Here is a 72,089-nt window from a genome sequence, read left to right on the forward strand (position 1 = left end):
TCGTTTGGAATAGTTACTCGCTGCCCGCCCATGACGGCTGCTGGCACTCTTAAGACCGGCAGTGTCACTTGCTGTGACGTACGCACCGTGGTTTGTTTTTCAGTTGAATGGTCTAACTATGCGATTCCCCCTCAGTTCAGTCTTTGTTGAAATCTTCATGAACTATTTCGAAAAACAATTTTTGAAAAATTATCCACTGTCTTACAAGACTGCGTACCGCTTTACGTATGTAGATGATGTGTTGTGCTTGTGGACAGGTACTACCAGACAACTTCAAAAATACCTCAAGCAACTAAATTCTAAACAAAACAGTTTAAAAATCACAGTGGAATTTCACCAACTGCATAAATTATTTAGATTTAATCAAAGACATCAGAGACCACATTCATGCTTTCAAGATTTGTAGGAAACATGCTACCACAGATATTGTAATACCTGCCAATTATCAACGACCAGTGGCCCATAAACATGCTGCCTGTCATTCAATGAGACTTCGCCTAATATACGTCCCCAAGGGTGAAGACAACTCCCAAATGGAATGCAATGAAATGCAATCAAACAAATAGCTTCAAACAATGGCCACCCTTCCTGCGTTGGTGGAGTCCATAATGCACAAGAAGCAAAAACAATAGGTGTACTCTCCTCTTTACTCTGTTCTCGACCCACCACCCTAAGAACACAGTAAATGGTGCACAATTCCAATGGTGCAAAGTCTCGCTGAATGTAGGCAGAAAGCTTAAATTGAGGAACGTAAAAACGTCATTTTATGTGCACTACGTTGTTGGACACTCCAGCTGGGGAAAAGAGTGGAATATGTAAAATTAATTGTAATTGCGGCAAATTCTATATGGGTCAGTCTGGGACGACAATATGCACCTGGTTGAAGGCACGCCACAGAAGTTGGAAAGTTAGAAAAGTAGGCCATGTTTTTGCAAAGCACCTGCTTCAAGAAGGCCATAGATACACGGTGATACATGAAGTATTGCATCACATCCATAAAGGAATGAAATATCTTGAAATAATGGAAATTTATAAGAATATGACCATGAGCCCAAGCTTAGTATTGAATGACCGGACACTATTCCCTTACTCGCCACTTTCAATTTCAGATACTACTCATAATCCCATCGAGGCGATATTGTAAATTACCCCTCTTACATGCCCAATTTTCCTTTATCTCAGTTACTGCAGTTTCTCTTGTGTTAAAAAAATTGACTTTGTATAATCAAAGTTGATTCACTTACGTGCTTAAGATCACTAGTATGTCTTATCTGTTTGTAATTCAGAACATATTAAAGACAAGATTATTTTGTTCAGTCACACACCTTTGGAGCGTGTCAGCAAAGTTTATGGTATATTTTCTTCTGCGAACAACTGTTGTAATTTGTATGTAGTTCATAAGTTAATGCGTTACATACATTAAAGAAACTTCCTGACAGATTAAAACTGTGTGCCGGACGAGACTCGAACTCGGGACCCTTGCCATTTGCGGGCAAGTGCTCTACCAACTGAGCTACCCATGCATGACTCACGACCCGTCCTCACTGCTTCAATTCTGCCAGTACCTCGTCTCCTACCTTCCAAACTTCACAGAAGCTCTTCTGCGATCCTTGCAGAACTAGCACTCCTGGAAGAAAGGATATTGCGGAGACATGGCTTAGCCACAGCCTAAGAATTGCAGCTGGCAGAATTGAAGCTGTGAGGACGGGTCGTGAGTCTTGCTTGGGTAGCTCAGTTGGTAGAACACTTGCCCGCGAAGGGCAAGGGTCCCGAGTTCGAGTCTCGGTCTGGCACACAGTTTCAGTCTGTCAGGAAGTTTCATATCAGCGCACAATCCGATGCAGAGTGGAAATCTCATTCTGGAAACATCCCCTAGGCTGTGTCTAAGCCATGTCTCCGCAATATCCTTTCTTCCAGAAGTTGTAGTTCTGCAAGGATCGCAGAAGAGCTTCTGTGAAGTTTGGAAGGTAGGAGACGAGGTATTGACAGAATTGAAGCTGTAAGGACGGGTCGTGAGTCGTGATTGGGTAGCTCATTTGGTAGAGCACTTGCCGGGGAAGGGCAAGGGTCCCGAGTTCGAGTCTCGGTCCGGCACACACTTTTAATCTGTCAGGAAGTTTCATATCAGCGCACACTCCGCTGCAGAGTCAGAATCTCATTCTGGATACATTATCTTAGTTAAATAATCTTACATCGCATTTACATTGGAATAATCCTTCTTGTTTTATTCTAAAACGGACGCTAACATTTTTCGCCTCTGGAAATGCAGATACTCTGTAGATGCCATAGTTTAAATGCATTGATCAACATAATTTCACTGCACTACATATTTATCTTTGTGCATGTTGATGACGTAACAGCCGAAAAATGGCGTGTGAAATAAATAATAAATATTGTAGAAATTACACCTGTGTCGGTTATGTTTTCATTTATAATATTTTTGTTCACTTGGAGGGTTAGCCGCGCGGGATTAGCCGAGCGGTCTAGGGCGTTGCAGTCAGACTGTGCGGCTGGTCCCGGCGGAGGTTCGAGTCTTCCCTCGGGCATGGGTGTGTGTGTTTGTCCTTAGGATAATTTAGGTTAAGTAGTGTGTAAGCTTACGGACATGACCTTAGCAGTTAAGTCCCATAAGATTTCACACACATTTGAACTTTTTTTTTTGTTTTTTTGACGGTTGCGCAGAATCCTCAATTCTGCAGCATGCCTCTTAGACAGCAGTGGTTCTCAATTGCAACTGAAACCTTCAGTGCGGTGCGTCGGGTTTCAATTTTGACTACAGCCCGCTTTCCCTCGTCTCAAACCAGCCTTTTCAGAGATACGTTCTGTATAGATTTTGGTTGTGATACTTGAGAGTATCATTCTTTCAAATATTTCATTTAGCTCGCAGGTTAGGGAAATACGACAGAAATATTTGAGCTCAGTTTGCTCTTTGTTCGTCTTTAGTAAAGTAACTACTTGTCCTTTCTTCCACAGATTGGGAATCTGAAATGTTTCCAAATATATGTTCATCATCCTCACAAGCCACTCATTAGTTTTGGGCCCAAACTGTTGTATTTGTTCGATTTGTAAGTCACCAGAGCCTCGTGCATTATTTTCTTTCAGTTCTTGCACTGCTCTTCCCATTTCTTTAGGTACGAATGGAAGTTCTAGAGATTCACTCCCTCTCCTATGTTTCGCTTGAGATTTAATCGAGTAGCATTCTATCTTCAGTAGAAATTGGTGAGTAGTCTCTTCCGCAGTAACGTTTGTGGACAACATCGGACTCGTAGAGCAATTGCTAAGGTTTTTTATCGGCTTCACGCTCTTCGACTGTTCTGTTTCACGTTCATGTCGGATAGTAGTGTAGCCCATCTCTCCCTTTTTTGTTCAGCTATGTTTCGGAGTAATTCTTTTCCCGCTTCACTGTATCTGCTGAGAAAGGATCTGCATTACGGTTGCTACGATATTCTTTCAAGACGTGTTGTCAACTTGAGTCACTGCCATATGTAAACTGGATCCTACATCCAAGTGCAATATGCCTTCTTGAAATTTTCGTTACGAGTTCGACAAATTCTTTTCAGGTTTTTTGGGACTGCCTCCGTGTTTTCAACTTCGAGATACAGTTCTTCTCCAAGAGCCTTCCATTTCGCTTTCTTGGAGTTAAAGAGCGGTGTTCGAAGGGTACAGTTTCTACTGGGACAACACCTGAATCTACCCGAGACGTAGGGCAATGATGTGTCTTGGAGATGGCTTCTTCTACTGTTTCTGTAACATGACGAGCATTTTCTCAGTAATGTTGTCAGCATTATACCCAGCCTATCATCTGCCGTTATAAAATAATGGGATTAGTTTAGGGTCGAAAATAAGCTTCAGTCCCTCTGTTTTTTCCAACTTTCTAGTGCTTCCCAATTTTTAACACTCGAACAATATCCTCAGTTCACATTCCGACAGTTAAAATCTCCCGAGAAAATCTTGATGATTCGGTTATGACAATTATTCGGCTCGTGAAGATGAAATCAGTATTAGATGGTTTTTGCAATGCATTAACAGTATACACCTGCAACTACATGCTTATGTCCTTGGTACTTGTTGCGTTAATCTCTGCATCTGGTCTTACAAAGATAGCACTACCATACTGTTCATACGAAAATACTTCAGAATTAAAGGAGACCGTTCACCAACAAGCAGAAGCGAACTAGGGCTCCTGAAAAGCGTCGGCGGCCGTTGCTCTAAGGCCCTCTCTGACCAACGAAAAGTTCTAGAAAGATTGGCGATGGATTCTGTAAGTAGGCTGTTTATGTTTTCTTTATGTAAGTTTGCTGTTTATGTTTTCTTATTGGCAACGTTACGTAGCGCTCTCTGTATGAAAATCACTGGCTGTGCTGTGTGCAGTATGTGGCTAGTTTGCATTGTTGCCTGCCATTGTTGTCATGAACTGCTATAGCTGGATGTGAACAGCAGATTGCGTTGGGCAGTTGGAGGTGAGCCGCCAGCAGTGGTGGACGTGGGGAGAGAGATGGCGGAGTTTTGATAATCTGTAAGACTGAATGTCAATTATGAATATTAAGGTAAATACATTGTTTGTTCTCTATTAATATCTTTCATTTGCTAACTATCCCTATCAGTAGTTAGTACCTTCAGTGGTTTGAATCTTTTATTTAGCTGGCAGTAGTGGCGCTCGCTGTTTTGCAGTAGCTTGAGTAGCGAAGATTTTTGTGAGGTAAGTGATTTGTAAAAGGTATAGGTTAAAGTTAGTCAGGGCCATTCTTTTGCAGGGATTTTTGATAGTCAGATTGCGTTGCGCTAAAATTATTGTGTGCCAGGTTAAGCACAGGCTTGTACAATTGTTCTAAGTGGACGTTTCATATGTATAATTGCTATAAGGGGACGTTTCATATGGCGACCCTGCCAGGATACCTCACTGGAATCTTCTGATTTTTTCTTGTAGTTTGTGTATTTAGTGTAGCTTTTGTTTATTGCTAGCGCGTAATTGTAGAGAGAATCTCCTTTGTAGTTGCAGTCTTTCATTGTTGCACAGTAAAACAGTTGTGGCATGCATGTAGATTTGCACCAAGTATTTCGCAGCTGCAATTAACTATATCTTATTTTCAGTGCTATGTTAATGTGTTCTCTTATTTTTGCTATTCAAATTGTGCTTTTCTGTGTTATCGTGTGAAATATTGTCACAATAATGGCGTGTGAAAAACGTAACACTCGACTCCAAAGTAAACTGAGAAATGACAGTGAAGACGAAAGCAGTGTGTTGGCCCCACCATGTAATGAATTAACTAATATTCAAAGTAGTAATTTAGTAACTGTGCATAGGGAAATGGAGCGGGCGTCAGACAATGGCGTAGGCAGTGAAACAGGTAGTGAACAGGGAAGCATTATCGATCGATCGGTCGACAACAGCTCGCCTCAGGAATCCGAAATGATAGGACACAATTTTGCAAATACTGTAGATTCAGGTTTTGCGTCCTCACCGTTTTCTCAAATGAGTCAAGACACATTTTCCGCTTGTCAAAATGTGAATGTTGCCGGTGCAAATTCACTGGCGAAAAGCACTGAGGAACATGTTTCAGACACCAATGCATTGTTATTACAATTAATGCAACAAATGGGAGAAAAGCTTCAGAAGTTAGACACAATGGAACAACACCAGAGACAAACACAGCAACAGTTAGACGCAGTGGAACAAAATCTTAAAAAGTTAGACACAGTGGAACAAAATCTTCAAAAGTTAGACACAATGGAACAAAAGCTTCAAAAGTTAGACTCAGTGGAACATATGCTTGAACAAACACGTGAAGATTTAACTACTGAGTTACATAAAATAGAATCGAAATGTCAGAAAGTCTGTAATGACGTAAAAACACAAATTTGTGAGCATTTCCAACCTATTTTTTCGCGTCATGAGAATGTATTACAGAATCACGAAGCAGCCATAAAAGAGCTGCAAACCATTGTTCATGAAAATCATGAGACCTTGTGGGCTAAAATAGACTCAGTTGCATCTACCGATTCGGTTACGCAACTGGCAAAAACTCAGGAAAACTTAAAGAACACAGTAGATTCGATTTCAACACAAATGGACACTCTGAAACTTGGTTCAGAAAAACACACTGAGGAAATGTGTTCACTATCGGAGAAAGTAGCCGTACTTTCGGATCAGGTCACTAACTTATCTACAAAGGTAGATGATGATCTGAATGACACAAGACCCGTAGCCTTCACTGACACAGAAGACTATGAACAAATAAGAAAATTCAAACAAAATCAAAATCAAATCAATACACAGTACAAAAGAGAAATCCGGGAAGTACAAGATCAGCTGACACAGGTAATACAAGAATTACGTATTTCAGAGGATACTCGCGCTCCAACACGGGAAGAGGAACTTAGAAATACGGAAAAGCCACAAAATAATAGCACAGGGCATTTCGGTAATTATGAAAGAAATTGGCAAGGTACACCGAATTTTGAGATGGAACCGCCGACACGACGTAACAATGAGCGATATGTGACTCGCCGACATGATGACTTTGACTATAAGCTGTTCATTACTACACGTCAATTCAAAACATTCAAGAATTCTGCCAACGACATTCATCCACAAGCGTGGCTCCATCAATTCTCTCATTGTTTCCCACCCAACTGGTCATTGGAGCACAGGTTAGAATTTATGTGTGGCTACTTAGAGAATGAACCAGCTGTAAGAATGCGATCGGTCATTCACGATTGCCACAGTGAAGGAGAATTTTACCATGCCTTCCTCTCAGCATATTGGTCACAAGCTACACAAGATCGCGTAAAACATAGCATCATGATGATGAAACACTTTGAACAATCTGAATTTTCCAGTCTTGTCAAATATTTTGAAGACATGTTGCACAAGAATCAGTACCTATCAAACCCATACAGCCCCTCAGAACTCATCCGCATTTGCTTAATCAAACTGCCTGAACATTTACGACATATTATTTTGGCAGGACGTTGCAAAGACGACATTGAAGCTTTTCAGGGATTGTTACAAGAACTGGAAATTGACACAGACAGTCGCGGGATGCGAAAACAGGAAAACAATCACTACAGGTCACATCCGTCTCAATTCCGTGACGACAGAAACAATAAATGGCCACGACAAACCTATTCTTACAACGTAAATCGTGACCAAAACAGACACCACCCATATGATAACCACTGGCAGAGTAATAGTTACAGGGAAAGATCACCTTTCCGCGGTAATGACTATCACAGAGACAATCAGAGAAACAGACAATATGGAAACCAAAACAATTATTATCACGGGAGACAGAATAACTTTAGACGCAACGGTCCAGCACGCAGTTACGACTCAGGCAGAAATTCTCCACCACATGACAGACAAGAAAGAAACTATGTAAACTACCGACATGACGACAGACGATATGATCGTAACGACAGACCTGAACTGCATCAGAACTGGCGAGTTTTAAACAGAGCTGGGCCCTCTGGGCAAGGCGAGTTTGTGGAAGTTAGGCCTCCTAATCCCAGTAACGGCGCGCGCCAACAAAGAAACAGACAATGACTCGCACCGCAGGCAGCCGCGTGCGCCCGCTGGCTCAGGGAAAAATAACATTGACGCTAACCTTGAGCAAAGTTCCAGTATTCTTTACGGACGAATACCGCATGATAATTGCATTCACGTTGAAATTCTGCGTACTGAGAAGAGTAAAGGTTTACACCACATTTCACATGTAAAACCGTTTATTGAAAGATAATCTGCTTTTTAACTTAGTCTTTGCAATTTTCACTTCATGCTACTTGTACAATTTGTCACACTGAGATACTGTTAACATGCAACTATGTTTAAAGCTAACTAACCATCCAGTCAAGAACATAGGTAACTTAGACAAGTAATTGCGAATGCATTGTTATTGCGAACAGACGACACAGTGTTGTTATTTATACATTCCTCCTTGTTAGTTGCACGATTAGAACATTTACCAGCCCTGCTAATGAAATTTTCATGCAACATTTTCGTTTGCTTGAGAGTGGATTCTGGATTTGAGGTGCTTTATGTGAAATGCCAGATGACACAGTGGTTGGTTTGTGTGACAGCTACACGATTATATCACGACGTTACTAATAAATGACAATTTACAATGTTGCTTTTGCGGTGTATCTGTTTGATATCTGCACAGTTTTTCTGAATTCTTCTGTAAAGTAAAACATGTTTTAGTGGTGACTTTTGTGCTATTGCTACAAGGAGACAGCCTTTTCCGTAGCACAACAATACGTTACAGCACAGTAATTTCTTCATCGCAACAATAAGCATAATAACTAAGATATCTATACGCAAAGCATTTCACTTTTGTTTATCATGAGGTAAGTACATTGACTTCTGCAGAACTTAGCTTTCGGAGGACAATAACTACGACACTTCCCAGAGATTATCTTACAGCAAGACGCATATTTAGCGCTACAGGACACTTATTTGAGTGATTAATTTTGTACTTAAAACCTTTATTTTTAAAGATTTTTGAATTACAAAGAAAGTTTTTCGCAATACATTTCATTCCATTGCTGTAATCTGTAACACCTGAGGGTATAATTACAATAAACCTCAGGGGGGTACACGCCTACTTTGTGTACCATGTGTTTGGCAAGCACAAGGAGCCCTAGCTAATATGGTATTTGCTTATACAATTTAACACATCGGTACCATATTTCTCTAACACATAAATTACACAGCTATCTGATCATTTAACAGAGAGACAAATCTTTTTTACTACGTCAGTGACAGATGTTTACGCAATTACACAGTTGGGTAACTTCACACTTACAAAATTGTATTTTGTCTGTACTGTGTGAACTGTTCATATTTTTTCGGAACCATTGTGATACTATGAGAGCTTTGAATGATATATTTGGTAAGGGAGTATGATTTTAAAGTACGTTTGAGGTAGATGACACTACTGAAATGAGCAGAGAATTTTCTTTAGGTTTTGAAATCATTGGAGGAAGCTACGACGTTTTTGAGATTTGACTGAGGTTTTATGATGTTATTTTTATGACGACGATGTGTATTATGCTGTTGCGGTAAGTTTATGATCCATAAGCTGATGCTATATGAGTTATTTGATTATGCTATGTATCTGTTATGATGAAAGATGGAAAAAGTGTCGACGAATAAGGTAAGGAATAATGAATAGAAGTTAGGGACTCTTGACTTGCGAAAAAGGATGTTGGAAACCAAGAATCGTACTTTAAGAGTTATGAAATGTGTGTGTAAATGCGTGAATGTATCACAATGCAAGCGAAAATTTTTTGGACACTGTCATATCAATAGCATTTTGTTTCTACACATTTGCAACGCAAATTCTTGACCTGTGAAATTTTGTATATGAGACTGTCACTGTAGCGGAAACTGCTGTCGTAAATATTTCCGTAAGAAAGTTAAGTGACCACCTGCACATAATGCGACTTGGGCACCCAGGTGTGTCAGACACCTGGAGAACAAGCCTTTTCAGACGCTCAGGTAGAAAAGAAAGCCATTTGGGTGTGCCAGAGGCACAGGTGGAAGAGAAGGACAAAGAGAGGCCTATATCTCTGTTAATGACATTCCTTTGTAGAGGGCATCGCTAATGCGACACGCTCGTTACTTGAAAACATATGATTTTTGTAATGCGTTGTGGGCACACAGCTGTGTCAAACACCTGGAGAATAAGCCATTAGGATGTGCCTTTCATCGCTAATGCGACACCCTCGTTACTTAAAAACATATGATTACTCGCACTTTGTGCTAATTACTGAAATGCTTATGAATTGATGGGAAATATTCGTACATCTGCACACCTGATTATGACAAGTGTCTTTTTACGGGAGTTGAGAGCAATTAACTTATGAAACGAAATGCCACATGACTATTGAATGATATTTTTATGCTTTGCTTTTCGTAGTTGCTTATTTCATTTGATATCTGGTTTCCAGCTGTGTTACAGCATGGCTTTGATAAAATAAAATGCATTTGCTAATGTGAACTCTTTCTGTCAACAGATCTATTAAATAATTATTTTATGATCCACATTCTTTAAAAAAGGAGCACATGGAAAGGAAAGAACAATAAGAAGGAACTAGTAACTGGACACATAGTTTTCTTTTCAAGTACATGGTAATATTTTTTTACAATAAGTTGTTATGGTGCACCACTTTAATTACATAGACATTAAGATGTGAATATGCTTTTCCCTTGTCTGCATTGTTGTTTTTACTGTAATATTTTTTCTGCTTGAGCTATGTCATGTTTAGGTATAAGTTGCTGCTGTTTGCCAGGCATAGTGTTACTGAATTGGACTTTGTGTTACTCTTCTAAGCTAGTTTTTCTTGTTTCCTGCACAGTGCCTTATATTAGTTGTAATATTGCACTTGCTTTGCTAATTTATGCTGCTAGCTTTGCCAATTTGCATTTTTTGTCATTTCTGTTTGTGTTGATTTGTTGTCATGCTGCATTGCCTCGTCCCTTGGTATATATATCTGAGCTCAGTAGATTTAAGTTAGCTTAAGAGGGGGTAGACTATATAAGAAACTGACTATGGAGAATAGGTAAAGAATGCATTGCGAAGAAAGATTTGGGCCCAAATGAGTATGGTACAATCAGAAATAATTATTTTGAAAGAAATATGAATAGAATACAGGAACGAGGTATAGGTAGGATTTTCTTGGAAATAAATGATGAGGTAAGCAATGTGTGAACATATAAATACAGAAAGCATGCTTAGATAGAATTTTTTGGTGGAAACAAAGGATGAAATACGACGAAAGATCTATCGAATGAAGTTGTGGGGTGGACTGCAGTACCAAATGCTACACTGAAAACAAACCCTGTCCTTTCCTTTTGTGTTATTCCGCTATATGTTTGTGTGCCCTTGTGTATTTGTGTTTTTTCTGTCTTTATGTGTTTAGCTGATGAGAGCTATGTTGTAGAATTTTTCTAATACTCTGTTATTTTCTTTGTAAAGATGCTTAGACTTTATTTATTCTGTTTTGTTTTAATGCTCATGTGTGAAGTTGACGTTTCAAAAGTGATTCTGATCTTTTATTTTTGTACTCATGAATTCCTGTAACACTGATGTATATGTTTATTTCTATTCTTTTGTAAAGCCCTATTACTACAAATGTTATCTGTATTGTTATGTTTTTAATGATGTAATTTGGATCTTTGTAATTGTATTCTTATGTTATATAATTGTAATTGACGCCAGTTAATCAAATTAAGTAACTTGAAAGCATTCATTTCACTGCACACATTTCTGTTGGTCATAGTATATGGACGATATGTGAGAAGTAGGGACTGTTAGTGTTTGCACGTGTGTTACTAAATCAGCAAGGGACTGGATAACAGCATTGCTGGTTCTAAGGACAATTCCCAAAAACTTTGTGTGTGCACAAGTGGTGGTTTATGGACTTGCTATCTTCTCTGCAAGACTCTTCGATGGTGATTGTGCACCTGCACAGTCGCAGCAGATGGCTGCTGGCCATCTCTACCAGGACTACAGTGGGTCTACACCTTTGCTGGCCCACCTATACCACAATCTCTACAAGGACTACAGTGGGTCTGCACCTCTGGTGGCCCGCCAGTACCAATACTCTCTACCAGGACTGCAGTGGGTCTGCTCTGTGATGACCTACCTACCAATACTCTTCAACACGTCGACTGACTCTGCTGTGGGTTTGCTCCATTGTGGCGCATTACCTGTCAGCATGTCAAGAGTCAGCACTGTCTTTCCGTTGGAAGGACAACACTACTTCTTCAAGACTGCATGGAAATCCACTACTTCTGTGTGCAATTTCTTTTACTAATGAGACTTTGTGAAAAAAACTGTAATTACTATTATGATGAATGATCAGGACTGTCTTTATGGACTGTGAGAAAATTTTAGCTTTTGACCAACATTGTATCAATAAGTGTGTGCATTGGATATCTTTGTTAGTGTAATTATGAAAAATTTTATCAAATCATTATTGGCCACTGCCCAAAAATATTTTGTAAAATTTTTTGTGGGGAGCATGGGGGCTATGTAAGTAGGCTGTTTATGTTTTCTTTATGTAAGTTTGCTGTTTATGTTTTCTTATTGGCAACGTTACGTAGCGCTCTCTGTATGAAAATCACTGGCTGTGCTGTGTGCAGTATGTGGCTAGTTTGCATTGTTGCCTGCCATTGTTGTCATGAACTGCTATAGCTGGATGTGAACAGCAGATTGCGTTGGGCAGTTGGAGGTGAGCCGCCAGCAGTGGTGGACGTGGGGAGAGAGATGGCGGAGTTTTGATAATCTGTAAGACTGAATGTCAATTATGAATATTAAGGTAAATACATTGTTTGTTCTCTATTAATATCTTTCATTTGCTAACTATCCCTATCAGTAGTTAGTACCTTCAGTGGTTTGAATCTTTTATTTAGCTGGCAGTAGTGGCGCTCGCTGTTTTGCAGTAGCTTGAGTAGCGAAGATTTTTGTGAGGTAAGTGATTTGTAAAAGGTATAGGTTAAAGTTAGTCAGGGCCATTCTTTTGCAGGGATTTTTGATAGTCAGATTGCGTTGCGCTAAAATTATTGTGTGCCAGGTTAAGCACAGGCTTGTACAATTGTTCTAAGTGGACGTTTCATATGTATAATTGCTATAAGGGGACGTTTCAATTCTACAGAGCTAATGACGGAATATGGTCTTAAAAATGGTAGGAAGTCTAGCTTCTGCCATTAATACTTCTCACCAGCCAGGCATAAAGAAAGGCCAACGAACATCCCCACCGCCATCAAAGAAAGAAAGTTCCTCTATGTTGTGGCTAAGTTCACCATATTCTCATGTCGTGCAGATGACTCGACTGGGACTTGGTATGTGAAAAGGACCGAGGCTTTTGATCACTATAATAGAACAGAAAACCAATATTTTTCAAGAGAATCTCCTCATCCAGACATCGTTACGTGATAGTCTAAAACTAGACCCGGCAGAAACCATTATCTGGAAACTGGAAATTTGTGGTAAAGTCTTATGGGATCAAACTGCTGAGGTCATCGATCCCTAGGTTTACGCACTACTTAGTCAAACTAACTTACGCTAAAGACAACACACACACCCATGCCCTAGGGAGGACTCGAACCTCCGGCGGGGGAGCCGCCCGAACCGTGACAAGACGCCTCAGACCGCAAACCATTATCTAGTAGTAATAATTCAAGGAAGGATAAAATTATGAAAGGGGATGCGAAAACTATAGACCCCTTTTAGTTTCTGTGTTTATTTCCATGTGAATGACAGCTCTGAAATAACTAATCAACCATTCGTGGGTAGCGTCTTCTTTTGATGTGGCCTCCAACCAGAACGGTTATACTTCATCGCGGAGGATGTGGTCATCGTCCAAACTCTCCAGCTAGGAATGAAGGAACTCAAGTGTACTGTCAGCTTTCAACACTCCAGAAATACGCAGAGAGAACAGTGTCCATCTTGTGAACGAAATGCAGAAGGTGACTGAGTCAAATAAGTATGAAATGATTTGTCATGTAAAGAGGTTATAAGACGAATATCAACAAACGTAAAACAAGGATAATGGAACGTAGTCTAATTAAATAAATCGATACGGAGGGTCTTTCATAAGGGACTGAAACATTAAAAGTAATAGACGAGTTTTGCTATTTGGGCAGCAGAGTAATTGATGAAAGAAGTTGAATGATATAAAATGCAGACTGGCAGTTACAAGAAAATGGTTTCTAAAACAGAGTAATTTATTAATAACCATACTCATAAATGCAACAGAAACCCTGCTACGTTTTGACGACTAACCTGCTGAACCAGTTTCGATGAAATTTGGTATAAAGGAGCCTAGGCCACTTTATAAAGTATGTAGTGCAAAATACTTAGTTTTGAAGAACAGTATACGAATTAGGGAAAAATATTTACTCTTTAAAAAAGCTATTATTCTTTGATCTTTATTATATTTGTGAAAATGCTTTTGTTGGTTGATAGGTGCTACGTGACACGATTCAAATTAATGAATACAACCAGCATTGTGTTTTTAGTCAATACTTTCACACTATTTGTTGCATAATGTATAGCCACTTCAGTAGCACTATGCATAAACGCGGTCCTGCTCATGCTCCTATGTATGCACTACCTACCACTAACATTGCATTTGCCGACAGATCATGTGTTGGGACAGCTTGGAAGAGGGAGGGCCGGACATCACGGGCTGTGCTTACCCCAACAGACAGACATGCGAGGGCAGCTGTTGTTACTGCATGCAGTAACATACTTGCTCACCATCGGTCATCACAACAAAATTACTGATATGCGAACACAGCCATGGGTAACAGCTACTTCACTATAAATCTGTCAAGAAGTCTTTCCTTCATGTATTCATCTTGAGTGTAGTCTCGCATGGAAGGGAAGTGTGGAAAACAAGCAATACAGAAGAGAACGCAAGCTTTTGAAATGTGCTGCTACAGACGAATTCTGAAAATTATATTCGTATATTCGTAGATCGAGTAACTAATGAGGAGATACTGAATCGAACTGGGAAGGAAAATACACTACTTTGATAAAAGAAGGGATTGGTTGATAGGAAACGTCTGAGACATTTAGCAATACACAATTAAGCAGAAGGAACTGGGGAAGGAAGTAAAAATTGTTGAAGGAGATATAGGAAAGAATTCAGTAGGCAGGTTCAGATGGATGTGGGCTGCAGCAGTTTTTCAGAGATGGAGAGGATTGCACGTGATAGAGTAGCACGGGCAGCTGCATTCAACTAGTCTTTGGGCTGAACACTGCAACAACACCTTACAAGTGACGTACCCAAGTGTGTCATTTCTGGCTTTGAAGCCTTACGATTCCACCTCAAGATTCAGTGCATAGATTGGTTGAGACTACAGTAGCTGAGGCATGACGTAACAAGTGAAGTGAAAGGCAGACGACAGATGGTGCAGTGAGAACCAATTCCGCAAGAAACTGTGCCATTTTGGTATCAGAATGATGCGTTTCGCTGTCGCCACAGGAACCAGCGCGCCAAAATCTCTTATTAATACCTGCTAAAGTGTAATTCACATCTATCATGCTGAATACACGCTCAAGAACAAGCTAACATCCACTTATTTCAGATCGCATTTTTGTAAAGATTTTCTTAAATGATAGACTTAAATTTTCCTTGAGACATTTGAGTCTCAACTACATCTACGATAATGATAGAAACTGTAGAAATGAATTGAAAATTGTTCTATGACTGTTGAAGCTGTGTCTCCTTGCCTATTAGACAGGTTTGCTGCTTATTACATCAGTGTAGCAATACAGGTAACACAGCTGTGCAGACTACCGTAGTCCAATGCCCTGAAGATGTGAACTGAAGTTTGTTTTAGGACTGGAATTGCACTACGGTATTCTGTGCAACTGGCCTGTACTGCAACGGAGGTGTACCGGCTAACACACCTGCCTAGTCTGCAGTGAGACCTGGGTTCAAGCCCTGGCTGTGGCACAGTTGGTTGGTTTGGAAGGAGACCAGTCAGCGTGGTCATCGGTCTCATCGGATTAGGGAAGGACGGGGAAGGAAGTCGGCCGTGCCCTTTCAGAGGAATCATCCCGGCATTTGCCTGGAGTGATTTAGGGAAATCACGGAAAACCTAAATCAGGATGGCCGGACGCGGGATTGAACCGTCGTCCTCCCGAATGCGAGTCCAGTGTCTAACCACTGCGCCACACCGCTCGGTGGCTGTAGCACAAATTTTAATTCGTTTCCTCGGCTTCTATCATTATTCCATTACTGTAAGTAAATTTTATTAACACAACAATAACATAGACAAAGTGCTTGGTCCATGTTTGGCTCCCAGCAAAAGTGGGCTATGAAGCGAAGTCACTCGGGCTGTCTAGTCAATCGGGCACGAAGGGTCGTACGGTACGGTTTGAGGCCGCGCAATTAAGATCTCGGATGCGCGGTGCATAAAACTGTATCAGATAATCGCAGTTCTGTTTGCAAAAACCAAACAAGAACAGACTAGAAGTGTATATTAACTATGTGAACATTACTTCGCCAAGACACTTAATGTGACGGACCTGTGATTGTTTCCAACATAAACTGCGAACCGTTTGACTTTATAGGTGTACGTTTGTGTCACGTATCGTGTGCAGTTCGATGCTTCATCTGCAAAGTCATTCGTATGATAAGTGAATAAAGAAAACCATTTGTCACATCAAATTAGGAAAGATCATTTAATAGTCTTCAGAGCGTGAGTTATCTAACCAGTAATTTATAGGCTCACGTCAAATACACTCCTGGAAATGGAAAAAAGAACACATTGATACCGGTGTGTCAGAACCCACCATACTTGCTCCGGACACTGCGAGAGGGCTGTACAAGCAATGATCACACGCACGGCACAGCGGACACACCAGGAACCGCGGTGTTGGCCGTCGAATGGCGCTAGCTGCGCAGCATTTGCGCACCGCCGCCGTCAGTGTCAGCCAGTTTGCCGTGGCATACGGAGCTCCATCGCAGTCTTTAACACTGGTAGCATGCCGCGACAGCGTGGACGTGAACCGTATGTGCAGTTGACGGACTTTGAGCGAGGGCGTATAGTGGGCATGCGGGAGGCCGGGTGGACGTACCGCCGAATTGCTCAACACGTGGGAAATGAGGTCTCCACAGTACATCGATGTTGTCGCCAGTGGTCGGCGGAAGGTGCACGTGCCAGTCGACCTGGGACCGGACCGCAGCGACGCACGGATGCACGCCAAGACCGTAGGATCCTACGCAGTGCCGTAGGGGACCGCACTGCCACTTCCCAGCAAATTAGGGACACTGTTGCTCCTGGGGTATCGGCGAGGACCATTCGCAACCGTCTCCATGAAGCTGGGCTACGGTCCCGCACACCGTTAGGCCGTCTTCCTTTCACGCCCCAACATCGTGCAGCCCGCCTCCAGTGGTGTCGCGACAGGCGTGAATGGAGGGACGAATGGAGACGTGTCGTCTTCAGCGATGAGAGTCGCTTCTGCCTTGGTGCCAATGATGGTCGTATGCGTGTTTGGCGCCGTGCAGGTGAGCGCCACAATCAGGACTGCATACGACCGAGGCACACAGGGCCAACACCCGGCATCATGGTGTGGGGAGCGATCTCCTACACTGGCCGTAAACCACTGGTGATCGTCGAGGGGACACTGAATAGTGCACGGTACATCCAAACCGTCATCGAACACATCGTTCTACCATTCCTAGACCGGCAAGGGAACTTGCTGTTCCAACAGGACAATGCACGTCCGCATGTATCCCGTGCCACCCAACGTGCTCTAGAAGGTGTAAGTCAACTACCCTGGCCAGCAAGATCTCCGGATCTGTCCCCCATTGAGCATGTTTGGGACTGGATGAAGCGTCATCTCACGCGCTCTGCACGTCCAGCACGAACGCTGGTCCAACTGAGGCGCCAGGTGGAAATGGCATGGCAAGCCGTTCCACAGGACTACATCCAGCATCTCTACGATCGTCTCCATGGGAGAATAGAAGCCTGCATTGCTGCGAAAGGTGGATATACACTGTACTAGTGCCGACATTGTGCATGCTCTGTTGCCTGTGTTTATGTGCCTGTGGTTCTGTCAGTGTGATCATGTGAGGTATCTGACCCCAGGAATGTGTCAATAAAGTTTCCCCTTCCTGGGAAAATGAATTCACGGTGTTCTTATTTCAATTTCCAGGAGTGTACAACGATCTCGCAAAATGAACACTACATCTACACTGGGACGAGGGCACCTATAGAAGATCTCAAGTTATTGGAGCATTATAGAATCTCAGTGTTCCAGCTTGATCGCTGCGGAATACATCTAGACTACTCGCCATGTCCTACATATTCAGTACAAATGCAAACGGTTACATACACTATTGGCCATTACAGTTGCTACACCACGAAGATGACGTGCTACAGAAGCGAAATTTAACCGATAGGGAGAAGATTCTGTGATATGCAAATGATTAGCTTTACAGAGCATTCACACAAGGCTGGCGCCGGTGGCGACACCTAAAACGTGCTGACATGAGGAAGTTTCCAACCGATTTCTCTTACACAAACAGCAGTTGACCGGCGTTGCCTGGTGAAACGTTGTTGTGATGCCTCGTGTAAGGAGGAGAAATGCGTACCATCACGTTTCCGACTTTGTTAAAGGTCGGATTGTAGCCTATCGTGATTGCGATTTATCGTATCGCGACATTGCTGCTCGCGTTGGTCGAGATCCAATGACTGTTAGCAGAATATGGAATCGGTGGGTTCAAGAGGGTAATACGGAACGCCATGTTGGATCCCAACGGCCTCGTATCGCTAGCAGTCGAGATGACAGGCATCTTATCCGCATGGCTGTAACGTATCGTGCAGCCACGTCTCGATCCCTGAGTCAACAGATGGGGACGTTTGCAAGACAACAACCATCTGCACGAACAGTTCGACGACGTTTGCAGCAGTTTGGACTATCAGCTCGGAGAACATGGCTGCGGTTACCCTTGACGCTACATGACAGACAGGAGCGCCTGCGATGGTGTACTCAACGACGAACCTGGGTGCACGAATAGCAAAACGTTCGCATTGACGGCACTTTGAACAGTGGACGGTTAAATTTCAGATGTGTTACGACCCGTGGCTGTATCCTTCATTCTATCCCTGCGAAACCCGGCATTTCAGCAGGATGCTGCACGACCGCATGTTGCAGGTCCTGTACGGGCCTTTCTGGATACAGAAAATGTTCGACTGCTGCCCTGGCCAGCACATTCTCCAGATCTCTCACCAATTGAAAACGTCTGGTCAATGGAGGCCGAGCAACTGGCTCGTCACAATACGCCAATCACTACTCTTGATGAACTGTGGTATCGTGTTGAAGCTGCATGGGCAGCTGTACCTGTACACGCCATCCAAGGTCTGTTTGACTCAATGCCCAGGCGTATTAAGGCCGTTATTACGGCCAGAGGTGGTTGTTCTGGGTACTGATTTCTCAGGATCTATCCAACAAAATTGCGTGAAAATATAATCACATGTCATTTCTAGTATAATATATTTGTCCAATGAATACCCGTTTATCATCTGCAATTCTTCTTGGTGTAGGAATTTTAGTGGCCAGTAGTGTATTATGCATGATAGCACGGAGGAGGAAAAGGAAAAAATGAATTAACATGGAGAGCGCTTGTTGCATTGGGTCGTGACTAAACTTGTCACATTCGATGGTCAGCTAACACTCGGTCTGACAGAAAATCCACACAACCGCTCTTCTGTGACAAACGTCATAATGTTCTTCCTTTGTATTGCTTGCTGTACAAGCTGTTCAAGCATTCAAACGGAGATGTGTGTATTGGACCTCTTGTTTGGATCATTTATCTGTAATACTCTGCATTTGTGTACAATCGATGTTTCATTGTTACCAATTCGCGGATAGTACTCTCTGTGAGGGCAGCCATCAGTCTGACTGCACCATCTGTTGTCTGCCTTTCACTCCATTTGTTACATCATGCCTGAGCTACTGTAGTCTCAACCAAACTATGCACTGAATCTTGAGGTGGAATCGTAAGGCTCCAAAGCCAGAAATGACACATTTGGGTACGTCACTTGTAAGGTGTTGTTGTTGCAGTGTTCAGCCCAAAGACTAGATGAATGCCCATGCTACTCCTTCACGTGCAATCCTCTCCATGTCTGAAACAACAGTGATGACCAGACGACCAGCACATTTGTAACATTTCGTTTCCAGATCGCATCCTTAAGGCAAAAAGTAACATTCCGAGCCCTATCGAACACTGTGTCCTTCTCTGCCAGTTACGTCATCCGATGCGGTAGGGAGAGTCACGTAGTCAGCACACCGCTCCCCGGGTCGTAGTCTGGTTTCTTGACCTGTGAACCGCTAATAATCCGAGTAACTACTCACTTGCCTCACAAGACCTAACGCACCCCATTCCAGTGTTACCACCAGAGAAAAATCCCTGGCAGCACCGGGAGTCGAACCCAGATCCTCTGCAAGGTACTCAACCGCTCCGAACACAGCTACGGAGGGTGGTCGCGTCCGTGTGCTAAAAAAAGTAGTCCAGGACTGACACTTCGGCAGAAACGCGTGCAGGAGCGGAGCAGGGTTGCCACCTCCCGTGGGAATCATTTCAAAAAACATTTTACCGAGTTTTAAACTTTTTAAAGTTTTTTTCAGAAAGCACGACCTTAATGACACCTCAGTTGCTTCCTTATGTTCTCGAAATGCCCTGAACTTAGTACCTGATTCGAAGGAAACCACTTTGACAGTAAAGTAACACTAATTTAGCTTTTTGTGCGCAAAATTGCCAGGCCTTGGAGTGATAAATTTTTTGACCCTTCATGGAGTAGCTACTCAGTTGCCTCACAGCAACTTTTCGTAAAATATTTCAGTTTTCCCTCAAATCGCTAATTAAGTTTCTCTTAATTACACTTATTACCTTGAAACAATCTTTTTTTTTCAAAATTATACCTGAGGCTGGTGAATTTTATTCCTGATTTGTCCACTTCGGACCGTTAGTTTGCCCATGAATACCGAGATTTAAATTCATCGCCACAATGTTGCTGTGTGCATTTCGTGTTCCAGACTTCAAGAAGAATACATTAATTCCAATCTCAAAGAAAGCAGGTGTTCACAGATGTGAAAATTACCGAACTATCAGTTTAATAAGCCACGGCTGCAAAATACTAACACGAATTCTTTACAGACGAATGGAAAACCTGGTAGAAGCCGACCTCGGGGAAGATCAGTTTGGATTCCGTAGAAATGTTGGAACACGTGAGGCAATACTGACCCTACGACTTGTCTTAGAAGCTAGATTAAGGAAAGGCAAACCTACGTTTCTAGCATTTATAGACTTAGAGAAAGCTTTTGATAATATTGACTGGAAAACTTTCTTTCAAATTCTGAAGGCGGCAGGGGTAAAATACAGAGCGAAAGGCTATTTACAATTTGCACAGAAGCAGATATCAGTCATGAGTCGAGGGGCATGAATGGGAAGCAGTGGTTGGGAAGGGAGTGAGACAGGGTTGTAGCCTCTCCCCGATGTTGTTCAATCTGTATATTGAGCAAGCAGTAAAGGAAACAAAAGAAGAATACCGAGTAGGCCATGGAGAAGAAATTTGAGGTTCGCCGATGACATTGTAATTCTGTCAGAGACAGCAAAGGACCTGGAAGAGCAGTTGAACGGAATGGACAGTGTCTTGAAAGGAGGATATAAGATGAACATCAACAAAAGCAAAACGAGGATAATGGAATGTAGTCGAATTAAATCGGGTGATGCTGCGGGAATTAGATTAGGAAATGAGACACTTAAAGTAGTAAATGAGTTTTGCTATTTCGGGAGCAAAATAAATGATGTTCGAAGTAGGGAGGATATAAAATGTAGACTGGCAATGGCAAGGAAAGCGTTCCTGAAGAAGAGAAATTTGTTAACATCGAGAGTATAGATTTAAGTGTCAGGAAGTCGTCTCTGAAAGTATTTGTATGGAGTGTAATCATGTATGGAAGTGAAACAAGGACGATAAATACTTTAGACAAGAAGAGAATAGAAGCTTTTGAAATGTGGTGCTACAGAAGAACGCGTAAGATTAGATGGGTAGGTCACATAATTAATGAGGAGGTATTGAATAGAATTGGAGAGAGGAGAAATTTGTGGCACAACTTGACTAGAAGAAGGGATCGGTTGGTAGGGCTTATTCCGAAGCATCAAGGGATCACCGATTTAGTATTGGAGGGCAGCATGGAGGGTAAAAATTGTAGAGGTAGACCGAGAGATGAATACACTAAACAGATTCAGAAGGATATAGGTTGCAGTAGATACTGGGAGATGAAGGAGCTTGCACAGGATAGAGTAGTATGGAGAACTGCACCAAACCAGTCTCTGGACTGAAGACCACAACAACAACCTCTTACGGTATGAGGATACCTCCTGAACTGCTGAACATGATCAAGTAGTTGTTTCTAGGTGTTGTGCTGGGGGGAACATGTTGCACGGGCGTATTGACTTTCCAAACCTTTCAACGCTACACACACCGCAACGTTAATGTTCCTTCCTCGTATGCATCTTTTCGTGGATGCATTCTGCTCTGACATTTGTAAGTATCGTAATGCTCGACCGCATCTTAGAGCGCATGTGAAGGAGCTCATGGAACGAGAGGATATTCAGCGAATGGACTGCCCTGCCCGCTCCTAATTAACACATTTCCCACCTGGGACACGTTGGGAAGACTTATACGCAGCACTTCCAAATACAACAACGACCACACAGCACCACGCTTGTGGAGGAATGGAACACCCTATCGCAAGAAGTCCTCACCAACCTGGTAGGCAGTGTGGGAGTACGGTGCAGAGCTCGCACTGCCCGTCCACGGTAATCGTACACCAGATTCAAACCCATGACTCGCCTTTTCTAACGTCCAGGGGACACTTTTGTACTTGAATAAAAGTGTCATTTCTGTTGGTCTTATTACATACTTCTTTCAGTTATCTCCTGTACTATGCTATAGCAGTTATTCTATATATGATACAAGTTTCATCGATCTATGTTATTTGACAGTAACATATCATGATAAAGTTACCCTCGTCCTTAAGTGTTGCACACCAGCGAGCTTAAGCTGTGTGGTGGGTAGTCCACCTTAATCAGCCAATTGCTGTTGAGCGGGAGGGCCGGGCCACGTAAGCAACATTCACAGTTTATAACAACACCTTTACTAACATTTCTTTGGCCAAACAAAATTTTATCTTTAAAATTCAAAATCCTTACAAGCACGGGCAACCGCCCTACTCAAACAACATCATTAATCTTTAACCAAGCATTAAGTGACTTGCATGTTAATTAAATTCTATGCACAGTAAAGCTCCCAAAAGGAGACTATAATAATGAGATAAAGTTTAACCAATAATGGATATCAAAGGTTCAAATGGCTCTGAGCACTATGGGACTCAACATCTGAGGTCATCAGTCCCCTAGAACTTAGAACTACTTAAACCTAACTAACCTAAGGACATCACACACATCCATGCCTGAGGCAGGATTCGAACCTGCGACCTTAGCGGACGCGCGGTTCCAGCCTGAAGCGCCTAGAACCGCTCGGCCACACCGGCTAATGAATATCACCAATTTTTTTAACACAAAAGAAAATACCGACAGATACGCCCCGTCGTGACATTTTCAAAACAGGTGACGTCACATAGGCACGGGCAAATTCAAATAGCAGAAGGGGGCCCACTGGACCCAGACCAGAGGCGGCTACACCCAGAACCCACAGCAAGCGGGCGAGCTGGACAGGGTACCGAACACAGCACACTATAACACACTGGAAAAAACGGTCTTAGAGCCCGTGCTACTATACAATTTCAGAGAAAAAGGGCGGGTGGGGAACGGCAAACAATTCCTCAAACGTAAAATAACTACGATGTGTAAAATAACAGCCTATTTCACGAACATTGAAATAAAATAGTCAAGGGTGAATCAATAACTAATGCCCTTGATGTAAACTTAAAGGACGAGGGCGAATAGCATAATACCAAGTCAGTTTAGAAATTTAAACTACACTAGTAGGTTAACATATGCTCACTGAAACTGGGGAGCTCATTTAAATGATCCCTTAGCAGTATACTGATAAACAGTCAAGTAAGGCTACCATTTCACAGTTTACGAGTGAAGAAGTAATGCAATTAGATAACACAGAACGTACAGATTCAAGCCTGTGCTTTGAACCAACTATAACAACGTCCACACGGCTCACTGTACCAGGAAAAATATTAGTTTCACCATACTGGCTTATGCCGTCCGTCACTCCGAACAGCAATAGTAACAATTAATACATCTCGCTTACTCTGACTGTATCACATCACAAAATCCAGATAAACCTTTAACCAAACACAATAACACGTGTTTACTTAAACAACATTAAATAGGACCTTTTGGTTGGCAAGACAACAGTTTCCAGTAATGGTGCCGATACTTGGAAAGCAAGGATCAGTATAATATGCGCACGAAAAACATGACAAGCAATTCTCACCAAATCTTTCATGAAATCCTTTACAGATCCAAATCAGGGTTGCACGACTCGATTCGGGTAATGTGGCCAAGTCCAGTTCCCACACTACAAGCCAGGTTCGGTCTTGCAAACGTGTCAAACACGCCACCACCTCTGCGTCGTGCCCCGACCTGCTCAACCACGCTCGCCTCCGATTCTCACGCGCCACGCGGCTCTCCGGCTGTCCCCTCTCTAGCCCACACGCCCGTCGCGGCCAAAAGCCACGTCAAACGGCCGAGCCCAAAGATGACACCATGCCGACCCGGTCGATCAATCGATACGAGCCGGCACGGCTCAAGCTGTACTCGCAAACTTTCAGCTGAACCTGTCTGCACATTATCAGGCGTGCCCCAGAGAAGTGTGATAGTACCTTGCTGCTTTCTACAGGGTGTTTCAAAAATGACCGGTATATTTGAGACGTCAATAAAAACTAAACGAGCAGCGATAGAAATACACCGTTTGTTGCAATATGCTTGGGACAACAGTACATTTTCAGGCGGACAAACTTTCGAAATTACAGTAGTTACAATTTTCAACAACAGATGGCGCTGCAAGTGATGTGAAAGATACAGAAGACAACGCAGTCTGTGGGTGCGCCATTCTGTACGTCGTCTTTCTGCTGTAAGCGTGTGCTGTTCACAACGTGCAAGTGTGCTGTAGACAACATGGTTTATTCCTTAGAACAGAGGATTTTTCTGGTGTTGGAATTCCACCGCCTAGAACACAGTGTTGTTGCAACAAGACGAAGTTTTCAACGGAGGTTTAATGTAACCAAAGGACCGAAAAGCGATACAATAAAGGATCTGTTTGCAAAATTTCAACGGACTGGGAACGTGACGAATGAACGTGCTGGAAAGGTAGGGCGACCGCGTACGGCAACCACAGAGGGCAACGCGAAGCTAGTGCAGCAGGTGATCCGACAGCGGCCTCGGGTTTCCGTTCGCCGTGTTGCAGCTGTGGTCCAAATGACGCCAACGTCCACGTATCGTCTCATGCGCCAGAGTTTACACCTCTATCCATACAAAATTCAAACGCGGCAACCCCTCAGCGCCGCTACCATTGCTGCACGAGAGACATTCGTTAACGATATAGTGCACAGGATTGATGAAGGCGATATGCATGTGGGCAGCATTTGGTTTACTGACGAAGCTTATTTTTACCTGGACGGCTTCGTCAATAAACAGAACTGGCGCATATGGGGAACCGAAAAGCCCCATGTTGCAGTCCCATCGTCCCTGCATCCTCAAAAAGTACTGGTCAGGGCCGCCATTTCTTCCAAAGGAATCATTGGCCCATTTTTCAGATCCGAAACGATTACTGCATCACGCTATCTGGACATTCTTCGTGAATTTGTGGCGGTACAAACTGCCTTAGACGACACTGCGAACACCTCGTGGTTTATGCAAGATGGTGCCCGGCCACATCGCACGGCCGACGTCTTTAATTTCCTGAATGAATATTTCGATGATCGTGTGATTGCTTTGGGCTATCCGAAACATACAGGAGGCAGCGTGGATTGGCCTCCCTATTCGCCAGACACGAACCCCTGTGACTTCTTTATGTGGGGACACTTGAAAGACCAGGTGTACCGCCAGAATCCAGAAACAATTGAACAGCTGAAGCAGTACATCTCATCTGCATGTGAAGCCATTCCGCCAGACACGTTGTCAAAGGTTTCGGGTAATTTCATTTAGAGACTACGCCATATTATTGCTACGCATGGTGGATATGCGGAAAATATCGTACTATAGAGTTTCCCAGACCGCAGCGCCATCTGTTGTTGAAAATTGTAACTACTGTAATTTCGAAAGTTTGTCTGCCTGAAAATGTACTGTTGTCCCAAGCATATTGCAACCAACGGTGTATTTCTATCGCTGCTCGTTTAGTTTTTATTGCCGTTTCAAATATACCGGTCATTTTTGAAACACCCTGTACATACATAAATGATCTGGCAAACAGGGTGGGCAGCAATCTGCGATTGTTCGCTGAAGATGCTGTGGTGTACAGAAAGGTGTCCAAGATGGGTGACTGTAGGAGAATACAGGAGTACATAGACGAAATTTCTAGCTGGTGTGGCTCTTAATGTTGGCCGGCTCTTAATGTAGGAAAATGAAAGTTAATGCGGATGAGTTGGAAAAATAAGCCTGTAGTGTTCGGATGCATCATTAATAGTGACCTGCTTGACATAGCCACTTCGTTTAAGTAGCTGGGCTAACGTTGAGAAGCGATATGAAATGGGACGAGCATGTCAGGACTGTGGTAGGGAAGGCGTATAGTCGACTTCAGTTTATTGGAAGAATTTTAGGAAACTGTAGTTCATCTGTCGCGTGTAGGACGCTATTGTGACCTATTCCTCATTACTCCTCAAATGTTTGGGTTCCGCACCAGCTCGGATAGGAAAAAGGCATCGAAGCAGTTCAGAGGGGAGTTACTGGACTTGTTACTGGTAGGTTTCATCAGCATGCAAGTGTTACGGATATGCTTCGATAGTCTAAGTGGGAATCACTGGTGGGAAGAAGACATTCATTTCGAAGAACACCACGGAGAGGATTTAGAGAAGCAGCATTTGAAGCCGACTGCAGAACTACCCCACTGCCGCCAAAATACATTTCGCGTATGGACTACGAATACAATATAAGGAAATTAGGGTTCATACGGAGGCATACAGACAGTTGTTTTTCTCTCGCTCTATCTGCGAGAGGAACAGGAAGGGGAACGATGACTAGTTGTTGTAGAGGGTGCCGCGCGGGATTAGCCGAGTGGCCTGAGGCGCTGCAGTCATGAACTGTGCGGCTGGTCACCGGCGGAGGTTCGAGTCCTCCCTCGGGCATGGGTGTGTGTCTGTTTGTCCTTAGGATAATTTAGGGTAAGTAGTGTGTAAGCTTAGGGACTGATGACCTTACCAGTTTAAGTCCCATAAGATTTCACACACATTTGACATTTTTTTGTACAGGGTATCTCCGCCACGCACCATTCGGTGGCTTGCGTAGTATGTATGTAGGTGTAGATCATGATGTAGAAGTAGGTGCGATGACAACTGGAAAACTCTACTGACATTACTCACATCGCTAGCCCACACTTGTTTTTTAAATATCCATTGCCTATGATTCACGACTTCCTTCCGGTCTTTGGAAGTGAATTTCTTTACAGCTTCGCTGGTGAGTCCCTCTACTGTCGACATCCCATTTTTCTTTTTGTTGCTGGCAAAGTAAAATTTAATTTGGGCCTACGCCACCCCTATTGTGTTTGAATCGCAGTGGCAAGATGACAACCTAATGTCTGTACGCCTGTATGTTTTCTTCCATATCGTCGAATCTGTGTGTGAGGAATAGCAGTTAAAGGAGAGATATTAGTTCTATTCAGCTCCACCTTTTTAAAATTATCACATAATTTAACGTTCTGAATCCAATCGTCTCATCCTTCTTGCTTTGTCATGGAAGGTGTCTTGTTAACAGAAGCAGAATAGTTGGGAAACAATTGTTCGTGTGTACGTACATAACGGGCGAACCATTTCTCTTGACTGAATTCGGATGGCAATGTCCAGGCGAAGAGAGTGGCGTCTTACGTTTTCACTGAATAGCATTTGACGATACTGCTTCTGATTTTGTCCAGTAGCACATGAAACACAACAAACAGTAGTAGTAGTAGTAGTTGTTGTTGTTGTTGTGGTCTTCAGTCCTGAGACTGGTTTGATGCAGCTCTCCATGCTACTCAAAAGCTTCTTCATCTCCCAGTACCTACTGCAACCTACATCCTTCTGAATCTGCTTAGTGTATTCATCTCTTGGTCTCCCCCTATGATTTTTACCCTCCACGCTGCCCTCCAATACTAAACTGGTGATCCCTTGATGCCTCAGAACATGTCCTACCAACCGATCCCTTCTTCTGGTCAAGTTGTGCCACAAACTTCTCTTCTCCCCAATCCTATTCAATACTTCCTCATTAGTTATGTGATCTACCCATCTAATCTTCAGCATTCTTCTGTAGCACCACATTTCAAAAGCTTCTATTCTCTTCTTGTCCAAACTATTTACCGTCCATGTTTCACTTCCATACATGGCTACACTCCATACAAATACTTTCAGAAATAACTTCCTGACACTTAAATCTATACTCGATGTTAACAAATTTCTCTTCTTCAGAAACGCTTTCCTTGCATTGCCAGTCTACATTTTATATCCTCTCTACTTCGTCCATCATCAGTTATTTTGCTCCCCAAATAGCAAAACTCCTTTACTACTTTAAGTGTCTCATTTCCTAATCTAATACCCTCAGCATCACCCGACTTAATTCGACTACATTCCATTATCCTCGTTTTGCTTTTGTTGATGTTCATCTTATATCCTCCCTTCAAGACACCATCCATTCCGTTCAACTGCTCTTCCAAGTCCTTTGCTGCCTCTGATAGAATTACAATGTCATCGGCGAACCTCAAAGTTTTTATTTCTTCTCCATGGATTTTAATACCTACTCCAAATTTTTCTTTTGTTTCCTTTACTGCTTGCTCAATATAGAGATTGAATAACATCGGGGAAAGGCTACAACCCTGTCTTACTCCCTTCCCAACCACTGCTTCCCTTTCATGTCCCTCAACTCTTATAACTGCCATCTGGTTTCTGTACCGGATAAAATTTCAACCCAATAACTTTGAGAAATGAAAACGTAAAATCGCAGTGCGCAACGAACGATCCCACGTGACAGCAAGCTGCTTGAATATAAAACCAACTTGTAGTGGCGGGGATGAAGGTTTGGGAACCGCAGTGTTCGCTGACGTCACAGGTTAATTGGGACTGACTTGAAAGGACGGCGTGCTTCACCCCACTACTTCCTTCCTTGTTGTCAATCCTTGAGTAATTTTAAACAGACTATAGTTCTGTGCGCCACTGTACTTGTAATTTGCGTCGGACTTGAATGAAAGATGTCTGTAATAGTTTCCACAACGAAACACTGGCTCGGAATATGGCAGAAAATCCAAAGAGATTCTGGTCGTATGTAAAGCACACCAGAAGCAATATACAATCAATACCTTCACTGTGCGATAGCAATGGTAATGTTACCGATGATAATGTCACTAAAGCGGAGTTACCAAACACGGTTTCCCAAAATACCTTCACCAGAGAAGACTAAATAAATATTCCAAAATTCGAATCAAGAACAACTACCAACTTAGAAGTCAATGGGCCGTAAGAATAAAGTGAAGCAAATGCTTTTCCTTCGAATTTCGAAGCTACAGCTTAGGAATTTATAAATAAAATGTGAGGCAAGGGCTTTTGCTTGTGGGAACAAAAAGCACAATGAAAGCTTTTGCTTTCCCCTTGAGCTCTTGATTCGCTATTAGATGAACTGCAAGAATAAAGAGAAGCTCCGACTTCATTCTGAAAGCAATTGCTTGTAAAACTTGAAGGCTGGTCAGTAGCAGGCTCACGTTTGCAGAGTGCAGATATGGCTCAAATAGCAGCACTTTTACGCCGCGAAAAATGATACAGACCACGTCGATATCCACCTGGAGAGCATTACAAAACTCTGTGCCGTTTCAACGAAGAAAATGTTAAGTGGATTGCAAAGCATTTTCTGAGAGTGACGGGGAAAAGAAGAGGTGGAGCACTATCGTCGGAACAGAAGATGGAGATTTTCCTTCGGTATGTAGCTGATCCAGGATTCCAGTCTGGAATAGCAGAAGAAATGGGAATTCATCAAACTACAGTGAGTAAAACAGTAAGTACTGCTTCTAAAAAGATAATGGAAAAAGCTGGTGTGTGGATCAAATCTCCGTCTTCAACACATGATATTACTGTGGCTAAAAATGAGTGGCTACAAAAATGTAAATTTCCAAGTGCTATTGGTGTAATTGACTGTACACATGTGCGAATTCCAAAACCTGTGCAATTTGGCGACGAATATATCAACAGAAAGTGCTTTGCTAGTATAAATGTGCAGGCTACATGCAGTGTGAAGGAACAGCGCACTAGTGTTGAGGCTAGCTGGCCCAGGTCAGTACATGACAATCGAATATGGAGAAATTCAAGTGTCTGCAAAGTGCTGAGTGAATGTAATAATACTGTTCTTTTGGGCGATGAAGGGTATGGCCTAGAGCTCTGGCTGATGACCCCCTTTCGTAATCCAACTGAGGACAGTCACAAGTCATTCAATAACCTTTTAAAAAAGAAAGAGTTGTGATAGATTGTTGCTCTGGTCAGCTGAAGGGGTGGTTTCCTGTTTTGCAGATATGTGTAGAGTTGCCTTACCAAATGTTCCAACAATAATAGCTTGCTGCTTTATACTGCATAATCTTGCGAAACATCTACAAGATGAAGATTTTGAAGACACGGCACAGGATTTACATGAAGATGGTGATAATGAGGAGGAGCAGCCTTTAACTGAAGCGGATATTCTTCGGAGAGGACGTCAAAGACGAGAAATTGCAGCTCTAATACAAAATGCAGGATTCTGAATTTTTTATTTATGAAAAGATACAAAACTACTGATCGTCAACAACAAAGGGAGTAACATAGTCTACAGAACGGTATATACATTAAAACTACTTTCATTTTCCTTCTGTTGCAAATTGTTTACATTATTCATCTTTATATGAAGAAAGTTCATTAACATAGCTTCTTGTTCCATTTGCAGTAGAGTGAGCTTTAGTTGCTCCAGCAGCACCAGCCTATGTAATTCTGTGGTACTGAACATCTTCGTCTCGTTTGTTTCTGGCAATGCTCCTTTCTTCAATGGTGGTGGCCTAGCATATGGACTTGCTCTAGACGAAGAGGATGGTGGGCCAGCACGAGGTGTAACATCTGTTTCTAGAAACACATATGTATGCCAGAGATGTAAACAACTGTAGAACTTAACGCGTGATTGCATTTTTACGAAGATTTACTTTACAAAGATAGCAGCGGAAACTTTCCTTCGCAAAGGGTTACGAAATGTTGGCGGCCCAAGTTAACTCTAGCCAGCCGGCCGCGGTGGCCAAGCGGTTCTAGGCGCTTCAGTCCGGAATCGCGCGACTGCTACAGTCGCAGGTTCGAATCTTGCCTCGGGCATGGATGTGTTAGTTAGGTTTAACTAGTTCTAAGTTCTAGGGGACTGGTGACCTCAGATGTTAAGTCCCGTATTGCTCAGAGCCATTGAACCATAACACTAGTCATGGCACTTAATGAAACTGAATAGCAAAGATGGCTCTTACATATCATATTACTGCTAGCACCACTAATAATAGTAATAGTAGTAGTAGCACTTACGATACAGTAATAAAAACATTTCGCCGGCCCGGGTGGCCGTGCGGTTCTAGGCACTGCAGTCTGGAACCGCGTGACCGCTACGGTCGCAGGTTCGAATCCTGCCTCGGGCATGGATTTGTGTGATGTCCTTAGGTTAGTTAGGTTTAAGTAGTTCTAAGTTCTAGGGGACTGATGACCTTAGAAGTTAAGTCCCATAGTGCTCAGAGCCATTTGAACCATTTTAAAAACATTTCGCTGCTCTCGCCTGTATTTCAGTAACGTTTCTTTCAGCCTATGCCGACACAGTAGATCCATACTAAGCAATCATACTTACGGGACAATCAAAAAATTCTCGTTTGAGGAGGTTGCTGCAACATAAATGCAAGGTAGAGCGACAATGATCCGGGTCTATAAGCACCGACATGCACGCAAGAGAGCAATGTGGCATTCGTGTCTTTCCGACGTACGGGGAAAGCGGACGTTATAACCACATTGCGTCCAAACAGGACCATCTTAATGTTACTATTTTCTTGGCTGCCGAAGGACAAAAACCGTTAGACATCCATCGGAGAATGTGTATGGTGTAGCTTATCTGTCGAAAACTACAGGTAGGGAATGGCGCGCCAAAGTGTGATGCTGCTTCATGATAATGCACGTCCCCGTATCGCAGAATGTCGTAACATAGAAGTTACTGCAACTCAAATGGAAACACTTGAGTTTCCGCCACATATTCGTGATCTCACCCCATTCGTTTACCACGCATTCGGTTTCTTAAAAAGGCCTTGATGGTGTGCAGCAGGCAGTTTACACACTTCTTCACGCAGCAGGATGCGGTGTTTTATCAAACGTTTATCTTCAACATTAAGAGTGCAATGGGCTTCTACTGATAAACGCAGAGGAGAGAGCGGATAGGTGGAAAGCGTACATTAAGGCGTCTGTGTGATCACGTGGAACAAGAATGTACAGGGAAGAGATAGGCGATCAACTACTGACGTCAGAATTTAAAAGAGATTTGGAACGAGTGGAAATCAAATAAGGCAGAAGGGATAGATAACATTGCATCAGAATTTCTAAAATCATTGGAAGAATTGGCAACCAAACGATTATTCAAATTGGTGTGTAAAATCTTTGAGACTGGCGATATATCACCACACTCTCGGAAAAACAACATCCACACAATTACGAGGATAGTAAAAGCCGACAAGTGCGAGAATTATCGTACAATAAGCTTAACAGCTCATGCACCCAAGTTACTGATAAGAATAATACACAGAAGAATGGAAAAATGTTGAGAAACTTTTAGATGACGATCAGTTGGGCTTGAGGGAAAAAAAGGTACCAGAAAGGCAGTTCTGATGTTGCGGTTCATGATAGAAGTAAGGCAAAAGAAAAATCAAGACACCTTCATAGGATATGTAGACCTGGAAGAAGTCTTCGGCAACATAAGACGGTGCAAGATATTCGAAATTGGGGTAGACTATAGGGAAAGGCACGTAATATACAATATGCAGAAGAACCAAGATAAAACAAAACCAATTGCTCGGATTAGAAGGGGTGTAAGACAAGGGTGTACTCTTCTCCCGTACTGTTCAGGCTATAGGCCTACATCGAAGAAGCAATGTCGGAAATAAAAGAACAGCGAGAAACTTAATATCGGGTTTGTGTATCACGAAATAGACGAAGTTAATTCTGATAACTAGGCACCAAGATAACCCATGATGGACGGAGCAAGAAGGTCACAAAAAGGAGACTAGCAGTAGAAAAATGGCATTCCTGGCCAAGGGAAATCTATTAGTATCAAACATAAGCGTTTTTAGGATCTCAGAGAAAAGGCATCCATATCGGTGTGTAATTGAATGTCACTTACCGGCGTTTAAAGCTTTCAGGTGACACAGGACAGTCACTTTTTGTAAGTCATCCCTGTGGTGTATTTTGCCTCAACGAGGAGTTAGCAAATTGAATGATGTGGTTCGCATTCTGCCAACTGCAAAAGCTTTGTTAACCACCTTCGCAATTTTGAAAGACGCTGGGACATTTCTTATTATTTTGATAGAAGTATGTTCTGTAATATTCGCTGTTAGGTACATATAAGACCGCTCTCTCAGGAGTGAGTTGTCATCGTCAATAATTTACAAATTAAACATTAAACATGGAATTGCGAGTAAACATGCAAAACACGTTGATTATTTGGTAAAACGAACTACCACTCATAATAAAAAAAACTGAAAAGACTGACACATTTGAAAAAGCATTAAAAGTTGACGCAGTGTCAGCTACCTATGAAGAATAAAAGAAAATTTACGAGCTATATTCTGTAGGAGACTTCTTTCCCAAACAAGAACATTTTCAGTTAAACTACATATGCAGAAGAAATTTATTTTGGTACTAATACAGAAACGAACATTTCTGATGGTCTTTCTTCTCTTTGATCAGTTACTCTGAAGCGCAAAGGAAGATGTTTACTATTCTGACAGAAAATTGTAATTTTTCGCACAAATTAAAACAATTTCACGAACTAGCATGTTTATACCACTGGGGAGCGGAGCTTCTAGTTAAATACTTTCTAAAATACATATCAGTATGTAAACAACGAGAGATGTCTCTGTCGTTAAGGTATCGTCGTGACTGCGGTAGCTATTGTATCAGTTGAATTCAAGAAAAGCAGCTCGTTATACGTCTGATGCATTCATGGCAAGTTTGGAAACTATTGCTCTGTTTTCTTTCTTTGAAGTGAGAACCTACCAACATCATACTCGTTATTTACATGCCAGTATGTGTTATGAAATGCACTTGTTGAGAATCTCCCCCAATGGTAAATAAACGCGCTGGTTATTTGAAGCATTTCTAATTTCTACGAAAAAAATAATATAAAGCACGAGCTTGACGAAATCCAGGTTGGCATCTCCCAAGTTCTTCAGCCGAAGTATATCACTGAAAGGAGCGGAACCACAGTGCATCTCGTAATGTATATGTAAATAAAGGCAAGTGGGGAATGGGGAGCACTTCTCCGCAGCGAGAACTTCTGTCTCGGCGAATTTTGTCATGGACTGGCGGAGCACCTGGCGTTGTCCGAGTATGTATTTATTTCAATCTTGTATTAGTAATTCTCTTCCTTTCCCATTCCTCTATCCATCTCCACCACCCCTTCTCTGTCTCCACCTCCTCCATCCCCCCACTCTCTATCTCCTCCTGCTCCTCTCTCTGGCCATCTCCTCATTTCCTCTCTCTCTGTCAGTGTATTCCTTTTTCCTTTGTTCATCTGCTCCTTCACCATCTATCCATCGCCTCCTCCCTCCTCCCATCTCTTCCTCCCTTTCGTTGTTAATCTCCTCTGTCTCTCTGCCTGTTTCCTCCTCCTCCTCTTTCTGTCCATTTCCTCCTCACCATTCCTCTGTTCATCTCCTCCACTCACTCTCCATGTCCATCTTCTCCTCTTCTCTTTCCCTGTCCATTTCCTCCTCCCCCTCTGTCTGTTCATCTCCTCCTACCCCATCACTTTGCCTGTCTCTTCCTCCCCGTGTCTCTGTCCAACTCCTCCCACCTACCTGTCCATTTCCCCTATTCCTGTCCATCTCCTCCTCATCCCCCTGTATTTTCCTATTTCCACTTTCCCCCTCGCTGTCTGTCCACCTCCTCGTCCTCCCTTCTCTCTCTGCTTTATCACACTAACCCCAACAGGGGCTGGTGGTTCTTACCCCTCCCTACAGTAATTCTTTCCATGTTATAACTAACGTACACCATCGGCCATTGAAATTGCTAAACCAAGAAGAAATGCAGATGCTAAACGGGTATTTATTGGACAAATACATTATACTAGAACTGACATGTGATAATATTTTCACGCAATTTGGGTGCATAGATCCTGACAAATCCGTACCCAGAACAACCACCTCTGGCTGTAATAACGGCCTTGATACGCCAAACAGAGCTTGGATGCCGTGTACAGGTACAGCTGCCCATGAAGCTTCAACACGATACCACAGTTCATCAACACTAGTGACTGGCGTATTGTGACGAGCCAGTTGCTCGGCCACCATCGACCAGACGTTTTCAATTGGTGAGAGGTCTGGAGAATGTGCTAGCCAGGGCAGCAGTCGAACATTTTCTGTATCCAGAAAAGCCCGTACAGGACCTGCAACATGCGGTCGTGCATTATCCAGCTGAAATGTAGGGTTTGGCAGGGATCGAATGAAGGCTAGAGCCACGGGTCATAACACATCTGAAATGTAACGTCCACTGTTCAAAATGCCGTCAATGCGAACAAGAGGTGACCGAGACGTGTAACCAATGGCACCCCATACCATCACGCGGGGTGATACACCAGTATGGCGATGACGAATACACGCTTCCAATGTGCGTTCACCGCGATGTCGCCAAACACGGATGCGACCATCATGATGCTGTAAACAGAACCTGGATTCATCCGAAAAAATGACGTTTTGCCATTCGTGCACCCAGGTTCGTCGTTGAGTACACCATCGCAGGCGCTCCTTGTCTGTGATGCAGCGTAAAGGGTAACCGCAGCCATGGTCTCCGAGATGATGGTCCATGCTGCTGCAAACATCGTCGAACTGTTCGTGCAGATGGTTGTTGTCTTGTAAACGTCCCCATCTGTCGACTCAGGGGATTGAGACGTAGCTGCACAATCCGTTACAGCCATGCGGATAAGATGCCTGTCATCTCGACTGCTGGTGATACGAGGCCGTTGGGATCCGGCACGGCGTTCCGTATTACCCTCCTGAAGCCACCGATTCCAATTTCTGCTAACAATCATTGGATCTCGACCAACCCGAGCAACAATGTCGCGCTACGATAAACCGCAATCACGATAGGCTACAATCCTATCTTTATCAACGTCGGAAACGTGTTGGGACGCATTTCTCCTCCTTACACGAGGCTTCACAACAACGTTTCACCAGGCAACGCCGGTCAACTGCTGTTTGTGTATGAGAAATCGGTTGGAAACTTCCCTCATGTCAGCAGGTTGTAGGTGCCGCCATCGGCGCCAACCTTATGTGAATACTCTGAAAAGCTACTCATTTGCATATCACAGCATCTTCTTCCTGTCGGTTAAATTTCGCGTCTGTAGCACGTCATCGTCATGGTGTAGCAATTTTAATGGCCAGTAGTGTATGTACCAAATTTCATTGAAATAGTTCAAGGGGTTTAGGATGAGCTCTTTACCCATGGCTTTGCTCCCATATGCACATTTCAAATACATTTCACACGTATTTAACTTACTTCACGTGTATTTTTACACATATATCATCTGTATATCTAGCTAATTCGCCACTGCAGCTTCATTTTCACGCAGCTTAATGCTTATGGAGTTGTGTCTCTGACACTACTTGCTGTACAGTGATATAATTTTGGAGGTACACTTCGGCAAATGTGTCTACAGTAGGCGAAATGTGTTGAAACACGTATGTAACATAGCAGCGATGGTGAGGCACGTTAAAATCTTTGACCAGAGAGCCTATTTTCGTGGTTAGTCTGCGCTTCACCGCGCGAGTGTTGCGAGCAGTTCTGTAGTAGTCGTCATGCAGAGCAGTCGGTCAGTAGTAGCAGCCCAGTGCGGTTGTGTGATGTAGTCTGTCGGCAACACTGGTCAAGATGGTGAATGAGGTATATTGTTGATTAAGGTAATCATCAGATAATGTAAAGTTTATTGATTGTAATTAATTTCCAACAAGTGCCCCAATAATAATTTTGATTTCAAAAGCAATTTTACAAAAAAAATTTATTTAATTGAATTAACGATTTCGTTCCACTTCCCTTAAAGAAAAGTTTCAGTTAAATTACTAAAAAAAGGAATGTTATTATTTGCAATGCAGTTCCTCCAAGCTGTGCGCAAGAATAAGAGCAGAAATTTGACTAGCAGTTACAATGAGGTAAGAATTTAATTCTGATTTGCACAGGGCCAAAGACCGATATTTCGGTTTAATTGAATTATCATTATCACTGAGATTTCATTAGTACTGAATTGTTTTTCATTATTTTTTCGGGAGCTTACAGCAGAGTCAGATTGCGAATTTCACATTTTTGTTGCCTTTGTCAGTAAATTTCATTGCGGGAGGTTACACTTGGCTCCCATTTTTATTAAATATTGTGTTTTTAAATTTTTGTGGGGAGGTTACAGTGTTATAAATCGAATTAGTAGAAAAGAAGTAATAAATTGAAATGTCATGGAACACGCGGCAATTTCTCACGTATCACAGTGTTTATGACGTCATATCTCCTATCTCCTGAACTAACTGTCGTACAGAATTATACAGGGTGAGTCAGTAACTATTGCCACGAAGAATAACTCCGAAAGTACGATGATAGCTGAAAAGTTTGTGGGACAAATGCTGCATTGGACAACGGGGGCTATATATGACGTTGGTGTTTTGTTGCTATGTAAGGTCGCGTCAGATGGTTCAAATGGCTCTGAGCACTATGGGACTTAACTTCTGAGGTCATCAGTCCCCTAGAACTACTTAAACCTAACTAACCTAAGGACATACTACACATCCATACCCGAGGCAGGATTCGAACCTGCGACCGTAGCAGTCGAGCGGTTCCAGACTGTAGCGCCTAGAACCGCTCGGCCACGCCGGCCGGCGTGGCGTCAGAGATATGAAGGTCGACTTTGTTTTATTAAGTGGAATACTATAGTCTGGTACTTATTTTCTGATAGCGGATGTCCAGACGAATCACATCATTATGTGAAACAGTAAGGTCTTCGAAGGTCAACGAAGGTCAAAAAGGTGGCATGAACGTCCATTTACAGAAGGTGTTCGAAGTGATGACCATTGGTATCACTGCAGTGCTGCAATCGTCTTATCGTGGATTGTGTGGTATTCCTTATCACTTCGACGCTTATCGCTGCAATGCTCTGACAATTCTCTCTCGTATATCGTGCAAATAGTAAATATTCGCCGAATACGGCGTATCCGTCTAATGTGCCATTGACGTGTAAAGTGTAAACACCATTTGACGGTTTTGCAATACAACACCAATAGGAGCGGTAAGACTAGTATCGTCGAATCAAGCGAATGCGAATGATGCATTCCTTCGAAGAACAAGTCGATATGCTTCTCATTTACGGAGAATGTCAACGAAATTCAGTGAGAGCTAGAGACTTATACGCTGAAAGATATCCTCAACGTACTCATCCTACACGTCGTACATTTAAATATGTGTATGATATATTGAGAACAAACGGATCTTTAACGCATCGGAAATATATTCGGCAAAGGAAAGTTACAAACGAGGAAACGGAAATTGGTACTCTTGCCACTGTGGTTCGAGATCCTTGTATCAGTTCGCACCAAATCGCAAGGGAATCTGGCATGAACCAGAGTAGTGTTGTTCGTGTTCTACATCGCCATAAGTATCATCCTTACCACATCAATCTACACGAAGAATTAACTGGTACGGATTGTATGCGTCGCATTGAATTCTGCCTGATGGGCTCAACTTCAGATTGAGGGATGACACATTTATTAATTTGATTTTATTTACTAACGAGGCTACATTCACGAACCATGGAAATGTTAATTTGCGTAACATGCATTATTGGGCAACTGAAAGTCCATGTCGGCTGCGGCAAGTTGCGTACCAAAAACCGTGGTCGGTAAATACATGGTGTGTTATTCTGGAGGACAGAATTATGGGCCGCTATTTTATCGAAGGAAATCTTAATGGTAGGAAGTACACCACATTCTTGCAAGAAACATTAGGTCTGTTATTGGAAGAAATATCTTTAGGGATAAGGAACAGAATGTGGTATCAACACGATGTGTGTCCGGCACATTTTTGGCTGATGGCTAGAAATAAGTTGCAGAGACAATTCCCAAATCGTTGGACTGGACGCGGCGGAGATGTGTCGTGGCGGGCTCGTTCGCCAGACTTGACGCCTCTGGAATTCTTTTTGTGGGCATTCGTAAAAACACTGTTTATAAAGAAGTTCCAACTACACCTGAAGATATGCGAGAGGGAATTGTCAGAGCATGTACTTCGATAGGTGCCGAAGTGATAAGGAAATACCACTCAATCCATCATAAGAATATTGCAGCACTGCATTGATACCAATGGTCATCACCTCGAACACCTTCTGTAAATGTAAGTTCATGCCACCTTTTTTTGACCTTCGTTGACCTTCAGAGATCTTACTGTTACACATCATTGGATTCGTCTCGATAACCGCTATCAGAAAATGAGTGCCAAACTATAGTATCCCTTAAGAAAAGAACAAAGGCGACCTTCATATCTCTGAAGTGACCTCACATAGCAACAAAAAACCAACGTCATATTATGGCCTCCGTTGTCCCATGCAACTTTTGTTCCACAAACTTTTCAGCTCCTACCATATTTTCGGAATTATTCTTAGTGGCAATAGTTAGAGACTCGCCCTGTAGTTTTGTAGGTACACTCAGTGGAAAATGTGGATACTGCCTGCGAAAAGTGTCGCGAACAGAGTTAGTAGCAACGAAGTAATAGATTTAAATCTCTCGCATGATACGATAGTTTATCACGCATTCAGTGTTAATGGCGTCATTCCTCCTGAACTAAGAATGGTACAATGATGTAATTTTTCCGGTGCATTCAGAAGTAGATATGAATATTGTCAGCAAAATGTGACACAAATAGAATTAGTAGTAAAGAAGTAATAAATTAAAACGTCATGCTTCATGTGACGATTTTACTGTATGAACAACGAAAATGTAGTAAGCACGAAACTTTTTTCCTTTATCCATATTGTTCCTTAAGGTTTGAAATGATGTGTAAAGTTCGTTGCAAATCCCCAAGTGCTCTCATTCTGAAATACTGATGACTAAATTATGGGTATTCTCGCATCGTGGACTACACTGCTTTCTCACTTCCACCTCCACTCCTTCGTTACGTGGGTGGTTCATCTACATCTCCATCTACATGTATACTCTGCAAATCACATTTAAGTGCTTGGCAGAGGGTTCATCAAACCACCTTCACAATTCTCTATTATTCCGATCTCGTATAGGGCACGGAAAGAATGAACACCTATATCTTTCCGTACGAGCTCTGATTTCCTTTATTTTATCTTGGTGATCGTTCCGCCCTATGTAGATCGGTGTCAACAAAATATTTTCGCATTCGGAGGAGAAAGTTGGTGATTGGAATTTCGTGAGAAGATTCCGTCGCAACGAAAAACGCCTTTCTTTTAATGATTTACAGCCCAAATCATATATCTTTTCTGTGACACTCTCTCCCATATTTCTCGATAATGCAAGACGTGCTGCCTTTCTTTGAACTTTTTCGATGTACTCCGTCAGTCCTATCTGGTAAGGATCCCACACCGAGCAGCAGTATTCTAAAAGAGGATGGCAGTCTCCTTAGTAAGTCTGTTACATTTTCTAAGAGTCCTGCCAATAAAACGCAGCCTTTGGTTTGCCTTCCCCACAACATTTTCCAATTTAAGTAGTTCGTAATTGTAATACCTAGGTATTTAGGTGAATTTACGGCTTTTAGATTAGAATGATTTATCGTGTAATCGAAGTTTAAAGAATTCCATTTAGCACTCATGTGGATGACATCAGACTATTCGCTATTTAGGGTCAACTGCCACTTTTCGCACCATTCAGATATTTTTTCTAAATCGTTTTGCAGTTTGTTTTGATCTTCTGATGATTTTATTAGTCGATAAACGACAGCGTCATCTACAAACAACCGAAGACGGCTGCTCAGATTGTCTCTCAAATCGTTTATATAGATAAGGAACAGCAAAGGGCCTATAACACTACCTTGGGGAACGCCTGAAATCACTTCTGTGTTATTCGATGACTTTCCGTCAATTACTACGAACTGTGACCTCTCTGACAGGAAATCGCAAATCCAGTCACATAACTGAGACGATATTCCATAAGCACGCAATTTTACTACGAGCCGCTTGTGTGGTACAGTGTCAAAAGCCTTTCAGAAATCCAGGAATACGGAATCGATCTGAAATCCCTTGTCAATAGCACTCAGCACTTCATGTGAATAAAGAGGTAGTTGTGTTTCACAGGGACGATGTTTTCTAAACCCATGTTGACTGTGTGTCAATAGACCGTTTCGTTCGCGGTAATTCATAATGTTCGAACACAACATATGTTCTAAAATCCTGCTGCATATCGATGTTAACGATATGGGCCTGTAATTTAGTGGATCACTGCTACTACCTTTCTTGAGTATTCTTAGCTCCACTGTGATTCTTTTCAGACAGTAAATGATATGTGAAGCAAGTTTGATTGAAATGAGTCCAGTGGTTTAGGAGGAGACATGGATGATACATACATACATACATACATCTGTTTTTGAAATTCGACCTCATACTGCACGTGCTCCACCACGGCCGATTTCTCCACCCGCCCCGGCCTGCGGTACCGTTTACGTTCGGTGATCCTGGTGTTTATGGATCGTCCAATTGTTCCAACGTAGACTTTTCCACTCAATCACTTGCATAAGAACTGTCGGTGAAGTAAAACGTCGGAAGAAGAAACGTCGGGTGAGGCCTTTCTGTCATAAATCCCCGGGTTGACGGACAGAATCGACCTATATTACGCAAACATGGCATAAAGGATATTTACAGGGAGACCAAGAAAATCAAGGAGTGTCTCAGATCGACAAAGTACAAAACCACTAGACCCAGTTACAATGTGATAAATTTACCCCAAACCTGTACGTGCGGAAAAGTCTGTATGGGAATGACTAAACAATCGTCCGCATCTCGTGGTCGTGCGGTAGCGTTCTCGCTTCCCACGCCCGGGTTCTCGGGTTCGATTCCCGGCGGGGTCAGGGATTTTCTCTGCCTCGTGATGACTGGGTGTTGTGTGCTGTCCTTAGGTTAGTTAGGTTTAAGTAGTTCTAAGTTCTAGGGGACTGATGACCATAGATGTTAAGTCCCATAATGCTCAGAGCCATTTGTACCATTTTTTTTGACTAAACAATCCAATAACACCATGATTGCAAAACATAAACAATATTGCTGGTTGGGCCAGGTGGAGAAATCGGTTGTGGCGGATCATCTACATCCACATCATAATCGGCAAGACTCCTAACGGTGTGTGGTGGAAGGCACTTCTGGTACCATTTACGAATCCCCACTTCCCTGTTCTACTCGCGAATGAGGCGTAGAAAGAATGATAATGGTAAGCCTCCGTATTAGTTCAAATTCCTCGAATTTTCTCGTCGTGGTGATTTCGCTAGATGTGTGTGGGAGTATGTAATATGTTGTCTGACACTTCCTGGAGCCGCGCGGGATTAGCCGAGCGGTCTGGGGCGCTGCAGTCATAGACTGTGCGGCTGGTCGCGGCGGAGGTTCGAGTCCTCCCTCGGGCATGGGTGTGTGTGTTTGTCCTTAGGCTAATTTAGCTTAAGTAGTGTGTAAGCTTACGGACTGATGACCTTAGCAGTTAAGTCCCATAAGATTTCACACACATTTACACTTCCCGGAAAATTCGCTCTCGAAATGTCAATAGTAAATTTCTCGCTGGTGCACAATGCCTCTCTTGTAACACCAGCCACTGAAGTTTGTTGAGCATATCTGCTGACCTCGCGCACCGACTAAACGTTGCCGTGGCGCAACGTGCCGCTCTACCTTGGATCTTGTCTATCTCTTCCGTCGGTCCTACTTCATAATGTCCCACATGGATGAAAAATACTCAAAAGTCTGTCGAAGAAGTGCCTTGTATGCCACTTCTGTCGTGGATGAGTTACATTTCCTTAAGATTTTCCCATCAGGAACCTGCTTTCTCTACTATTTGTTTTACGTAGTCATTCCACTTAGCGCAGCTCTGTATAGTTACTCATAGATATTTTACGGTAGAGTCTGTTTCCAGCAATTTGTCATCGATAGTGTAGTGGTACAGCAGTCGATTTCTTTTCACATGTATGCGCAGTATGTTACATTTATTCGCTTTCATTGTCAACTGCCAGAGCCTGCACCACTCATCAATCCTCTACAGGTCATTCTCCAAATCAATACTGTCTTCTGGTGATACAACTACACGGTGACACTGCATGAAAAAAAAATTAGTTGCAAACTACCGCGTGCACACACTTTATTCAACATGTAAAAGTCACTACAGATATTCAGATTTAGGTTATGACATGCCTGCCATCATCGACAATGACGTGGCGCATACGAATAGCGAAATTCTGCATAGGCCGCTGAAGTATCGGAACATCGAAGCAGTCGATGACCTCCTGAATGGCTGTTTTCAGCTCAGCAATGGTTTTGGGGTTACTGCTGCACACCTTGTCTTTAATATAGCCCCACAAAAAGGAGTGGCATGTGTTCAAATCCAAAGAATATAGTGGCTAATCGAGGCCATGTCAGTGGGCTCTGGGTACCCTAGAGCCAGAATGTGGTCCCCAAAGTGCTCCTCCAGGACATCAAACACTTTCCTGCTTCTTGTCGACACGAGGGTCACTTTGGACAATGGGGATGAATTCATCTTTCCAAACCTTCACGTGCCGTGCTGTAGTCACCGTTCCATCAAGGAATATCGCACCGATTATTCCGTGACTGGACATTGCTCACACAACGTTACCCGTTGAGGGTGAAGAGACTTTTCGATCGCGAAATGCGGATTCTCAGTCCCTCAAATGCGCCAATTTTGTTTGTTGACGAACTCATCCAAATGAAAGTCAGCTTCGTCGCTAAACCAAACAATACAGCGCATACTAATTCCCATCATGCCCCGCGACCATCCGTGCAGTTTGAACGTCCTAACGCAAATCGTGCAGAAGTTATGACGATTTTATTTCGTATAGTTCAATAATTGTTCACTCCGTATTTTGTAGGCAACCGCATCATCTGCAAACAGAGTTAAGGAACTTCCGACACTATCTACTCGATTATTTGTATACATTGTAAACAGTCACGGTTTTATCACACTTCCTTGGCGTACTCTGGAAATTACGCTTAGATCTGTCAATTCTGTTCCATTAAGAGTTATGTGTTGAGTTCCGTCTGCAAAGGAAGTCTTGAACCCAGTTGCAAATCTGTCCGATAGTAACTCATACGTTTTTCACTAAATGGTAATGCGGGACGGCGTCAAATACCTTCATGAAATCAAGGAATACGGCATCTACCTGAATGGCGTTTGGAGGAATACAGCGAGCTGAGGCTCGCAAGATTTTTCTTTGCAGAATTCATGATGATTTTTATAGAGGAGATGTTCGTTCTCAAAAAAACGTCATAATACATGAGCGTATAACATGTTCCATATTTCTACAACAGACTGACGTCAAGGATACAGGAGCGAGCGAGGTGGCGCAGTGGTTAACGCAATGCAATTGACTCGCGTTCGGGAGGGCGACGATTCAAACCCCCGTCCGGCCATCCAGATTTAGGTTTCCCGTGATTTCCCTAAATCGTTCTAGGCAGATGCCGAGGTGGTTCCTTTGGAAGGGCACGGCCGATTTCTTTCCCCATCCATCACACAATCCGAGCTTGTGCTCCGTCCCTAATGACCTCGATGTCGACTGGACGTTAAACCCAATATTCCTTCCTCTCCTTCAACGACATAGGCCTATAATTATGTGCATTTGTCATCCGACCCTTCTTCAAAGCGGGAATGTCCTGCATTTTTTTCCCAGTCGCTAGGTAACCTTCTTTGCTCGAGTGTTCTACGGCAAACTGCTGCGCAGTGTGAGGCCAACCCCACGCCACGGAAATTCTTGCTGTGAAGAAGAGCTACCCACCCCCACTGGTTCTAGGGAGCCATAGCAATCCACAAACATGACAACAGCTTCAACAACAAAGACGAAAGCTTCAAGGTAAACGGACTGGGGATTCCCGTGCTGTAGCGAACGCCCGTTGCAGGTAACGAGAGGTAATGACCTGCGAAGGCCCCTCAGACGTCGGCGCGACTTAACGTAATCTCCGGCCGCGGGCCTCTACAAGAATCAGACAGAGCTGCCTGCTCTGCGGAGGAGAAGACACGGCTGGTAGCCGGAACACTAATAGTGTCTTTGTCACCGAATCTGCTTCTCCGAGACGCAGCACTCAACTTGAAACAGACCGGGAGGTTACACGATTTGTAGCCGAGCCCGTGCGTGACGAAATCAGAGGTGCTAGCACACATGAAATGCTGTTAAGTATTCATCAGTGAGGAAATCTCCTGGCCCCTATGCCATTCAAAACCGTATACTCAAGGAGTTCACTGATAAAGTCATTGAATGCTTGAGACACATCGCGAATGCCATCCCATAATACCAACACTTCCCTGGTCTTTGCAATTCGGCGAAGGTCCTGATGTTCAGGAAACCAGGGAAAGACCACTCCCTCCCACAAAGCCTGTTGAGCTCTCTCTGTGAAGACTGTTGAGAAGGTAATTCTAAAACAGCTCACTAGGCGCTGCATGAACAACGACATCCAGAGACCTGAGCGATTCGACTTCAGGGATCACCATTTCACAACTCAACAACTCCTCTGCAGAGCAGAAAAAATAAGTCTGCTACAACACTAGCAAAGCAACGGAGGCTGTTTTCCTACACATCGGCCGTCTGGAGTGGCCGAGCGTTTCTAGGCGCTACAGTCTGGAACCGCGCGACCGCTACGGTCGCAGGTTCGAATCCTGCCTCGGGCATGGATGTGTGTGATGTCCTTAGGTTAGTTAGGTTTTAGTTCTAAGTTCTATGGGACTGATAACCTCAGCAGTTAAGTCCCATAGTGCTCAGAGCCATTTGAAGCCTACACATCGAAAAAGTCTTCCGTCGGCTCTGTCTCAACGGCCTCATCTGCAAGCTCAGCGACGCTGGTTTCCCCGACGGACTCGCGTGTCCCATACTCTCATATCTCACTAACAAAAGTTCCGTCACTAACATTCAAGGGAAATAATCAACACAACATGGTACTGCAGCCGGAGAACCCCAAGGCAGCGTAATGGGCCCCACTTGTTTAACTTCTTCGTTAATATCCCAGTAAGACAATGGTTGCCATCTATGCAGATGGCCAGCCGGAGTGGCCGTGCGGTTCTAGGCGCTACAGTCTGGAACCGAGCGACCGCTACGGTCGCAGGTTCGAATCCTGCCTCGGGCGTGGATGTGCGTAATGTCCTTAGGTTGGTTAGGTTCATTTAGTTCTAATTTCTCGGCGACTGATGACCTCAGAAGTTAAGTCGCATAGTGCTCAGAGCCATTCTACGCAGATGACATTGATATACTAGTGCAAGACTGGAAACCACTGAACATTAACTCGCAACTGTCGAACCTTGGTTGGAGAAATGGCGTATCAACTGCACAAACATCGACACTGTAGGTAAAGAACAATACACACAGGCCTAATACGTTTCTGTGACAAAGTCAGACCTCGGTGACTAGATGGATCGCAAACTGTCATTGGGTTCCACACACAACACGTCGCCATTAAAGCAAACACGAGATTACTGTGTTATAGGAAAAGATTACTGTATCATGAGCTTAACAGGAAAAGCACACTGAACATGAGGGTGTCGAAGTCCATGTGCATCATATTTATCGGATCTCTAATGACATATGCCGCTCCAGTTTGGGGTTACGCATCTCCAACACCTCTGCGCCGTCCGCGGGTCGTACGGAACAAGGTGTTACTGATCACAAGCAAAGCTCCAAGAGACACACGCACCGCGGATTTACAAAATGAATTCCACCTCGATATTCTAGTGAATGTATTAAAAAAATTCGCCACACGACTGTGCAATAATCCAGACACTGTAACAGCCCGTTCATCCTGAATCTGGGGAACTACGATCATAGCTATAGGTGGAAGCATAACCGCTGAAAAACACGTTTCTTTACGAAAGATTACCCACATATCGAAGGCTTCAATTAAGCACACAAATAAAGCTATGCCGCTGAACTCCTGCACTATAGCAAACCTGTCGGCACGGTACTCATACAGTCTACTTATGGGCGCAAGCAACACACAAACAAACACCACACGAATCCAATTTTATAATCAAACTGACCACTCAGATGGCGATTTTTTACGTTACAGATACTCTGACGCGACAGCTGACCCAGGAAATATCGCCGGAAACTAGCTACAAAGGTAACTCCTCTCCACTAACATTTCCCAACACCCAAACATAGTTGTAGCAAAAATCCGCCATTAGCCGTGGCACTTTTTTCCTCTGTCCTTGAAACCGCCGCCATTTGAGAGCCACTATTGGCGCCTACTGGCACTTCCATGATCAGTAACAGTGCAATGTCTTTTTTTTGTGCCCAGCCAGTATTTTTCACCTCATCGAGATATGTCAAAGCGAGACGACACTACGTTACCTGTTATTGCAGTCAATATTGGTTGGTTACGTCCGCTCTTTCCACTAACATGAGTCAGACTCTTTCGTTAATAAGTTTAGATTTCAATTATTACTATCGGCTAACTGCGTTGTTTAGTCATTGATGCCAAAGATGCTCATTAACAGTTTTCTAAGCGACCGATTCGCGTTTCAAAATGAATTGATATCTGTGATTTGTGTAGAATATGTGCACATAATTAATCCCTTCAAAAGTCACAGGGTTCATTTAACACAGCACGATGTTTTGTCCGTTGAAAATTATTCCCTTTAATATTAATGTGGAATAAACTATTATTGTTGTCCAGAGATTATTCCAATACACGGCTCACTTCTCGCGATTCTCTGTTCGAAATCGTAACACACTGTAGTTTTTCCTTAACTCAGTTTTTATTAACACAGTTTCTTTAATATGATTCACTACTATGAATGGTCCCACTTTAGCCCCATAGTAAATGTCCATACCGCGTCTATAACCAAAAGTTGCTCTGAATAGTAGCTTCGGCAACAACTACAGTTCAAAATTGGATTTAATGATATCGATCTTTTATGGATTGAGATGTTCGTTGGATGTCAGCATTATCTGAGTTCTGCCAGTTTTCGTACTTTCGACATAAATTAAACGAACAGAAATTTACCTTTAGTTAGCCCGGCTTCGAATGAAGTTAACTATTACACGCAGTGGCGCATGACCTTAAGACACGCGAATACTCGGGACTGAAACGCTAAAACCTCGGACATTAAAATCTCGCACACAAAGACTCTCAGATGCTAGAAAATCCCAGACGCTAAAGACACCCAGACGTTAACAATACGAGCGTTGGATTTATATGGTAGTTGTGAAACAAAAGGAACGTTCCTTAGAAACACTTTGAATAAAGTCCCTTGCTACTGTGCATATAACACTCTGTCCCATTGGCTCTTATTTCTTTATTTAATTGTCCCTACTTTAAAACGGGAATTCGTGATTTTATATGAAATATGGCAATTTCTCGTGTCCAGATCGAATAAAATTTAGCTTTAAAAAAAAAAAAAACAAATATGTAGCGATGGGTTACGCCTTCAATGGCTTTCTGTCTGCCGTCTCCTCGAAGGGCCCGTATTTGCGGGTGATTGCACTCGTCTGTCTTCAGTTTGCTCTCAGTTCGTATTCTGCGTTGAGCCTACTGTTGATTTCATTCAGTATGTCCTGTAATTCTTTCTCGCTTCCACTGACGATAGTTATGCCGGCAGTGAATCTTATCGTCAACATCATTTTAGCTGAATTTTAATGCCACTCCTGATGTTGTCTTCTTTCACCGTCATTGGAACTTCGAGGCACAGATTGAACAGTAGGGAGAAAAGGCAGTTTTTTCTCTGTCTTCCAGTCTTACTGTTCCATATTTCTTATGGCGGCCATTTTGGTTCAAAAATGGTTCAAATGGCTCTGAGCACTATGGGACTTAACAGCTATGGTCATCAGTCCCCTAGAACTTAGAACTACTTAAACCTAACTAACCTAAGGACAGCACACAACACCCAGCCATCACGAGGCAGAGAAAATCCCTGACTCCGCCGGGAATCGAACCCGGGAACCCGGGCGTGGGAAGCGAGAACGCTACCGCACGACCACGAGATGCGGGCCCATTTTGGTAGCAGCTGTATACAAACTGTAGTAGTTTAAAAGACACACGACTTTTGCATCTGCAACATTAATTTTTTTAAATTTACTTGCACACCCAGACGCGTTTTGTCTTATTTACAATGTATCTTCAGTGGGTATCCTAGGATATTACATGATTTTTTTTCTTTTGTACATTTAGGTCCTAGGTTTAAAACAGTTCATGGAAGCTTTTATAACAAAATGGAGAGGCAGTTACAGATCAACGTGTAATTCATTATTTGTAAGCCAGAGAGCTTTCCCTTATGTAGGAAACTGGTTGAAAACTTGCGGTTTTTCTTGTGATCGCTCTGTTTTTGATACATACTAGTGTAACTGCCGTTTTCTGTGTCTAGAGCGTCGTTAGTTTCTTTAATCGTTGCCAACCTTCTCAGTTTTTGCTTTATATTGTTTTTAATTTGACGGTATCTGTGTTGAATTCAGTTTCGTGACTCTGTGTGTATACTCTCTTTATTTTATATTTTAATTTTAACTGTTATCTTTATTCATTTTATAACATGTTTAATTAGTTATTTATGTTATTTTTTATTTATGTGTTTCTAAGAAAAATGGGAATTGTGATCATCTTTTGGATTTCGTATTGTTTCATCTTTGTTCTTATGCGAATTATATATTCCCCGGCTTCTCCTATAACGTACATCTATTTGTTTGAGAATGTGGGATATCTTGCACCGTTTTACACTGTCAGGAGCTTCGTCTTGGGCTACAGATCCGAGAGATAGTTGCCTCGTTTCCGGGAGGATGGGGGTTCAAATCCGCGTCTGTCAGCCCACCCAGAATTTGATTTTCGGTGGTTTCTCCAAATCACTTCAGGCAAATGCCAGGGTAGTTCCTTCTAAAATGGGTACGGCTGACATTCTTCCCTATCCTCTCACGTGTGTAATTATCTCGTCGATGTCCGGACGTTAAACCTTAATTTCTATCTTCCTTCGGAACTTCCGTAGGAGGAAGAAAAATTATAGTGTTTGAATGACGAAGTAATTAGTTTATTAAATGTATTACGGCAGTTTGGACTCGTCCACACTACCTGCAGGAAGGTATGAATAGCTTTAGCGAACCTAGGTTTAAGAGATGTTGTGGTCTTCAGTTCAAGGACTGGTTTGATGTATCTCTCCATATAAGTCTACACTGTGTAAGACTGAATATAAATTCCGCAGCCTACATCTGTTTGAAACTAATGTGTTCAAGCCTCCTTATCCATAATTCTGAGCCCGACACTACTCACCATTCCTCCATTTCCGAAATAATAATTCTTTGATGTCGCAAGCTGTGTACTATCAAACTATTCCCTCTTTTACTCAGATTGTATCACAAAACGTTCTTTTTTCTCAATTCGATTCAGTACTTTTTCATTCGTTACCATGTCTACGCTTCTAATCTTCAACATTTTTCAGCAACAGCGCATTTCAAAGGCTTCTTGCCTTTAGTGGTTGTTTCCACATTTCACTTCCACATGAAGCTACACTCCAGCCAAATAGTTTCAGAAAACACTTCCCAAAATTGAAATTTAGGTACGAGCATATTTCTTATTAAAATATTCCGGGCTATTATTCCACTGTCGGGAGAATTACCTATTGAAACGAAATGTTTCGTCCCCGTCTTCGGAGGACATCTTCAAAGCGGGTTGTAGCTTTTTCGATGATCCAATGGACATCCTGGCGAGCCAGTGTGTCCATCGGGCCTTCGAAAAAGCTGGGTTTTAATAAGAAATTCACTTGACCACGGCATGGGAGTATACAATATTTTAAGATATGTAACGTCCCGACCGTGAAAGTTTACATTTTACAATAGCCGGCCCACATTTTACGCTATCTTTATTTCTACTATTGTCTGTTATTTTGTTGTTCAAATAACAAGATCTGCTTCTACATTAACTGTCTCATTTCTTAACCTAACTCCTCATCTTCACCTGATCGATTACACTCAATTTCTATTTTTTTTATATTTATTGATGTTCGTCTTATAGCCGGCCAGGGTGGCCGAGCGGTTCTAGGCGCTACAGTCTGGAACCGCGCGACCGCTACGGTCGCAGGTTCGAATCCTGCCTCGGGCATGCATGTGTGTGATGTTCTTAGGTTAGTTAGGTTTAAGAAGTTCTAAGTTCTAGGGGACTGATGACCTCAGAAGTTAAGTCCCATAGCGCTCAGAGCCATTTGAACCATTTCGTCTTATCTTTTAAATACACAGTCAGTTCATTTCATTTTATAACTTTTTTACTTTTTTTAAACACACTAACAGTTCATTTCAACAGATCTGAATCCTTAGACGCCTCTGGCAGAATTACTTTGTCAGCCAAGAGAGTCAGGAGATGTAATCGAAGGAGTAAAAGTATTGAACTGAAACACTCGCTGTGGTAGGGATTTTATTTGAGCAATGTTTCTCAAAATGGACGAGGAAAATGTAATGAAAAAATATCATCCGTATCTGACGGATCTTCACAATAGCGCATCCTCACGAGAATTTGGAAGTGGCTTTGAACCCCCGCCAGAGCATTCAGGTAGGGAAAACCAGGTTTCTGCGTATTTGTGGTACCGCTACAGCCGATGGTACTTTGGACCCACTGCCAACCAACCGCAGGGTAGACGGCTTAGGAGCGATAAGGCTACTCCAGTGGCTGCAACCCCCGCTTGCCAGTTGGTTCAAGATGTCCAATGTGCCACGGAGCGAACCGATTCCGATCCCGGCGAGGAGGGGGGAAGAGTACTTCGTCCCTTGGAGGCAGTTTTCCAAGGTAAGCCAAGTGTGCTAACCTTCCCAGAAAGTCATGCGCGTATCAATTCGACGTGGCTAAATCTGCAGCAATGGAAAGACATCTTACGGGGCAATCGCTCACCTACAGCGACGTTTAGAGGACGCATTCGGTAGCTTCTAACACTGGTAAAGAGTCGAGGTACGATGCTGTTACCTTTTATTTAACGATATTACTTTTTTTTATTACGGTCGATTTTGCAATCAACTGTACATGGCGTAATGAGATGTGACATTACTATTGTTACAAAATTTGTCATTTGCTGTCGTATAAACGATGACGGCTCGTGCAATGGCAGAGTTGTTTGCTTACAGTGAGCGTTTAAAGAAAGTATGCTGTGGAAAAGCGTTAATTTCAAGTGAATTTTTTTTTTTACGATTCTCGTGAAATGCGTCGAATCGCTTCTAATGGCTCTGAGCACTATGGGATTTAACATCTGTGGTCATCAGTCCCCTAGAACTTAGAACTACTTAAACCTAACTAACCTAAGGACATCACACACATCCATGCCCGAGGCAGGATTCGAATCTGCGACCGTAGCAGGCGCGCGGGTCCAGACTGACGCGCCTAGAACCGCTCGGCCAAACCGGCCGGCCGAATCGCTTCATTCAGATTTTCGTTCTCAATCATATGCAGAAAAGACTGTTTACAATTGGCCTGGAGAATTTCGTAGTGGTCGCAGTTACTTCAGCAACGAATTTCGTGAACTTTGAGTAAACTCTATTGGTGTTTCTAAAATATCGATGCTGCGCCGAACACAAATGGAGAGAATTGGCGTAAGAAGCATCTTTAGGCGTAGCAAAGATCTGTTTTACTATAGATTCGGCATAATTTGACTGAAGCTCAGTAACACTCTCGTGACAATTTGTGTAACATAATGATAAAAAATAGAGGGCGGACCCCAGATAAAACATTCTGACGGGAGATGAAACTTGTGTAGATACGTAAGACCCGGAAACTTGGCAATAACCTACTGTTTGAGTGTCCCAAGGTGAATCAAAGTCAAAGAAAAGTGGTTCGTTAGTGAAAAGCATCCAAGAGAATCACTGCTTGTTTCTTTGTTTACTGTCGTATAACTTTCTGCTTTTGCGACTGAGATTGAAATTGGCGGCAGAAATCTTTTGGCTGATTTACGTCAATATTTTCTGCTTGCTGTTCGCTTTTTTCAAGAATAATGTATAATAGTTAAATATGAACAACTTTTATTGTAGTCGACGCCAACGTATTTTGAGACTCGCCCTTTATTTTAGCAAAATTGTGACATAACCGTGAGCGCGCATCCGTTTCCGCACAGCTTCACAGCTACCAGATAAAGATAAATAAGAGCGTCTGCTTCTCACTGTTTTTCATTTATTTCAAGACAAATGAAAATGAGGTGGCAGCAGAGATAAAATTGTTCCCCTAAACGCCTAATCGATGATAGAGGACAGCTGACGAGAAAAATAAAATACGATGGTAAGGTTACGCAAACCATGAAAACTATACAGAAAGCGTTACGTCGCGGCCAGAGCAGGTGTTACACTCAATATGTCGCGACCATTGCTTTAGGCGATCGAAGAAATAGTTGATGCTAAATGGTGTGCAACGATTTGCTGGTCACAAGTCATCGATGAACCCAGGAAAAAAAGTCTGAAACGCAGTGTCATTCCTCATAACGAAAATATCAGTTGTTGACGTAGGGTCATGCAGTTCAATATTTCACGGATAAAAAGATGGATTTAATGTCCCATCACCCCTATTAATCTGATTTATTATCTAATGACGTCTGTTAAGCCGCTTATGTCACACACAAAATGCGAGGAAACGAATTTCGTCGTATGAAGAAGCTGTCGAATCCTTCCCGAACCATAGTTCATCAGAGTACAAATTTCCGGAATTGGTTAGACTGTATGCAAAAGTATATGAATCATAAGCAAAATATTTTGAGAAATAATTTCTATACAAAAAGCTTTTGTTTCCATTGTTTTACAGTAGCTATTTAAGGCTGCTCTCATAGCAGAATCGAGGAATGATTGTCAAAGCACATGTGTTACTAAAGACAGTCGTGGTACTGTGGTTTCGCAGTACTTCAAGCATTCGGATAAGTGGTTGCATGAGAAATGTTGTGCTTTTAAATATTTACGTCGCGTGAAGTCGGTTCGGTAGGGCTGATGCAAATTATTGCCGATTACGGCTTGACAGTGTACTTTGGGTACATCTGACACATTTCCCGTCTTATGTAACGTATTGTACAGCCGCTTGATAGTTGTATTGCTGCACCTTAACACACTTTTCTGTGAACGCTATCTGAGACACACATAATGTACTGAGTGACTATGTATACTCTGCTGTTTTGTTTTTCTCTTCATAGTGAGTACCACAGCAAGAAATTTATCGTTCCATTTTTGCTGTATTTATTTTTGTGATACATGACTCGTTTCTGCCTTTGAGGGCATTTTCAAGTTATTTTCTGCGGCAGGAAAATGTGCCACGTGCATTAAATCGACATTTTCTATTCGTTGTGGTTCACGCATACGCTATCATGTTAGTTTGAAGAGCATGACAGTTTAATAAAGTGCGAAACTTACGAAGATATGTAATATCTATGCGTAAAAGTGCAAAATTACAGCGATATGTAATATAGTTGTAAATTTCGCGTTTTATTAGAACGTCAAGCTGTCAAAGTAGCATTTGTGTGAAACAAAATGAATAGAACACGTAGATTTAAAGATGCTGCCATTTTAACGCATATGCCGCATTTTCTACTGCAAAAAAATCAATTGAAAATGCCCTGAAAGGCAGAAACTGCTTGTGTACCAATAAAATAAATACGGGAGAAGTGAAAAGAATGTCACCTTTTTCTCTATCATGCAATGTGTAACCTCTTTATCCCTCAATAAACAAGGATCATTCCTTGCGTGCAACAGAAAAGGGAACATTCTTGCTTAGGGCTGTGAAACTTTTTGAACACCTGGTAGGTACCCCTCATTAGCACTTTGAAGACGACCCCAGGCAAGGGGTGTTGCTAAACAGGATCGCGAAGCGATAAGTGGAGTCCGTGAGTCATCAGAGAAGCGATGACCGCTCAAAGCCACAAACAGGGGTGTACATGCGTCGGTCTCGTGTTTAGCAACAAGGAACTGTTAGAGACTGACTTGTGCGAGTGCGTAGTTTCCATTCCCTGCTCATCTTGACAATGTAACTACTCAGTCAGTGTTTATAAAATTTCAAATCATGAGCGAATATACTACATTATTATCCTTTGTTCCAATACGCCACTAATGTTATTGTCAAGATAAAAGATACAGATCTCAGAAAAATAGTTCCAGATTCACTTCCACCGAAAATGTACATCTATACAATTACTGGTAGTTATTTGCGTATGCTATGGATCATAATTGCGATTATCGCTATTACGAGAACTTGGCAGTTTGTTTACAAATGTAATACACTTTCTGAAGCAAACATACAGAACATTTGCATGATTATGTAACTCTTCGGGCTTTCGTGGCCGTTGTCACTGGAGGTAAAACATTTTGGATTGTTAGGCTGCGTGGAGACTACAAGATTGTGAAGAAGATCGCAAGAGATGGTTATAAGAGTCGATCGTATATAAAACATTTGACGCCACCTAACAACCCAGAAGATTTTATCTTCTATTTACATGATTGTCTTCTAAATTAATTAACTTACCTTAAGCTTTTGTTTTCATATTCTCTTTCTCTCTCTCTCTCTCTCTCTCTCTGTGTGTGTGTGTGTGTGTGTGTGTGTGTGTTGCGTGTGCAGTTAAGCCATATGCTACACTGAGATGCACTGGAGGAATCTTGAGGAAGCGTAGTCCATCAACAAAGAAGGTAGCTTACCTCTGCATTTAGATTTTTTAAATTCTCTCTCTGTCTCTCTCTCTCACACACACACATCACACTCTCTCATACGCGCTCTCGTAGACACTCAGAGCCAAACACATTACAGTATTAATCACTACTCAGTAGAAAAAGTTGTCTAGAAAACGGTGATTTGTTTGTCCGTGAAGTTAATTTGATGACCAATTGGAGGGGTCTCCAAATCGCTAGACCATGAGGGCCACGTATCAAGTTTTGAATCTCATTGGCGACCGTGTACACATTTTCTCTGAAATTAACGAATAAAATTATAGCGAAATTTATTGTTGTTTTACACAAATGCAGTATTCAACGAAAACCTCATGTACGCTTTCTAATTCTTTAGCACACTTAGCGAGAGGTTTGTCTTGCTAATCTGCAGTTATTTCAGTCTGTATCTCTAACTGTCAACTGTATGAGTAAAATGTCTCGCAAGTGTTCGTCACCGACATTACTTCTGCATTTAGATTTTTTAAATTTCAGCAAAGAAAATGTTTGTTCACACCTGTAGGTAGTTCCAAACGCAAATAACGAACCTGTTGCAAATTCTTTGATGTCGAGATGGTTTCCTTCTGGAAGAAACTTGTAAAACTGGACAAGGCTTCCTTCTTTACAGTTGTCCTTCATGGTGTCAGCAGTTTGCATATCAATGATTTCCGTTTGCAGTGCGTGAACACCTTCCACTTCACCTATAAAATGCAACACGACTTAAGCTATTGAGTATCAGGCAAACACAGATGTCTCTTTTTTAACTGATTTGATAAATTACAAACAATTGAACCGTTAACTATTTTTTGTCCTGCCAGTCTCAGTAGCTTGTAATAAATATTATGCTGATAATCATTACTGCTTAGATCCGTCTAATCATAACGGAATAAAACAATTTTTTCTTAGCATAGCATAGACGTTTCGCCTTTATTATTTGCAAGACATTTTATGGGGAAAATCTTGTAGATGCTAGTCTACATGTGTTCCTTTTCTGGTTTGACAGTTGTTCTTCTGCTTTCTGCAATATGAAATTCCCTTTTCACAGCACTAAGCATAAACTCGACGCACCGCTGTGTTTGTTGAAAGTGTAACAGCTTTACATTGTTCGATTTCGACAGGAGGAGCTCTTCGGGTGTAGTTAAAATGCATCTCTTCATGTAATCAGTTATCATATTCCGTGAATAACTTGCCTTGATCGGCAGTTTCACTTGCAATTCCTAAAGTTACTTTCGTAATGACTTCACTTTCCTGAACATGTTCCCCAAAAACATTTTGCTAAAAACCAACTCCACGTTTCATGTCTCGAGTTTATGTTCACGTCCTTGAATTTATAAAGCTGTGCAACATGTTTCTTCGACTGTTTTTCCTCGCGAACAGCAAGCACTTCGTTTCAGATAACACACATATTTTTTTTTTTAGGTATAACCGCCAGTTGACTGTACAACAGATTTTATTCCACAATCTAGATTTCGGACTTGGACCATTTTCAAGAGTTACAATTATGTATCAAAAATCATTAGACTTGAGTAGAACAAAGTCATCCTCAAAATATGTATCTTAGGTTATATAACCCAATTTTGTCAATTGATTGACAAGTAAATTAGCATATTGCTCAAATATTCTCGCATTTACTTTTGACGAAATTGGTTTATATAAAGGAAGATACAAATTTTGACGATGAGTTATGTTCTGCTCAAGTCTAATGATTTCCGATACGTAATTGTAGCACTTGCATATGGCCTAAGGCCGAAATCTAGATTGTGGAATAAAACCTGTTGTTCAGTCAAATGCCGGTTATATCGTTCAAAAAGTTTTATATGACTGTAGCTCCATACCAAATTAAAAACGCTGTAGTTTGTTATCTTTCTCTATAACCACGCATTTCACGGCCCGCGTAATGTTAAAGCTACGACACAGGACATAAATGTTTCTCGTTTTAGTTTAATTGCATAGATTTCACATTTATATGTAAGAAAGAAAACAACAGCCAGGAAGTGACGATCAGCTGCTGGCTGAGCGTCTTGGTGGCATCTCTGTCGTAGTGCTATTTACAGTATGAAGACGTGAAAGCAATGTTATTAGCAGCCTTCCTAAAGAGTTACACGAGCGGAATGATTCGTGCGCTGCTTTCAAAAATTTCCGCTCAAGTGCGTGTTGCATTAAATCCCTTCGCGGGCCAGATGCGATCCCCGGCCGTTGTTCGGAGGCCCCTGATATATGGCATTCCGCACATGCCTGGATGGCTGCTCAAAGATTTTTATGGTTGAATACCTTACTCTTTTTGTGATAAATTATGGCTTAATGATGGTTATATAAGTCAATCCTCCTTTTAGAATTATGTTTGCGATAGTTGCTATTGGTTTTGAACTGACAGTTATTAACATAATCACAAGGGTGTAAATATATAGATATAGCGTGACGTGTTCCCAGTACAAACAACTGAAGCGGGCTGTACGAAAGGTACGTATCAGAGTGGTCACCATGCATTATCCTCATTACTCGCAACTGTGTAAGTAGCTAGTATGAAACCTTACTTCAGTAGTATGTCCCTTATTTCTCCAGCTTCTGCCATTCTAGACTGTTGTCTTGGTATCTCTGTCCTGAAACCGATACAATTTACACCACCGTAAAATGTGGTGAATAGACACAGTTTTCAGCTTTAAATGAAAAAATTGATAATTTCAAAAACAAATATGAAAATCAAATTTGTGTAGGATTATAGGTCTTCTGCCTAATTTTAAACTTATAATTAGATTAGGGACCTAGTTCATTCTTGTACAAAACGAAAATAATTAAAAACTTCGTGCTTATGTTCACCCTGCAGGGAGGGGCGAATAGAAACAGCGGTGTTAATCTTTTTATTACTTTTTATTTATTGGTCTTCGGAGTGAATAGGGATACATTAAAATCTATCTAGGATCTAGGACAATAAGAAACAAAATTTATCTTGTTAAAAATTATTCGATACAATAACAAGAAATCTCTCAGGACTTGTTTTGTGTTCTGGTCTTCAAACAAAACTTTTTGTACCGCTAATTGGCTTTGTAGTAACATTAAACTGACGAACTTGGTATGTTTCTTAATACGTCATGTCATTGACATCTTGTTAAAAATGAATCCACAAACCGTACCACCAGAACAACGAAGAAACTTCGAACAACATTACCGTGACAAAAAATAATTCCCTATCGGTTAAAATAAAGGTGTTTAACTGACTTTGTTTTTTTTTCTAAAAATTATCAGCGTAACATTTGCCTTACGTGTATACAACAAAAATGACTGCTTGCTTTTTCCACGTACTTTAATCACAGAATTATCCACTGGGTTGAGAACCGTGCTAAATAGATCTTCTTTAACGTCAGATTGTTGGTCTTCTGGAAAGAACATAGCCCTATGTTTTCAATTCCCCGAAACGCAAGTCAGATTACAGTATACTTTAAAGCTGAACTTTTGATTAATGAAACAGGATTGCCAATTTTCTTACTATTTAGTTAAATTAATACAAATTTACAAATAAGGTTCGAAGTAGGTAAATTCAGAACCACACGTGATGTTTGTCATAAAGTGAACAAAACGTCGACCAACAGTGTCGTCAACTTTGAAATTCATTATTTTCTCTTCGACTGTTTCACTACCAATTTAGACAAACAAATCTTTGAATTATATTCTCATTTGTCTTCCATCACGACAGCATATAACTTTACTGAAGGCTTAGTTTCTTTTCACACCATCGTTTCTCTTCACCTCATTTTATGGTATTATGGTCATTTAGTGGTCCGGGGGAAACCAACGGCATACCATCTTCAGTATGACCATGCCTAAAAAAAGCACTGAATTTTTCAAAACAACCTTTGGAATGAAGTCACCTTTAATTTTTTATAATTTCCTACTGAATATTCTAAATATAAAAATAAACAGTTTAATCTGTCAAATGCACGCACTGATAAAACAGCCGCGTCAATACTGAGACATCAACTAACAGTGTCGTCAACTTTGAAATTCATAATTTCCCTCTTCAACTGATTCACTACCAACAGGCGATCTACGTGGTACCATCGTCCCTGTGGTGGTTGGTGTCCAGATATGTCGAACACGTGATAGCAGGATGTAGGTTTGGAAATCATAGGGGACACAATTGTTAAAGCCAGAATTTGACAATTCTGGAAGACTTTCGATCAAAAGGGGAGAAGGGATAGATAACATACCTACGGAGTGTCTAAAAACACTAGGGGAAGAACCACCCAAACGATTATTCACGTTAGTGTCTACTGGAAAGACTCCTCCACAATCTCGGAAGAATATCGTACACTCAGTCCGAAGATAACGAGGGCAGATAAATGCGAGAAGTGTCGTACAATCAGCTCGACATCCATCCATGATATGCAGAAGAATAGAAAACAACATTAATAATCTGTTAGAGGGCGTGCAGCTCAGCATAGGAAACGTAAAGCCACCAGAGAGGCCCTTAAAACTTTGACCTTGCTAATAGAGACAAGATATGAGAAAAATCAGGCTACTTTAATAGGATTTTTCGGTCATGGAAAAGCGTTCGAGAATGAAATCCTCTTAAAAATCTATATACGCCCTAGGGAAGAACGGACAATGTACAGTATTTAAAGAACCTAGAGAGTCAATAAGATTGGAGTGCCGAAAAGGGAAGGGGTCGTATTAAAAGAATATAAGACAGGATGTATTAAAAACGACATAGAGGAGGACTGCAGTCTTTCCGCTCTACTATTCACCACGTACATCAAAGAAGCAGCGGGGTAATTAAAAGAGACATTTAGAAGTGGAATTAAAATTCAGGGTTAAACGATATCAGTGATAAGATACGCCGCTGACGCTGTAATTCTCAGTGAAAATAGGGAAAAATTACAGAAACTGTTGAATGGGGAGATCAGTCAGCTGATCGTAGAATACGGACTTAGAACAAACCAAAGAAATACGAAAGTAATGAAAAGAAGCACTGACTGGGAGAAGGGATCGGACGATAGGTAGTGTTAAAAAGTCAGGGAAGCTTGTTACAAGAAGGAGCCGTCGAAGGTAAAAAGTGTGGGGAGACAGAGATTAGGATACGTTCACGAAATGAGTAAGGGCAATGACTATAAGCACTACTTTGAGATTAAGAGATTGGTGAATCACTCCAAATCAGTGGAGAGATTCGAAAAAATTCATTTCCATAGCAAATACAGTTTTAACTGTTCGAACCGCTAAACCCGGAAAAATAGATCTTTAGATACGGAGACGCGACTGTTTTAAAGTCCATCACCTGTAAAAGTCTGCATTTGGATGTAACAGATATTTGAAGGTTAATAATTTAAAGACTGCAGAAGCAGAAGTCGCTGAAGAAAAAATGCGATGTAACAGACAGTTATGGCATTCTGATTCTTGTGAATCAAGAGTCATCAATGAGGTTTTATTGAAGAATAAGCTAGACGTTTTCTTGAAGCAATATATGCAATCATAGATGCATTTAGTATGGAGTCATATTTTGTAAAGTAGAAGTTGCTTGTTGTCGTACTTTTTTTCCTCATTCATTACCGAAGTGCGAATGTCTAGTCTCAATGAAGTGATTGAAACACAAAGGAGTGGAACAGTATGCACCACTTGGCAAGTGGGACATGTGACCATGCTTCACCATTATGCATAGTGTATATGCTCTCCAACAGACCAATACCGAAAGCCACAGCGATCAGATTATCCGGTCTTTGCCACGAACTGTCTCACTCGGCTGCGTTAAGGTCCCTTCACTGAAATTCCGCATTTGCAGTTCGATGACTAGTAAGGGAAGAACTTGCCCGCTCGGTTAGCCGTTCGGTATGACTCATTGCTTTCCGGGCGGGAAGGCGTGCCGGTCCCTGGCACGGATCCGTCCGGCAGATTAGTGACGAGGTCTGGTGTGTCGGCCAGTCTGTGGGTAATTTTTAAGGCGGTTTTCCATCTGCCTTGGCGAAAGCGGGCTGGTTCCCCTTATTCCGCCTCAGTTACACTATGGCGGCGACTGCTGCGCCATCACTGTCTCCACGTACGTGTACATCACCATTATTCTACCACGCAAACATAGGGGTTACACTCGTCTGGTGTGAGAAGTTCCCGGGCGGGTTCCACTGGGGGCCGAACCGCACAATAACCCTGGGTTCGGTGTGGGGCGGTGGTGGGGTGAGTGGACAGCTGTAGTCTGTTGTGGGGTTGTGTACCACTGCGGGCTACGGCGGGTACGAAACCTCCCCGTCGTTTCTAGGTCCCCAGTTCCCTACTCAACTTACTTAATTTAAGTGAAGGAATTTCATTTTGTAAAATATAACATTTTTTAGTACAGCGAGTGCACATCCTCCCTCTTCATAACACGACAGCATAATATGGCAGTTTATGAAGCTGACTTACTAATGCTTCGTCTCCAGTTTCATTTGATACAAATATGAGAAGTCCACGATGGATAGTGACAACATTAACTTTTAACATTAACTGTTAATGAGATATCCTCCACTATGCATTTCAGAATATAGTCAAATTCCTCAGATACAGTAAGTCCGTGTAATACATTATTACAACCCCGCAAAAGATGAATTCATAGCAGTACGACATATATACATGCTGTTTCCACGAACTGAGTCGCTCTATCAATGTGGCCTATATAGAAAAACCTCGGTAATTGTTGGTAACTGGAACCAAGTAGAGCTCGAATTTGGGAATATTCGAAATTTTAGAGAGCTTTCATTTAAAAGTAGATTCAGAACTTCATTTTGACATTATTATTATAGTAAACAAACTTTCATCGTCAGTTAACATATTACTTAGTGTTCGATTTAGAAATAATGTTCTAGCAGCCGGCCGGTGTGGCCAAGCAGTTCTAGGCGCTACAGTTTGGAACCGCGTGACCGCTACGGTCGCAGGTTCGAATTCTGCCTCGGGCATGAATGTATGTGATGTCCTTAGTTTAGTTAGGTTTAAGTAGTTCTAAGTTCTAGGGGACTGATGACCCCAGATGTTGAGTCCCATAGTGCTCAGAGCCATTTGAACCATTTTGTTCTAGCAGAAACAAAACTGTATTACAAGAACAACTGTACAACTATTACTACTGTACATGTTCTGTTTTCGGAATTAAGAATCATTAGTTTTATTCTTGTTTTTCTGAAGAACGTCTCTTCTTAGCAGAATAGTCCCTCCATCTTCGAAGAAACATGACGTAAGCTGACGCCGCCACATTCTGTTGCTCCACGCAGCGCAGTGCTAATTCTGATGTCACCGTTGGGTCACTACGACTCATCTCGTTGGCATCGACATCGTCCTTTTCGTCATCATCACTAGAATCTCTTTCCTTTATTTACTACTTCCACAATAGCATTGATCGTCTTGGTTCAGTCACATTTGAACTTCATTGTTATCTGCATTTTCACACTCAGAAAGATGTCGAACTAGACGTAACAACTGCTCATTTTTGTTTTCCTGAAACAGAGTGTCATTTTTGCTTTATTTTCTTTCGTTTTATTATGTTTCTCTTGGAGAATTTCCCAAGGCTTTTATTGTGTTCCAAGCTTCTGCAACCCGGTAGACAATATCCTTCAAAAATTAATTTTTTTCAGGGCAGCTTCTACTGATTGGCGTCATTTTCTATAGAGTGCATAGAGTGCAGTAGTGATTACAACACCTTTATTCGATACATTTTTATCGAACATGCCAGCATTCCTTGGTCCGTCTGCTGGACAAGACTAATGGTATTGGGATGTAAAAAAAAAAATGCGTAAATGTATTCGCCATGAAGCTCTTCAGCTTCGGGGAGACATCCTGCGTTGTCTATATTATAGACTATAGCAAGGATTGCGGTTGAGTGGTAATCTTTTGCTTGTTAAGTACTTTGTTTGCTTCTGGCCCAAACACGTCAAAAAACCACTCCTATTCAATTGAGATATCCAGCCAGGCACTTTTTTGAGTTTTATGAGAAACTAGTAACGCCGTTATCAGTGTGGTTTGGCAGACTTATCAATTAACAAAGGACACAATTTATGATTTCTAGAGGCACTGTTGCAAGCTGATCATTACTTTATCTTTTGGTTTCTTATAACCTGGAACGGAAACTTCATTTCTAGCTGCTAGCGATTTAATCAGAAGCATTTTGTAATTTGTTTCCGTTCCATGACAATTATAAACTTGATCTACTGACAGATTTTTCTAATTTACTATGTTTTTTATCATTTTTTCTTGGATCACTACGACTGCTCCTCTGTCAGCGGATAATTATTCACCTTAGATTTCAAGCTGGCGCACACCATATCTTCTCTTCTACTCATACAACCCGCCAAAACGAGCATTAGAACTTTCTTCTAATTCTTTTAGAAACAAAAGTGCCTTCTCCTGAATAATCGGACCACATACTGGACTTCCTTTAGTCCGCTGTTACTAAACCACAAATAACGGGCTTCGCTATTCTTTTCTCATTTCAAGTTAGCAGACACTGCCCGACAAGCGGCGACTGAAACAACAGCGATTGTACAGAATGTTTGCGGACGCGTCTAGGCCACTGCTCACATCCACTCCTTGCGTATTTTCGATTTTACCTCTGATGTTGTTTTGATTTTTTAAATGTAGCTGTCGTCCGTCATCCACTTCAGATTAAACGATAGCGAGGTTTTACTGTGGTAGAATTCCAGTACAAATATAATCACAATTTTCTTATCTGAGAAAGATGAAATATCGCATTGTACCAAGCAACAATTACTTTCTCCCCACTAGAATAACAGACGTCACACATCAGCAGAGGTACCGCTCTCTCTAGACGTTGCTGGTACGATCAAAAATGCTTCTCAATAAAACGGACGCGGTCGCAGTCATTGACTTTCAAGGATCGTTGCGCTCAATTTCTACAGTCCTATAAGGTCATCTGGATAAACGAACAATAAAAGACAATTAGCTTTCATTACAATTAGTAATTGATTCTGGATTGTTTTTGTAGTGTACATTACTACGTGATTTGCATGGTTGAATATCGGAACTCCTGTTATATTATCGAACAACCAATAGAACTTCCGTCCACAGACATATACTACTAGACTGGCAATAGCGCATACAACATCGTTGGTGTCACAACATGGCGGCGAGCGCAAAATACAAGTAAACAGCTGTTTATTCACTGATACAAAAGTCGTAAGAAATGAGGATGAACTGATATAACTATATGTTACCTTTATAGTTTTGACATAATGGTCAATAAAAGCGTCGTGTATGGCTGTAATTTTTCGTACAGCAGACGGACGATACAAGGAAACGAACATGTCTCGATGCAAGCGTTGACTAGAAACATTTCACGTATTTTTTTCTTTGTACTGTACGTAAGTCTAAATAATTACATTACAGTTTATCTTTTCTGAAATCCGGCAGTCTTTACTCAGTTTACGTGTATTTTAGGGGGGTGAATAAATCGAATATCAACAAATGTAACTTAATGATGTGTTTTTAACCAATTTTGATCAACTGCGGCTTTTCTTCGAATAGTCTGCTCGCTATGAAAGTGCTCCTATAAAGAGTACGAGTATATGCTATTTGTCTTTGATAACAAGTGTCTATTCATTTGAGTGTTCTTACATAAACTACAGTCTGTTTTAAACGAGTGTATATGGAACTTGATGTTCTTCTCGTAACACGATTCTACAATGTATGTCTTAAAGCTCAACTAGTGCGCAAATGTTTACTCAACTGCAGAACTTGTTTAGACCACCAAGTAAAGCTTATAATGTCATTTCGTTTCAGAAAATCGTAGTAATAACATACACAAGCTTCTTGCAGCCGCCATCTTACCTCACCAAACATAAGGCTTCAGTAAAAGATGCGCCCCTGCCAGTCTAGCATTGTATGTCTGCGTTTTCGTCGTACATCGTCTAACGAGGAGAGATTCCCTGCGGTGGGGTCGACTTTTTGAAAGACCCTGTACGCTGCTGCAGTTTAAGGCCCAGGATTCACACCTTGCAGCTATACACCCTGCTGAGTTCTCATTTGCGAGTAATAGACAGAAAAAAAATCGGAATTTCGCATGAAACTCTGTAACTATAGAAATAGTAACAATTTACATGCTGGTTGCATAGTGTAATGGTTAATGTACTGACCACGCATCCAAGAGATTGTCGGTTTGAATTTTATCAGGTACACTGATTATTTTTATTTTTAAATCTTTATGGAAATGACTTTGATCATTATTTTTATTCAACTAACTGCATTAAATGTAATTTTGTATGTTCATTTGTCACTGTGTATTAGCAGTCATACGAAATACATCGTTTGCTCTCATTTTTCTTCCTATCAGTCTTTTTTCACTTTCAGTCCTTGTTCATGTGTTTTTGATTAGTTTTATGTTTGACCTATAATTCCAGATTTTGTTTAAATCATCACCATGTTATTTTGCCCATAGCGCAATAATGATTTATGTTTTAAATGTATAACGATTGCCATCCAAAAAGATGTACATCTTGAAAGGAAAAATAAATTTTTGACACCATTGCACAGTCAATATAAATAGATTATTTCATCTTTTGCTTTTTAACTGACCTCGGCATTTTCAAATGTTTAAACATTATGATAGACAAATAAAAAATATTAAATTCACAAGTGGAGAAAGAATAATAGGAAGAAAGAATAAGATCAACTGAAGAGGTTAAAACGCTGATTAAAATGATGTGACAGAGGAATAAAAATAAGAGAAACTGCACATAAATTAATTGATTGAACAAAAATAATGATCGGTGATTTCGATAAGGATTTAAATGTTAAAAGAAATAAATGTACCTGATAAGATTCAAACCGAAAACCGTTTGTATGCTACCAATCTGTAAATTGGTACTATTTTTAAAGCTGTAGAGCACCACATGAAATTCCGATTACTCTGAAACAAGGGCCCAGCAGGGTGAATGGCTGCATCTTAACCTACATCACCGTATAGATTTTTTTCAAAAAAGATGGTCCCACCCTTGGGAACTTCTGCTTGTAAGCACAATTTAGTAGAAACCTAGCAGCATCCATGCATGTGATTAGGTGTACCTTCAGCAAACTTTTCTTCACCAAAACGATATTCGGAGAAATCAAAGCCTTTCGACAATACTTTACGCAAACAGTCCTCCTCATAAATGCTTGTAGCGTCAGCAGTTTGAAGCAAACTTTCAGCTTCTTGTCAGATGATGCATCGTTTACGAGCATCAGTCTTGTGAGCCTGCTGGACGCATCAATTTTTTGAACGGTATCGTTTCTTCAGCGAATTGTGGTTCTTTGTTCTTAAGACTCATTAATCTTGAAGCATGCAATCAAAAAAAATCCAAAACTTGAGGACAACTGACCTTGAAGAATGGCAAGGAGACACGCATTTCTGTAATTTGAAATCACTTTTATTCGAGTTCTTCCCTGTAAGTCTGTTTCCTCACCGTATTCGGGAGGACGACGGTTCTAGTGGCAGACTGGCCAGCCAGATTTGAGTTTTCCAGGAACTCTGTAAATGCTTAAGACGAATGCCGAGATTGCTGCTTTGAAAGGACACGGCCGATTTCCTTCCGCATCTTCCCAAGCCGAGTTTGTGATCCGTCTCTAATGACCTCCTCGTCGATGGGACGTCAAACTCTAATCTTCCTCCCTCCCTTACTCTTTTTTGATACGCAGAACAGAAATGGACTTTGCTAGCGATGTTAAGCCATCTTCCCAGGGGACATGAAAACGCACGTGCTCGACACAGCCTGGAATTCCAGTTTCCACTACACTGCGGAGTCTGAAATACAGAATCTGGCGTGACAGATTTTTGCTTCGTGGAGAGAATCTTGGCAATGAGAGGCGACATCGTTTCACGTCACGAGCAGAAGATAGCAGCTGTCATACTGTAAGGCTTCAAACAACATATCTGGTGGGTTTTGTCTCTCGTAGAGCACGTGTTATAAATATAAGTTGTTTCGAAGCATCAGCAAATTAAAGATGTTTCGAAACTGCGTTGTTTTAACTACAATTTGTTATAATAAAATGATAGGAAACTACATATCGGTTGGTAAAGATTTCGTTTAGTTGATGTTTTTAGTGTTAAAACTTATGTACTACGAATGTATATCGTCGAAATTTTACGGCACATTGACGCTCTATGAGAAAAGCATCTTTTTTCGTATAATTTTCATATTAAATATCACATAATGGCGGTTGCAGATGCAGTGTTTAGACGGTATATACCATATACCGAAAAACCATAGCTATGTGGAAGATGTAGCATTGTGAGCTTATGAGTTGTGACAACAGAAGTAACAGCTATTTTTTAACATTTCGTTTTCTATAAGGCTTTCGATCTTTCTTATTCTTATTAATAGAAGTGTTATATCAAATTCGATGTTATTTATTATAAATAATGAATTTGATGCAATTCTTGTTGCAAAGGCCAACGACTGGAATGTTTCCCCAGCTGCCACAAAACTTAACGTAACTGCCAGTCTACGTCTGAAAGTAAACGAATGTTACACACTGAAATTTTTCCGATTTTGAAACTTTCTGCGAAGTATACACTACTGGCTATTAAAATTGCTACACCACGAAGATGACGTCCTACAGACGCGAAATTTAACCGACAGGAAGAAGATGCGGTATATGCAAATTATTAACTTTTCAGAGCATTCACACAAGGTTGACGCCGGTGGCGACACCCACAACGTGCTGACATGAGGAAAGTTACCAACCGATTTCTCATATACAAACAGCAGTTGACCGGCATTGCCTGGTGAAACGTGTAAGGAGGAGAAATGCGTAACATTTGATTAAAGGTCGGATTTTAGCCTATCGCGATTGCGGTTTATCGTATCACGACATTGCTACTCGAGTTGGTCGAGATCCAATGACTGTTAGCAGAATATGGAATCGGTTGGTTCAGGAGGGTAATACGGAACGACGTGCTGGATCCCAACGGCCTCGTATCACTAGCAGTCGAGATGACAGGCATCTTATCCGCATGGCTGTAACGGATCGTGCAGCCACGTCTCGATCCCTGAGTCAGCAGATGGGGACGTTAGCAAGACAACAATCATCTGCACGAACAGTTCGACGACGTTTGCAGCAGCATGGACTATAAGCTCAGAGACAATGGCTGCCGATGGAGCGCCAGCGATGGTGTACTCAACGACGAATCTGGGTGCACGAAATGCAAAACGTCATTTTTTCGGATGAATTCAGGTTCTGTTTACAGCGTAATGATAGTCGCGCCCGTGTTGGCGACATCGCGGTGAACGCACATTGGATGCGTGTATTCGTCATCGCCATACTGGCGTATCACCTGGCGTGATGGTATGGGGTGCCATTGGTTACACGTCTCGGTCACCTCTTATTCGCATCGACGGCACTTTGAACAGTGGACGTTACATTTCAGATGTCTTACGACCCGAGATCTACCCTTCATTCGATCCCTGCGAAACCCTACATTTCAGCAGGATAATGCGCGACCGCATGTTGCAGGTCGTGTACGGGCCTTTCTGGATACAGAAAATGTTCGACTGCTGCCTTGGCCGGCACATTCTCCAGATCTCTCACCAATTGAAAACATCTGGTCAATGGTGACCGAGCAACTGGCTCGTCACAATACGCCAGTCACTACTCTTGATGAACTGTGGTATCGTGTTGAAGCTGCATGAGCAGCTGTACCTGTATACGCCATCCAAGCTCTGTTTGACTCAATGCCCAAGCGTATCAAGGCCGTTATTACGGCGAGAGGTGGTTGTTCTGGGTACTGATTTCTCAGGACCTATGCACCCAAATTGCATGAAAATGTAATCACATGTCAGTTCTAGTATCATATATATGTCCAATGAATACCCGTTTATCATATGCATTTCTTCTTGGCCTAGCAATTTTAATGGCCAGTAGTGTATATACCCATCTCAGGGTTTATGGACTGGTTTATGTTGGTATCTTGCCGGTAAATATCCTTTCCTATGATGGCGAGCAGCTTCGTAAAAAATCTCCTCCTTCATTCAAATGAAATTACGAAATGAGAGGCAGTATGGTATGTCAGATTGCTGGTAGTCAATGCAACATAGGATATTATGCATGCGCAAACTTACATTAGACACTATAACTTAACCATATTTAATATAAAACTGGAAGTGAGATGCAAATTCAGTAGAGGTACCGAATATCTTCTACTATAATTCGTTTATCATAACAATAAACCTGATGCAAACAAAAACAAACGCGATGATTGGTCAGAATTCGTAGCACACGTACACTGGTGTTGTTTTGCTCTTGAAAGTAGGTCCTACGTATGTATTATGGTATTACTAAGTTACGTTACATGAAACTTTAAGATATTCAAGTCTATTAACACCCATTAACGTTTTTCTTAATCACGCTTTAGCTGCGTAGTTTTTATTTCAAAAATCGTGTACAGTCACACCCTCTGCAGCGTTGTGCTCTGGTTGTCGCTCTGTTAATGCGCAGTAGAAAATGGATGAGGTTGCTTCGTGTTTCGGAGTGAAACAAGTGTGTGGAATACGATTAAAAGTGCCGAGAAATAGGCAATTCTTAACGTTTTTCATAAATTTACGAAGATAATCGGCTTTGAAGTTTCCCGAGCCACTGTGTGTAATACAGTCGATATATTTAGCCAAATGTTATGTGTAGTGCAATCGGTCATGGAAAGGAATGAAAATCTAACACACTTCATGACTCGTTGGTACGAACCTCCGCACTATCATTTTTTATCGTTCTATTTGAAATACCTACATCTCGTAACTATAAAACTCATCATCATTTTTTTATGAATAATGAATGTTCTTTGTTTCTAATTATATATTGGACGCGAAATTCCTGTTTTCATTTCAAATACAAATTCTTGATTATCGATGTTTTATGAAAGCTGTTCATAAAAGTTGCTTAAATTAAGAAAACATACGTTTAATTTTTTTACAGCAAAAATGAAAAGCCAAATCCTCTTTATTTGGACCATGTGTATCGTTTTATACCTCAGAGGTAGATAAGTATCGTAGAAACATGAGAAACAATCATTTTCACAGCATCGAACACATCATACAAATGTTGCATTTTTACATTTGCTACTGTACCATTACAATATGAACCCAACAGAACTGATCTGGAGCCAAGTTGCGGGATTTGGCCCGAGAAGTAAAAAGACTGTTAAGCTGGCAGACGTATTGGAACTAACGCTCGCAGGTTTTTCACATGTCACTGCCGAACGCTGGCGGGATATAGAACGGCTCGTCATAAAAGAAGAGCAAATGCGGCGCCTGGTTGGCTTCGTGCATTCTGTTGTTGGTAGGCTCGTTATCAGCGTAGCAGGTGACGCTTCAAGAACTGAAATGAATTTCTCGGATTCGGATAAGGAAGGAGTTACGAGATTACCAGACAACTGACTGCAATTAATAGCTTCAGTGGCTTCAGTATCCAACAGTACGGTGAAGTCCCTGCAGTATGCTTTTGCATCACACTTAGAAAAATTATCCTGTGTTTAAGTTAGGAATTTTCATCACTCTTGTTTGTAATTGGAATACTATGTCACATGAGAACCCGTCTGGTCACCTAAGAAGCACGCGGTAGTGCTGGAGTTTCTCCCAATATTATATCATTCTCTTAAAAAATTAAATGACATTCGAAGCTATATTGTTTCTTTTCCCGTCTCTTTTTACTGCAACTTCTCGCATCATTGCAGGTTAGTTGGACCGCTGGCTGGACGGTATTTTGGAAATAAGTTCTAAGGGACCAAACTACTGAGGACATCGGTGCCTAGGCTTACACACTACTTAATCTAACTTAACTAACTTACGCTATGGACAACACACACACTTATGCTCAAGGGAGGACTCGAACCACCGACGGGAGGAGCCGCGCGAACCGTCGCAAGGTGCCTAAGACCGCACGGCTACCCCCGCGGCGGCTGGCCAGTGCTGTCAGAGTTTAATGCACCGTAAAGCTGTTGTCCCACATTATCGCTATGTGCGTATAACATAGCATAAAATGTATCCCTATGTTCGTACTTGACTGTACTGGCCACAGCTTGGCTTCCGCTCCACGTGAAACAAAATCCAATTAGATTCAAGCAAACGCGAAAGACTACATGGCGTAATGTTTACATCAGGTTTATTCTTATGATGAACAGAGTATAGTACGTATCTCAGATCAAATGGTTCAAATGGCTTTAAGAACTTTGGGACTTAACATCTGACGTCATAAGTCTCCTATACTTATAACTACTTAAACGTAACTAACTTAAGGACATCACACCATCCATGCCCGAGGCAGGATTCGAACCTCCGACCGTAGCAGCAGCGCGGTTCCGGACTGAAGCGCCTAGAACCG

This window comes from Schistocerca cancellata, chromosome 3, assembly GCF_023864275.1.
Source record: "Schistocerca cancellata isolate TAMUIC-IGC-003103 chromosome 3, iqSchCanc2.1, whole genome shotgun sequence".
Classification (NCBI taxonomy): Eukaryota; Metazoa; Arthropoda; class Insecta; order Orthoptera; family Acrididae; genus Schistocerca; species Schistocerca cancellata.